This window comes from Cupressus sempervirens, chromosome 2 (assembly GCF_028749045.1).
Source record: "Cupressus sempervirens isolate cs-2001-9-10 chromosome 2, ASM2874904v1, whole genome shotgun sequence".
Lineage (NCBI taxonomy): Eukaryota > Viridiplantae > Streptophyta > Pinopsida > Cupressales > Cupressaceae > Cupressus > Cupressus sempervirens.
The window spans coordinates 122,207,126-122,279,214 of NC_143119.1; the positions used below are offsets into that span (position 1 = coordinate 122,207,126).

The window sequence follows — 72,089 nt, forward strand, 5'->3', positions numbered from 1 at the left end:
TATCATCGTTCATTCTCCTGATTATCATTTATAGGTATGTAGTGAATGATCTGTGGCATCTATCTTTGCTCCCTTAGTCTAATTTTATAATCACATTTTTGTAATGACCATTCACAAATGTTAGTTTTTTCTGGTCAAAATTTATGATTGCATTTGTGTCATGACTATGCACAAATGTTAGCTTTGCCTTTCATGCTCTCTGGTCATTAGCATACCCCAAAAAACCAAACTATGCCATACGAGGGAGCTGCACCTCTCAAATGCAATGAAGTGGTGATCTCTGCAACTGTCGATGGCATTGGTCTTTATCAATCGGGCTAACAGAGTTAAAAATTAACTATTTTTCATAAAGGCAAATCTGTTTACCAAATGGATCCATAAACTACCCTTGCATTTTCTTGTTCATGCTTTTAGTATTTCACTGAATTTCATTTTTGGCTAAAACAAGCTTCCATCCATCTCCGTGTCCTATATTGAGAGTTAGTACCATATCTCCTAGCAAAACTTCGTGCTTTGACCCACATCAAGGAGCTTGAAACAAATGAGCTAGGAATCCCATAAGGCACTAAGTTTGGACGTCTTCGAAGAGATTGTTGTAATAGTGTTGGGTAATGAATGACAGCCTGTCTTGTTGGTCGAGATGATCTTCCTCTAGCTGAACTAAAAATGAAAACTTATAGACCTAGGTAAAATTCATTTACTTGGGTATCCATTTTGCATTTCATATAGCTAATACTATCCATGTCAATTGATAATGCCTAAAGTTCCAAAAAGTACAGCGTAACATTAATTTCCATCTAGCTAGTTAAGTGTGATTGTGATGAAATTCTTCAATCAAGGGACTACTGTTCCTTTGCCTTTTCACTCCTAGGTGGGTTATAAAATGCTGGAGAAGTTTCTACAAGCTTTCTTTGATGTAAGGAAGACGCAATGACATATTCCTAAGGTATATAAACTATAACTTGCTTCTTGCAAAAGATAAAGGGGATACGGGAAATACTGAAATAAGAGTGTATGGGGTAATTCTTGCAAGCAATTGAATGTTAAGAGTAGTGAATGGAGCTTGTTAGATTTTTCACATATACTTAAAATCTTCAAAACTTCAAATATGTTTAGTCAGTTGAGAGAAGCTTTTGCAATTGCAATCTACATAGTAATGCAAGGTATTTTCCTTTAACTATAAGTACAATAGCAAACAGTAACTCCTTCGCAAGGAGTAAAAAGCCATCCTTATTGCCTCTATAGAGAGTGCACTGCTTGGGATCTCAGATTAAGGCTTATACAGATGTTTCAATCCTTACATAGACTTCAACTCTTGTAAATTTGCATGGTCTAGCTACAACACCATCCTAGAACCAATCACATCAATGGTGGATGCCCTACAACTAAGCTTCTAGCCTTTTGCAAATATTGTCTCTTATCAAGTTTGTAATATGGCACACTATCTTCCAGTACTCCCCTACTTTTGTAAGCCCACTTCCCCACCCACCTCCTGCATCCCACTCGACACACTTGGTGCTTGGTAATCCTAGCTTTATAGGTTTAATACTATGTCATTTGCATGGAAAAGCTAGAACTTGAAATTAAAGCCTCCCATGTGCATGCCAGGGCATTCTGCTTCTAATCTACCAGCCCTTTTCAGTTGCACATTCATTTTCCAAATGTGAGAAGACCTTTGTTAAGTAGCAAAACATTGGCAGGAGATGGTTATAAGTTGAGGAAATATTTTTATTAAACACTGCATCAAAGATGCATTTCATGAAATCGAGATCAATAACAAATGCTATGAGGGTAGTCAAACAAACCCATTATAAGCTCTTCAAAATAATCAATGAAAGCTATCTTCTATTGGATCCTTGCTAGAGAAACTGGAAGTGGAGCAACAAGAAGGATTTAGGTGATTGTGTAACAACAGACATGACTAAGTAAAACAAACCTCCTTGTATCCCACAATCGAGCAAGCACTGGAGGGTGATTAATCCAACAGCATGCAGATAAAAAATGTTGCTCAATGAAATGGAAATCAAGTGCTTCCTGCAATATTGAGTCTTGAGATTGCTAATGGTTCGCCAATTTTTTTCTGTAATATATTAGCTTCATTAGGTTGGCATAACAGTCTTTCAGTTGAAGTGATAGAGAGGAGTTGGATGATCGTGTTTATTATAGGTGTAATTATGCTAAGATGATCTTGACATGCTTACAAACTAAATTTTTGGTCACTATGTCAGTACATTTATGGTCATGTCTTTTTTGTTGGTCATTGTTCTTAAGCTAAGCCAAAAGAAAGGACAGAAATTGTAGATGGAAAAAGTCATCATTCTCTACTAGCAACAACCAAGGCTGAAAATACTTGAATGTGCTTGCATATTCAAGCCATTGTGGTAGTGTGCTAGTATGTCTGTGTTCTCTACTGTCTTGCCAGTCAAGTTTAATTAATATTTTGGAAGTGAAATAGACTTTTAACCACCCAACTTGGGATGGGAACGTTTACAGCAAGTATATCAAAACTGTTAACTGTAGCAGTTTTGAAATAGAAAAGAAAACTTTTATGAACATCTTAAATATTTTGTGAAGTGACAGGTAATTCCCCAGCAATCAGTGTATATTGATGACTTTACAACAATAATTATGCCCCAATAGTTAGCCATATTATAATGATATTTATCATCTTTGCACTCTCATATGTCCTTGAGCTAAGCAGTAAGAATGCCTGACATGACTTTAACAGCTTCGCCCTGTAAAAGTATACGATTTTTATCCTGTACCACTTGAAGCACCAACTTCCCACCCCTCTTTGATGCCTGATTCATAGAAGGATTGGGTAAATTCAGATAACCACCCAAATTACAAGATATTTGATGCATCCAATGAAAAGGCGACATAAATACACTCTCATGTATAGCCAAAAATGCATATGAATAAAAATAAATCAAACAGAAATAAAAGAGTGATTGGTATATAATTATATGTATATTACTATATAGTTATAATTTTTAACCCGTTGAAAGCATCCTCCACATGTTCAACTCCTATTTAAACCTGTCATGAAATGTACAATTTACCTGGTAAGCAACTAAGTGAGTTTTCCCAAGCTTTGTGGCCCAATAAGGTCCCAATGCACAGTGGGCACTTCCACAAACAGGGTCCTGGAAAGTGGCAAACAATGTAATACACAGATAAGATTCCAAGAGAAAAGAAAAGGAATCAATTGAGTAAATTCTCGAGCCGAAAGCTGACGAGTGAGATATTTATCACATAAATACAAGAGTTTGTTATGAGAATAAACTAACCCTATTCTAAGGATTAAAGTAAAATCAAGATCTCTTGAAGCTAACAGAATATTTATTTTAAATTTTAATCAACTGTTGGGGATTGTTTTCCTTTTTCACATCATTTCATCATCTAATCAATGAATAAGCATTTTTTATTCAAAATCTATGCTAAGGATCAAATGGTAACAATTGTATCCATCATAATTTTCTTTTTCAGTTGTTCATCAAATAAGGGATTATAAAAACACTTGCAATAAGAATTGAAGTTCAACATAAATTTTCCTTTCAGAAGATTTTTAATTAGTGCCATACAATTAACTAAGTTTCAAATCAACAGACATTTGTTTAAGAACAACAGCCCATTCACCTTAAAAGACAGTTTCCCTACCTCATTAATGCCACATTTTGGACAGAAAAAACGTGAGTAAAAGTCAAATCCAGATTGCTGAGGAGCAAGTCCTGTTACAATGACCCCTCTGCCACTGCATTTATGAATTTCATCAAATTGAGGCTGTAGGCTTTCAACTTGTTCTCCTGAAGCAAGTTCAATCTTCAAAAACAGATAACATCGACCACCACAATAATTAATATTCTTGCTATGAAAACATTGAATAATCATGCTACAAGCATACACATTGCCTGAGACAACTGCATTTGTATTAATCATTAAAAATTATCTAAAATATGCATGAAACAGAGCTGTATTCATGTTGCTTGTACCTTAAGTATCTTGTTCTCGTTTCTAAATATATTGAATAAATGATGCTAAAGTCTCTAAGCCCCAGGAAAGTCAGATGCACAAACCTAAAGGTGAAGGTACAAGATTCATGGTGGTGTGATATTCTCGAAAATGAACATGGTATGAAGGAAAAGAGAAAGATTACAAATTCAGACCAAGTGATCAAGAAGCTGAAAGGGAAAGTTCATTTTGTAAAATAACGGAGTGGATTTGTTCAAGAAGCTCCAAAAATTGTGCAAAAGAGGAACATTTATTAAATAGTACACAAAGTTCTATGGACTCCACATTGCAGTTGATCATAAAAGTGTGACACTAAGGCCTCCAAGTATGTTATTAAAAATTAAAAAGGTTTATTTAATTTATGAATTTCGTAGAAGAGGCTTACCATGTAGTCCTCAAAGCAAAGAATTTATACTGCAAACAATAGCACACATGAGTAGATGGTGATGCTGAATGTCCCGAGAACATTGACGAGTCTAATGAGTTATAAAGGTTGAGTTACTTTCCTCTCCATAAGTTTGTGATTGTGTATTTAAACCATATATTGGAATTTAGGAAGACAACGGCAAAACATTTTGCACGATTGTAGTAGGATCTCATGCAATTGAAAAAATTGTATATAAACCTAAAGAAATGTAGTTTTATGCAAAGAGAGTTTTTGAACTTGGGGCTTATATCTGAAGACAAGTGAAGGGGAGGATGAACCTAGAGAAAATGGGAGAAATAGTTGATTGACTAGTACCATAAAGTGCAACAAAATCCAAAGTTTTTCATTTATTGATAAGCTTATATAAGAAATTCATAAGTAACATTAGTAGTATATGTGCACCATTAATTCATTGAATATGAAAAGGAGGCTTTGACTGAATTGTTATTACAGCCAAGAGTCTTATACTCATGAAGAAGAAGGTGACTAAGGAGATTGTATGAAGACTCTTGGAGTTTAGCAACATATTTCAAATTGATTATGACGCTAGTGGAACCACAATAGGTTCAGCTCTGAGTATATAAACAGCCAAACCAACCTGAACTAAATACATATGAGATGTGTAGAGTACTTGCAAATTTGCAATGTTCTTCCTTTGTATTGAAGCGTAGTATTTTAGCAAGATAAATCAAGTTGCAAATATCTTAAGTAGGAGGTATACTTTGTTGTCCACAATAATTATTAAATCATAGGGTAAGGAATGACTGAAGGATTTGGATGTGGCGAATCCAAATTTTATATATGCATGAAGGCATGCAATAGAGGCATGGGCTGGAGAAATGGCTCATTTACAGATTACTTAAAATAGGCCACTTTGGCACCTATAAGTTGGAAAGAATCACTAGCCTAATTTGTGTTAGTGTGTGTTAGGTTGTAGAGTGATGCAAAACATAACAAATTGCTATGGGAGTAGTACAAAACACTATGTTGAACAAACCATAGTTGAAAAACTCAGACGTGACAAACCAAAAAATTGGACGTAGACTCAAACAAGACTTGGGAAAGGACATGGCAAAAGAAAAAAAAGCATAGTTTTACATAAAAACGAAAAACCTGGATGTATTTTGCCAATTTGATATTGATTGTTCAACTTGTCCACAACCTAAACCTTGTTATGACCAAGAGAAAGCAGCAAATGAATGAAAAAGGTTTTAAAAAAAACATTTTGTTAGAAGATTGGGCATGGAGTCCTAATGTCTGACTCATGTGACTCTATGCCTTAGACTCACGAGTCCAAAGGTAGTGACTCACCTAGATTTGGCTTGCAAGTCCATGGAGAGTCAACTCGGCTTGCCATTGGACTCACAAGTTTGTGGCGAGTCTGGCGATTTTTCATACTATGTACAAACCTCCTCGTATGCTAAACAAACCTTACCAAAACTTGTCCATGGACTTTCTTCTTGGATTGATACAAAAACAAAGAGGTAACGACTAAACTTTTTTGGTTGTTGGCAGACTTTCAAAGATGGCATATCTCATTCCTTGCAAATAGAAAAGTGGTGTGTAAAAGGTAGAAAATTTGTTCTTCAACAAGGTGATGAAAATTTCCATGACTTACCACAATGCATTACCTCAAATAAAGAGAGAAAGCTCAATTGTCTTTAGTAAATGTCATGAAAGAAATTGGGCACAAAATTTAACTATAGTTGTATTTGCACGATGATGAGATATTGTACTATTTTTTAATTCAAATCTAATAGAAAACATCTCTCCAACATAAACAAATTCATTTGATAAATTTTTAAAATAAATTTTGCATAAATTAAAGTTTCTTCAAGGAATTAAGCTTTGTTATCGAGTGTGTGCATCCTACCCAAGTATTCAGATGTTGATGTGTTATGGTGTGAGATGGGGATGTTGGAGCATTTGGATGGGTGCATTCAAATGTGCATCCATGCGCATCCAGATGCACGTACAGGGAGAACAAATACACCTAGCCGCATCTAGATACAACTGGACGCCCAACACATTGAAAAAATCAATTAAAAACTTTAAAATAGTGACGTTTCACTAAATACATGTGCTTTGAAGTTAAATTTTTCCACAAAACCCTAAAACGACCCTAGATGAGGTCGTTCATTGTTAAACATATCATTTGTCAACTATCAATTGGCATTTAATATTTATCTTTGGCATTTGGCATTGATCAATGATGAAGTATCATACTATCCAATGCTTTTAATCTGTATATTTCTTACATTATTTTTGTATATATATACATACACACACACATATACAAACGTACCCAAACGCATCCAAAACCTCCAAAAAATCATGTATCCACATATCAGGTTCTCATACCTACATCCGCATCTCTAAGTTTTAGATTATGACTTGAACGTTTGTTCTTCTATTCCATTGCATGTTCAAAATTAGTTCTTAGATTATTTAAGTAAACAATGTTAATTCTATAACTTTAAATCATATTGGTCTAATTACAAATCGTACTGATTTGTTCTTGCATAAGATCCCTTCTTAAGTCATTATATATTTGGCTTCTCTACTTGATAGGTATTTGCATCTCTCTTGGACAACATGGTTTATGACTAACTAATCTCCTTGGTTAGTTTAGGTATTAAATTAAAATTCTCCTTGGAAAGTCGCCGATTTTGAGAGAACATTCAAGGCTGACTTTGGAAGGGACATGTCCTTTGTCAGGACATGCCTCTTGGTTACTATATTTAATAGGGTGTGGTTGTAGTTAAAGGACACACAAAGAACATACAGTCTGCTTCTTTACGCAAGTCTTCCCTATACGAATACTTGCAAACTAAGTCACAAGGTTCGAGTTTGAGTTCGAATTCGACGACAATGGAGTTCGGATGAAATTCGATAAGGCAAGAAAATCGAAAAAAATTCGACATTAAGTTTGTCTTATATAATTTTCCAAAACAAATGTATACATCATTTATTATTGAATGTTTATGAGTTTCATTCGAAGAAATTAACCATCTTTACTAATAAAATAATAAAAATGTTAATAATCATTAAATATATATATATATATATATATATATATATATATATATATATTAGTAATCATAAATTTATATACAAAACATTAATGTTTTTCTAATAAAAATAAATAAAATGTATATGATAAATATAAATGTCTTCCTAATAAATATATAAAATTAGCATATATTTAATAAAGTTATAAAATGTTAAAAAATACAATAATATTTTTACTATTACAAAAGACTTAAATTTTTTTTATAAACTTAAACCTAAAACATAAAATGAAAATCGATATAAACTTACCTTGGAGATGGCCGCCGGGAGATTGAAACCTAAACATAAAACGAAAATAATTAAAACAAAGCGTGGATGGCCGTCGAGAGCTGGGCAAGATTGAGCGCAGGAACGATAAGGTTGAACGAAATGGTTTTAGTGTTCACCCTTTGGATGACGTGAACGCTAATCACATGCTTCAGAATCTTAAATATGATCTAATGCATGCATCTTCATTGTCGTAATAGTTTTATTGCCCTAACCATCTTTTAGTTTCATGCGTTTTTCAACAAACGAAGGGCAATATCCTGCAAAGCGCGGCAATAACATATCTTTTCTGCAAAACGGCAACAAACTTGCGGCCATACGATTTTTTCACGAATTTGAGCGAATTTTATTCATATTTTATGGGTTCGCCAAATTTCGAATTTGATGCCGAAAATTCGGCGAACCCTGTGACTTAGCTTGCAAAAATAAAACATTTCAGAATAATAAATATATTATTGACATCTCTTTATAAAAGTCAGAACTAAGGAAGATCATCTTCAACAAGCACAATAGAAGGTATTATCTGAGTTTGATCAACACAGAATTTGTAGAAACTTTATATGGTATTAGAGCTCTGGTAGTCGAACCTAGGCTTTGCAAATTAAACAATCAGACTTAATATATCTAGCATCATTCTTCTATCTTCAATGGCATGCACAATCAGACCTGAGGATAGACTTGATGGGAAAGAACACTTCAATGCTTGGAAATTCAAAATCATGATGATTCTTGAAAAAAATGATCTAAACCAATTTGTTGATTCAGCATCCAAACAACTTGTTGTTGAACCTAATAAAACTATCTGGAGTAAAGGAAATAGAAAAGCCATGCAGATCATATTAGATGGAGTGAAAAACGAAATAGTACCCATGCTAATGAAACATCAAACATCATTTAATATGATGAATGCATTATTAAATGCATATGAGGTCAACAATGCAATTAGAGTCCTCGCACTAAAAAGGAAACTAAATCATATACAGATAAAGAAAGGAGAATCGATGAATTCTTACTTCCTAAGGGTTCCCAATCTAAGAGATGAACTTGCAAGTATAGGAACCATAATTGATGACAAGGAACTAACATTGATGACTATAGATGGGCTACCAGATTCGTGGGAAATGTCCGCATAAGGAGTAAGTGCTAGAGACAATCTTCCTGACTTCAATAGACTTAAGGGAGATTGTCTTCACGAAGAATCTAGAAAACTTAAGAAAGGGGGAAAGTTGAAAACTGAAGATGAACTTCATGTTCTCAATACAAATTCCTATAAAGGTAAGAAGAAGTGTTTCAAGAAGAAAAAGGGTAATCAAAAGAATAACAAATCTAAAAAAGATCTATCCAAAATAAAATGTGAAAAATTTGGACACTATAGATCGCATTGCCCTGAGAATTCTAAGCAACAAGTAAACTATACCAACATTACCAGGAAAGAAGAGAACTATGATCCTGAGAATCGTGTATTGTATTCGACACTATTGAATGAAGTCTCAAGTAAGGCATGGGTGATTGATAGTGGATCATCTCGACATATTATAGGATACAAAGAAGCACTAAACTCTATATTAGAAGAAGATGGCGAAGTCACCATCGGTGATAATTCAGCACATTCCGTCAAAGGAATTGGAAATTACACCTTGAAACTAAAGTTGAGTAGTGTTCTATATCTCAAAGGAGTACTCTATGTACCAGGAATAAAAATGAACCTAATCTTTGTTACAACACTTGAAGATAATGGACATAATGTTGCATTCATGGACGGTAAAGTATTAAACTGGTCTAAGAACTCTTCATTTAAGAAATCAAAGTTGATTGGTCAAAGAAAGGGATACTTGTAGGAATTAAATACAAAACCTAGTCGACCTATTCAAGCATTAATTCATGAAGCTGCTGATATAAACAAAATATGGCATAAAAGGTTAGGTCATCTAAATTTCAAAACCTTATCAACTATGGAAAAGATGGTAATTGGTTTACCTAAGTTGAATAAAGATCACTCAAGTATATGCAATGGATGCACTCTGGGTAAGAACACCAAAAGTCCATTGTGTAATAGCACTATAAAAAGTTAAAAACTAACAATGTTTTGGAATTAATCCACTCAAATTTATGTGGACCTATGTCTGTTCCTCCTCTTGGAGGATTCTGGTACTATATACTTTTTATAGATGACTTCTCTAGGAAAACATGGATGTACTTCTTAAAGTGTAAAGAATCAGAAGAAATCCTTAAGAGATTTAAAGAATTCAAAACCTTAACTAAAAAACTTATCAAGACACAAAATTAAAACTCTTAGGACTGATAATGGAGGGGAATATACCTTAGATTTGTTTAAAACGTTTTGTAAAGAAACATAAATTAAGAGGGAGTACACTGTTCCTTATAATCCACAACAAAATGGGGTAGCAGAAAAGAAGAATAGAACAATTATAGAATCTACAAGAGCTATGATATTTGATCTAAATCTAGAATATTATCTTTGGGCAGAAGCCTATTGTACTGTTGTCTATATTCAAAATATAAGTCCTCACTCTTACCTTAGAGATAAAACTCCTGAAGAAGTCTTTACTAAGGTTAAACCTAATATATGTCATCTTAGGATTTTTGGGTGCCCAATATATATACATATTCTAAAATAAAAGAGAACTAAGTTAGAACCCTCTGGGAGGAAAGGTATTTTTGTTGGGTATAGTGAAACATCTAAAGCATATAGGATTTTCATACCTAGTGAGAAAAATATTGAACTTAGTAGAGATGTAATATTTTAAGAAGATTTAGTATTCAAAAGAGCCCTAAGTTCTAGAGATCCGTCTCCCTTACCTAGTTTTGAAGAAAATACTGAATCTCAGTTTCAGAGGGAGAACATTGAAGAAATTGAAGATGAATTTCATAATCTCAATCTTGAGGAAACTCAAAATTCAAAGAAAAGACCACTTTGGGCCATTAAGACAGTAGAAGAAGCACAAAACTTCACTACACCATCTGGAACCTTTAGGGAAAGCAAAAGACCCAAAAGATTTTCTAGTTATGCAGCAAACATGAGTGATTTGTTTAAATCAGAACCAACCAATGTTTTAGTTGTTATTAAACATACAGCTTGGAAGGATGCCATGATGGAAGAATAACAATCCATTATGAAGAATGAGGTTTGGGAAATTGTTCCAAGACCTGAAGGAAAATCCATTGTTTCTTCTAAGTGGATACTTAAAATCAAGCATATTGTTGACAGTAGCATTGAAAAATATAAAGGCTGATTTGTAGCCAGGGGATTCTCTCAGAAAGAGTGGATTGATTATGAAGAAACATTTGCTCCTGTTGCCAGATACACCTTTGTCAGATTAGTCCTAGCTATTGCAACATTGAAGGGATGGAAAGTACATCAAATAGATGTAAAAATAACATTTATGAATGGAAAGATTACAAAAGAGGTATATTTGGAGCAACTTCAAGGATTTGAAACTCATAACCCTAAAGTTTTTGTTTGCAGGCTCAAGAAAGTTCTCAGTGGGCTTAAACAGGCTCCAAGGGCTTGGTATGAAAGAATTGATAAGTATCTCACTGACTTAGAATTCTCCAAGAATGAAGTTGATCCAATCTATACTATAAAAGGGATAAAGATGATATGGTAATTTTGATACTGTATGTTGATGACTTACTAATAACAGGTGATGATCATCTCATAGATCAATGCAAGAAAGATCTAATTAGAGAATTTGAGATGAAAGATTTAAGACTCCTTCATTACTTCCTAGGGCTGGAAGTATGGCAGAATTTTGACAACATTATGCATACTTAATCAAGGAAAGTATACATTAGACATCTTGAAGAGATTTGGAATGTGGAACTGCAGGCCTATGTCTTCTCCAATGGAGACCAATCTACATAAACTTAAGGAAGCGGCAGCAAAATCACCTTCCATAGATTCTACTCTTTACAGACAGATGATTGGGTCCCTTATGTACTTGGTAAATACAAGACCTAATATTTGCTATGCTGTTAATGCCTTAAGTCAGTTTCTGTGTGAGGCAAAGGAGATTCACCTAGTTGTAGTCAAACACATCATGAGATACTTACAAGGCATTCTTAACCTTGGGCTCAGGTATGAGAAAGTTGAATTGGACCTTCATGGGTACACAGACTCAAATTGGGCTGGAAGCGTTACTGACAAGAAAAGCACTTCAGGATGTTGTTTCAGTTTAGGCTCAATGATGATATCATGGATATGAAGAAAGCAATCATCAGTAGCACAAAGTTCCATAGAAGCCAAATACATTGCAATAGCAATGGCCTCTTGGGAAGCAGTTTGGCTTAGAAAGTTACTTGTGGGACTATTTGGTCAAGCCATGAATCCTACGATTATTCATTGCGATAATCAAAGTTCCATCAAACTTTTTGTGAATTTATGACAGGTCCAAGCATATTGAAATTCCTTACCATTATGTAAGAGATATGGTAGATAGGAATACTATAAAATTAGAATACATTTGCATTGCAGATATTCTTACCAAACCTCTCTCTCTCGTGAAGATAGATCACTTCAAGAAAAGACTTCGTATGGTTGAATTGTAATACATTTGTATTCTTTAAATTATTATTAAGATAATTTTATTGTCAAGCTATTGACTGTTGTCAAGCTATTGACTGTTATGGGCTCCGCCATTTGTATTCATTATTTAAGACATGACGATCTCTGAGATAATGAACACTGTTATAAAAGACATTATGAGAAATGACAATTTCTTAAATACTGTGCTGAACAGTAGAGAACTACTATCAGATCTAGATGAGTTTAAAATCACATTGTGATATAGACAATACTATGCCTATAAGTCACAACTTGGATAAAGGAAGAATTTAATCTTTCTCTAGAGTTTATCTTGTGAATTGGTAGATCTTAACTCAGGATCATGTTGTGATGTAGGCCTACCAGTACCTATGAGTCACAACTTCGATTAAGGAAAAATTTAATCAATTCTCCGGATTTTATCCTGTATGTTGCATTCCATAAATACTGTTATCACTAGTATAAGTGATAAGTCATATCACATATGATATTGTATCATGTGTTCAATGATACCACATGCTAAGAAGATTCAGATAGATATAAAGTATCAATCTTTGCTTGTTCATCTTAATTGATGTTGCTAGATATAATATCTCTTGTTATGATCATCAAGTTAAGAGGGAGTGTCAATTTTGTAACTTTAAATCATATTGGTCTGATTATAGATTGTACTGATCTGTTCTTGCATAAGATCCCTTCTTAAGTCATTATATATTTGTCTTCTCTACTTGATAGGTATCAGCATTTCTCTTGGACAACATGGTTTATGACTAACTAGTCTCCTTGGTTAGTTTAGGTCTTAAACTAAAATTCTCCTTGGAAAGTTGCCGGTTTTGAGAGAACATTCAAGGCCAACTTTGGAAGGGACATGTCCTTTGTAAGGACATGCCCCTTGGTTACTATATTTAATAGGGTGTGGTTGTAGTTAAAGGGCACACAAAGAACATACAATCTGCTCCTTTAAACAAGTCTGCCTTATACGAATACTTGCAGAAGTAAAACATTTCAGAATAGTAAATGTATTATTGACATCTCTTTATACAAGTCAAAACTGAGGAAGATCATCTTCAGCAAGCACAATAGAAGGTATTATCTAAGTTTGATCAACACAGTAATTGCAGAAACTTTACAAACAAATCTCTTGGTTTCTTTTGGTTTGTCCTCCATAGACCTAGCTTGCACAAATCATTGAGACCTAATGCCATGATTATCTGTATTGATTTATGTGTCAAGAACAAATTGTACTTTTGGTGTGTTGAGCACTTAGGATTGAGGTATACAATAAAGCAATAGCAGCCTCCATTGTTTGTCAAGGTTTAAAAGGAACTTGCAGACTAAGTCAAGTAAGGGTTTAAACAACTTAAATAGTAAAAAGGATGTGGATCGTACAGTTTACATAATCAAGACTAACCTACACCATGCACCAAATGCCTTAAGAGGGCTCATGGGATTGGAAGTATAGGACATTTCACAACTAGTTAATCTTGGAAACAACCCTAACTGTAGATAAGAATACTACTCCACAACCTATATGGGCATCATGTCAAAGTATTGACACTCCTTAGTTTCCATCTAGGACCCTCTTCCTATTATTGCATCAGAATTTGCATTTGATGAGTGATGTGAATTCTCCATTTATGCACTAATGGTGTTGTGAAACCTTCATATATGTATTTGGTACTCATTGTATGCACGTGATTGGCATGTCTGTTGCAATATATCCTTGTTGTGCTTATTGTGTTTGTAACTCAGTAATTGTTTCCTAGTTTAAAGCAGTTGGCCTAAGGTTCGACATGTTTAGTCAATTTGGATAGTGTGTTGGACTCTTGCAAAATCGTGATACTTGTACCTCTTCTTTATTAATTTCTTCCACACATTGTTATATGGGATATTGCAACATTGGTATAAAGTACGTCTTTGAACATTATTGAACTCTCTAATTATGGTCTATCCATATATTTGATGAGAGCCTTTTTATTGTAACAATTCTATAGGTTTGATTTGATAGATTTTTCTCATCATCTTATGTGGGTGATAGCATGTTCTACATAGTCCTAAATCTATGATGTTCAGCTCTAGTTTTCTTTAAAAATAGTAACATGGGATATTGCAACATTTGTATTAAATAAGTCTCTGTACATTATTGAACTCTCTAATTATGGTACATCCACATTTGGGATGAGATCCTTTTATTGTCATGATTCTATTGCTTTAATTTTATTGATTTTGCACATCTTCTTGTGTGGATGGAAGCATGTTTTAATTAGTCCTAAACCTATGATGCTCAGCTCTAGTTTGCTTTTATACTTGAAAAGAATTTTATGATTATGGTGGGCTATCCAAGGATGTCAGTTTAAGTGCTTTTCAATTAAAAAATGAAAACTATGCTCACCTATATATTTTAGATTGAGTGTACGTTCTTTCATTGTTTGTTGATAAGAAGCCTACTTTCTTGTATATTAATGCTTAAAGGGTTAAAATGACTTCAAGTGTTTGTGGTTTCTAAACATGTCAATTCATTGGTGAAACCCAAATTAGGACAACACTTTTATCAAGGTAGTTATGCCATGTTTAGTGTCTAGGAAGGTTAAGTCTTGTTCAAGCCTAGTCCTTCCTTGTCTTGGACTTTTTGCCCTCAAATTCATGGTTTTCATGTTTTACATGGGGCAACTCAAAACAAGTGTTGTGGTAAGGAGCCTTCAAGAAACTCAATGAACTATTTCAAAGCTTCCAAGACCCTTAGAACCACATTTTGATTAGTTCACTATCTTAGATCACCTATTTTACCAATTAGGATCTCTCAAGCGACCCTAACTAAGAAAAGGGACAACCCTTGGAAATGAGTACTTCCAATAGTTTTTGCAAAAAAAAATTGAAAGAGGTTACTCCTAGGCATCTTCCTTGCTTTCCTTGTTCTTAACTTTGCATCATATTTTGAGTACTATGTGAGATATTCACCTTCTTTACACTCTACCTAAGGTGTGAGTAAACTAACATCTCAATTGTTGTACTTCCCTATAGGTGGTTGGTTCTATTGTTTGAGAGTTGTAGGATGTGTCAACGCACCATATGCTTTTTCTTTTCACATTTAAGTTATGGTAGTGTGATTCTACATCCAATCAAAGTTGGTGAACTTGTATCACGACCTATTTATTCCTTCATGTGTGTGTATTGGTTGTCATGTTGTATCAAGGCAAGCCTTAGAGTGCATTAATGAAATCGGTGTTGCAACTACAATAGGAGATTTTGACTCACCTATTATGTTAATGTCTTGCGCGACAACACAGGGCATTAGAATACGTTAGACAAGAAAATTAGCAGCTTTCTAATAGACTCAAAAAACATAATTAGGGATCTCAAAAGCCTTAAAGTGTACATTACAATCACATTCCACACATCAACAAGAAAAGTGCACAATTCAACAAATCTACGAAAGGTACAGATCACACTACAAACATATGTAGCTAGTGCAAGCACCAATCATGTGTTTCAAAGCAATGTTTGGATCTTCATCCTTGTATTTTTCATAGAAGCAGCCACTACAAGTCCATTTGTCCATTTTTAGACATTCCAACATGGAGAAATGGCAATCGTATGAGACTACATATCCTAATCATTGATAAATACTTCCACATTCAAGTAGACATTACGAGTCCATTAATAATCTTATAACACCCCCCACAAGAAAAGGCCATTCTATGAGAATATACTGTGGGTGGATGGACCTTGACAATTGAAGAGGACTAAGTTCCACAATCAAGCACTGCTTTTAGCATTACCTGCAAGCTTGAAAATAACTTAGTTGTTTTACATTATAGTGCATATACTAGTGTCAAAATAGCACAATTTATCTTCTTGACAATTTAATGTGTATCAATAACTCTATCAAGAGCAAATCCATACTTGCAATAGTTCAAAGTACTAAACTTCAAGTTGCAATGTTATGCCTTATGCATACACAAGAAATTTCATAGTTTTCTAAGGGCTAAGCATATGGAATTTATCAATCTATCTCACCTTTGTTCAAATGTGTAACATCCACTTATTCTTAGGTCTAAACTAACAACTAACATATCAAAAAAAATACAATTATTACTTCACTTTCATCAGAACACAATTATATCAGTTACATTCATGTGAATGAGATTAACAGTTAAAGTCAATTACATGAAATTTCATAATTAAAAACTGAAAACACCATCAATAAATTTACTATGGAAATTAAAATCTACATACCATGGAATTTGAACTGAAGATCAATGTAGGGATGCTTCTACAATCACCCAAATTAGTCCACAAATATCACTTAGGATCAATTGACGATTACCATCAAATACCACTCTATTAAAATCAAATGACGATTACCATCAAATACCACCATATCATTTAGGGCATCACATACCACTGTATCAATTAGGGCATCAATTACCACTATATCATTTAGGGCTTCAAATAGCACTGTATCATTTAGGGCATCAATTACTATTGGATCATTTAGGAAATGAGATACCACTGTATCATTTAGGGCTTTAAATACTACTGTATCATTTAGGGCGTCAATTACCATTGGATCATTCAGGGCATCAGATACCAATGTATCATTTGGCGCATCAATACCATTGTATCATTCCTTCCCTTCTGATTGCTTAATTGTGGCAATGACATAAGATTAGAAGATATGCTCATAATCATTATTCTTATAAATGAAAGACTGAAATAACAATCTATCAGATAAATCTATCTCTCACAAATGAATATATTCCACGTTCAATTAGAAGATCAACCGATCTAACTAGTTGCCAATTATATTGACAATAAGAGTTGCTTTCATTTAAAGAAATAACTGTAACGATGATACAACTCAATTAATATTACCTTCTACTTGAATATACATCATAAAAGTAAAAATACCTATTACCGATAATTGTTTGAATTGCTCAACTTATCTTTATTTGATGCGCATCCGACATCTTGTAGAGAGGGAAAACATTGTCAGGGGCTTAACCACACAACCTTGGACCATAACTTATCCCCACACAATCTCTAACAAGAAAGACCCTCCCTACCCGGAATAGAACATGGAACACCTTGTCAACCAATGAGCATCCTGGCATCTAATCACACCACTCGACTTGACAGTAGGAGAATACAGTAAACATGATCATGCATGAGCTATTAAATGATTCCTTTTAAAAATGATAAACAATATTATGTCACATCTGATTTTGTTTCATGTTATTGCAAATTCCTTTCTCTCACCTCTTCACCCTTTTCCTTGGCTATACAGCCGGGTGAGTCCTAGGTGTTTGAATCTTAGAGCAACCTACTTTTCTATTGATCCTTAACTGATAAAAGAATATTATATGTTTCCAGCTTATCACAAACTGTGACTTGAAAGAATATGTTCTTTAAAACTAGTAGAAATATCATTGATTCTGATTTCCAAATTGTATATATAAATCATGATTTTATTGCATCTTAAATAACTCTTTGTCAAGAGGTTCTATCCAATGATTATAACTATAGTTTAGCTGTTATGGAAATCGGAAACCAGTAGCAAATGATAAGTATACAGCTATGCTTGGAACATGATTGATTACATAACTTGTGACAATCTGGAAAAAATATGCGCCTAGCTGGCCGCTATGATTCAGCCCCTCCACAAATGTTCTTTAGGTGCAAAGTCCAGTGTACAGATGTATCATGTCTTCTACAAAGAAGACCATTACAAGGCAGAAAGGGTTGGCAATGCCACGGAGGCAGTGATTTCGAATTGACATTTGCAAAATATCAAGTGTAAATGGAAGTCGGGAATGAGAAAGGGAATCGGGAATGAGAGGAAAGTCAGGGGCTTGAAACAAGATAGAAGTCGGGGCTTGGTAAATAATATATATCTCCTCCGCCTCTCTCTGGACTTCTTAAATAAAAAGGTAATGATCACAGAAGTCGTATGCAAGAACAAGGTAGTCAGGTGTTGTACGAAAAATAAGAATAAAATGCTGCCTTCCATCTCCTTCAACTTCAAAATATATAATGAGTAATGTGACTCCTTGGATTCCAAGAAGCTGTAACATAAAGGAAATGTATTGGCTCTTGGACACCAAATAAATGTGCCAAGTGTTCAATTGGTTTTAAACAAGAAAAAGAATAAAAAGGATGGAAGAAGATTTGAAGGTTATAATTTGAAAAATATTATGGTTTATATCTATCTACATGCATGTAGATATATTGGTGAGGTGGCATCATTATATTATAAAGAAAATAATATTGTGGTGTCACTTTATATTTATATCTGTATACATACATAGATATATATTGTTGTTGGTGAACATTTATTAAAATAATATGGTGAAAGATCATTCAAAACCTTTGAGGTACAAATTATATTTTAATTAAGTTAATTAATGTTTTAAATTGTTTATTTTATAGCTCATGTGGTTCCATCGATTGTATCCTGATGTTCAAGTCACTAGGTCCTCAACCAAGGTGATTCACAATTCATACCCATTTGCCCAGTGATGGTGATGCTCCTGTGCCTAATTCTTTTCTGACAATGCTTCCATCCCTTCAATGTGCTTCTTACAAGGAAATTCTTTGAAGTTAAATCATATTACCAAAACAAGTTATTAATCATAATTAATCATAACAGTTAACCGCCTTTTCAATTTCATGAATTCGTGATAATTAATCAACTCAGCATGTTATCTTCATATGAAATTATAACGACTAACCATCTTACCATTTCGCAAGATTATAACAAACTAAACTGTCAACTGACTTCATGTAAACCTCAATGGCTATATGAACATTTTAAATTAGGTCAAAAATTGGGATGTAACAAAATGAGCTTCAAAATCTCATTGTGGGTGTCCTACATAAATTAGCAATGGTATCAAATAAATTTTCACACAAGTCTATATCCTACGATATGCTTTCAAATAGATTTCATCATGTTCCTCAACACCGAATAGTCATTAGACATAAATGTTCTTTATAAACAACTCACTCTCGTCTATAAGGCATCCCCACACATCACTTAAGGAGACATCCAGAAAAGGAGAACATACCACATACCTCCTTTTGGATTAACACTCACTCATACAAGATTGTATTTCATGATAATAGGATTCATGAGACACCAGAGTAGTATTAAAATCTTGTCTAGTGCTTAGAAGTTTGTACTACTCATGGTCTGCCAAGATATGGTGCTAAACACTACAAAGAAGAGTTTTCCTGCAATGCAACTTATTGAATTCATGGTAAATTAGCGCAACATGACAACGAACTATTGCAAACTAAGTCACAAGGTTCGAATTCAAGTTCGACGAGGGTAAAAATTTGGGAAAAAAAATCGACATTAAATTTGACTAATACAAATTTATTTATTTTTATATACAATTAATATATCCATAAAATTGTCAAAATAGTTTGACATTTCTAAAGAATTAAACTAAATAACTCAATATTATTTTAAAATAAAATAATATTATATTAAAGATTATAAAAATTCCGATGAAGTTAAGAAAGGGTAAAAATTTGCTGAAACTTGAATTTCATGGATGAGATTCAGCATATCCTGTGACTTAGATTGAAACACACAGATGTTTTTGCAGAGTCCAAAGTCATCTCAACAAAATTATTCTCTAGCATTGGAGTACAAGAATACCACATGTCCCTAACACTACAATCTGCCTCACACATATGGAGTCCATATACATCTCTTGAGGAAGTAGTGGGTATATCATACCATACTCATCCCTTTCTCAGAATTAGAATAGAAAGATACCAAATACATTCCTTGGAACTCAGTGGAATACATATAAGATTTCACACTAGGAAAACCAAAAGAAATGTAACACTCTTGAACAACTCCATATTCAATTTTCAGAAGTGGGTGATGTGCAAGCTGAAAGTTGTACACCCCACACAAGGAAGTCTAGCTGCCAGTACACAAAATGGAAGCACCAATCATTGAGCACGTGTGAATGCACCAGAGAACAAACAGGAAGACGTAGATATTTTTCTAGCAGATAATGTATATGTAAGAGTACAACCAATTAGCTCTCTTTCAAATGGAAAACGGATCAATATACCTTTGGGATATTGTGGATCATACATTGATATTAGCAAGGATAAGTGAAGTAGCATATAAGATCTAAGTAGCACCTCGTGTAAAGTAAACTAGCATTTTCATGTTAGCTTCTTAAATATATTCTATCAGCATAGAACATTCTGCTATTACTATTTAAGCTAAAACGACAACCTGTAACCTGGTTATACTACTGTTATAAAAGGCACCAAAAAAATTAAGAAAATTAGTTGATCAGGTAGTACCCTTGGGCCTATTATATTATCAGATAAACCTTTAGAAGAAGAAAGTCTGGAGAATAAGACTGTTTATGAGAAAAGGCAAACTCATCAAAGGCAAAAGTCTTTTAAAATGGAATGGGGGTTGTTATTAGCCCTAGCAGGCCTTTACTCCCCAACGAATTAGTCAATTATATATTCTAGCTACAGAGGACAAGTCATATGAATGTCATCATAAAAAACAATTAGTTTTGTAGGGCAAAATTATGATGGACTAAAAATGATGTAAATACTTAGAGACTGAATTTCTCAATTTCCTTGCTTAAGCTATTGAAAGTTGAAACATCTAGAACAAGACAAAAGAATGGGCAGTTTTAACATCATTTGTCATGCACATAAGAGAACGCGTAACTACTTCTTTGGGAAGAAAATGGATTAGAAAGGAAGGATGCTTACAAACAAATCATTGCTTGTTGTCTTCTTAACACATTTCACTTCAAGTCCCTTGAGGCTATTGGACAGCAATGGAATGTCTGAAGAATCACAATCAAACACTGAAATCTGTGGAAAATTCAGTTCTATAGCAAATCTCTCTGTCTTGCTTCCAAATGATTTGCCTTCTCTATTAAACTCTTCAATTTTCAGAGCAGTTAGCTCCCCGGACCTTGTGTGAAAGAGCACCAAATTGCGATTCACGAGACTGGAGGAGAAGAGGAAATGGGCAGATGCTAAAGTTGCATGGCCACAAAGGTCAACCTGCCACAAAACCATAACGATGAAAAGAGAAAATAATTGAAACACATGAGAAAATGTACAAATTAAGTCGGACCATATTTTCTTTCTAACATCTAAAAATGATTCTATCCAGGTAGCTACCATTTTCAGCCATTCTATGTCTTACTTAAGCCATGTCCAAATATTGTCTGTAAACAATAGTACCCACGCGAAAATATTACAAACTTCCACCCCTCATATCAGTTATGTCAGTCTGCAGTTTAAAAAGAGGAAGGACTAATGAGCAAAATGAGTTGTAGAGGAAATTTTTGATATAGTAGGGTTACTGTATCCTTGAATATTTTATAATATAATGAAGTGCTGTAATGATATAGAAGCAATCCAAATTGATTTTTCCATGCTGATTTCTGCCTGTGTCATCTTGAAGGAATTTCTAGAACTTAACATGTTTTTGATCATGAAATTGTTTGCTTTTCCATGAAGGTTTATCACAGTAATGTGTCTCTATTTTTCAGGATTTGCTAGAGATCCTCCTACTAGTATGTGTACCCACGATAATAGCCACATGTGTGAAATACCCATACATGCATCTTAAATAATCCACAACCAATACACAGTCAGTTTGGAATGAATGACAACCCTTGTTATCTATCATGTTGTGTCATCAGTCATCATCACTAATTTGACACTCCCATAAACTCCAGCCCCATCACCAAGCCATAAAAAGATAACAGTAGTGGTTCTCTATGTTTTTGAAAATCAGAGTCAGCTTATGTGGGCAGGGACAGCAATAAAAACTTGAATATTGGAATATTAAATTACAAATAAATTTTTTAAAATAAATTAAACAAATTTTAGAAATCTGCAAGTTTAAAAGCAAAGAAAAGGGTGCTGAATTTACAATGGTAATTCATTGACCAATGGCCCATCTAATGATATGATATTCATTTCATCAATCACCCCTCTAACCTGGGGGCGCATTCCCCACCCTCCCTAGATCCCTAAGTTTCAAATATCAGAATGTCCCTAAGATGTAGAGACAGGGTGAGACCTCCAACCACCACTGCCATGACGTCTTCGCGACTTCTGGGAGTTTCTAGTCTCCCAACATCTGAAAAGGATATTTTTTTATATTTCTTTTTTTCAATTTCTTTCTTCGGGATAGAGTTGAACCCTAGTTTGAGGTGAGTCCCATCCATTCCCTCCAAGCCTACTAAACCCCCTCGAATACTCACTTTTACTAACAATTTATTTTTTATTTTTTTCAAGAACAAAGAGAAAAGAGTGATTGAAGGAGTGAAAAGAGATAGGTTGAGTGAGTTCAGGTGAAAGAAGCTTGACAAGGAGCAAGAAGAAGAAAAAGAAGAATCTACACGAACATGAAGAGATTTTTTGAGCAGATAGTAGGTTTTTTGCAACATGAATACAAGGATAGGTGGTGGCACAAGGAAATTAAGCAACATGTGTGGTGTAGAATGGTTTGGCAACGTTCTTAGACTAAATGTGCACTTCCTCTTTATTCAATAAAATAGTGTGTTCTCGCATAAGTGTTTTGATCAATCTACAAATATCAAATATACAATTGAGATCAACAAGCTTTGGAGTGTTCCTAATGCAATGCAATTGCAATGCCTGCTATTTTGTCTTGTAATATACAGATTCTGCATAGCCAACCACATGCTTCTAATCATACATTGCATCAAAGAACAAGATCCATGTCAAGACCATTGCCCACTCATAATTTCGTAGCCCAATCATGGGATGGTAAAGGAAAACGAAAGTTGCAAAGTAATCCCATAGCTGAATTATTCAATGTGTAGTTGAAGGATGCCAATGGAAAATTCTTCTTTACCAATGGCATCCCATTTCATTAGTCCGATCTCCTTATTATAAAAAGATGATATCGATCGTGACAAGAGGGTCATCATATGTGCCACTAGGTAGCAAAAATTGAGGACAATGATCTTGTATAAGAACTATTCTAAGATAAATGTTTTGATGGAGAAGATGAAGGCATGTTGGGTGGAGCCTGGATACAACACAGTTATGGATGGATGGACAAACATTAGCAATCATCCACTCATCAACATCATAGTTACATGTATAGAGGGCCCATACTTTCTTAGGGTAGTTAATTGTACACAGCATTGCAACGATGTTGCCTTTTAGTTTGAGGTACTTAGAGAGGCCATTAAGGACATGGGAAAGATTGACTGGATTATAGGAGTGGTCAACAATGTGATAGATGTGCAATTGTTTATCTGCACCCACCATACTTCACATGCACTCTTCAGGAGCTTCATGAAGGAGTTCTTGAAACTAGTGAAGATCAGCTATGCATTCTATTCCATTCACTTGTAGAGAATGATTGAGTTGCAAGAGGCTTGTAACTCATAATTATGAATACAAATAGGAATTGATAAGTCGAGACCAAGACAAAGCATGGGAGAAGGGTGAAAGATATAGTGAAGAGTGATGTATTTTGAAGTGATGCAAAATACATAATCTCTATCATTGTTCCAAGTTTCCAAGTCATCAGATATAGGGATGGGGATGTGACTACCCCTTGGAAAGAGGTATGAGTGCATTGGTTTTATGCTAGACCAAATGAGGGCTTTTGTGCGAGAGTACCCACTTTGGCATTCTACAATGAGTACATTCAGCCAATCATTTAGCACAAATGGGACAAGCTCAACAATCCTAAGTGGTACATGGCTAGGCCTAGTAGAACTACATCGATTTAGGATGATGAGGTGAAGGCTTAGGGTGATGAGGTGAAGGCATGGTTCTTCAAGTGCATTGATAAGATGTATGAACCTAATACTATTGGTGTGATTTGCATTGAGAAGACAAAACTTGCCACTCTTAGGGGATATTCTAATGTGACTACATTGGATATACGAACTATGGCATAAAAGTACCCAGTTTTTGTGGTGAAACTATCATGGACAAAAATCAAAGACAACCATTCTGGGCAATCATTGTTATCTCAAGTTTCTAGTTTTTTAGTTGCTAAGAGAAATTGGTCTACTTATAGAATCATCCAATCTCTTAAGAGGAACACACTTACCTATAGGAGAGCAAAGAAGCTTGTGGTTGTACATACTGTTTTGTGTCTCATTGAGCACAAGACACGTGTTAAAAAAGAGAGTCTAGTAGCACAATGGGATGTAGAGCAAGAGGAGCCACCACAAATTGATGAAGATGCTACAACTTTAAATTTAGGGCTGGTTGGTGCTAGTTTGGAGGAGCTTGATGATGATGAGTTCAGTAATTTCAATGATGAGGAGTTTGCCTTTGGGGATGATTAAAGGCTTCCCTTCACTACATGTGGCATTTTGTACTTGTTCTGATATCATGCAACTTGTAGTAATCATATTTATCACATTTTTTATATAATAGAAATATCCAATTCAACAATTTCATTTGTCAAGTTGAGATTTATTTATTGTTCAAGTATTTCAGATTAAAAAGGAAATCTTAAATCTTACTGTTTAATATTTCCAATTTTGTTAGTTTACTAATTTGTCAAAGTTTCATTTGATATTTGTATGGCTGAACTTATGAATCATGATACTAGTTCGAGATGGGATGCTCCTTATTCACAAAAAAAGAAGTCAAGGCTTTTTAATATCTGGATCAGTTCAACATGCTGGACCCTGCTGAACTAAACCAGCTTGAAAAGATGATGAAAGATTAACACATTTCCAGTGATGCTCAGAAATCTGCTACTTCTATAAGTGGCCATGAAGATTCCACAGGCCTAGTGACAATACACCTAAAGAATATATCCTTGCAGGCTGGAATAATGAATTATTTGATACAGACTTTCTACAATCTCTCGAAACTAATGATGGTTGGGGCTCAGTGAAGAATGAATACCACTTTTCTTGTTATTTTTGAGACTTTTAAATATTTGATATACTCTGAGCCTTATGTTGCTGCTCTAAAATCTTTGTACTTTATATACTTCCTATTTTTGATATATGGGCTACTTGTCTGATATGTAATCAATTGTATAGCGGTGTTGTGTTTAGGTACTGAAGTAACTACAGAAATTTTGACACTTTTATGTTGATCATATTCAGCTGAACTGATTGTATCCAGTCCTTAAATTATTCGAATATCAAAGTTTCATTTGAAATGTAATTCTTATACATCTTTTAACTAGCTTTTTAAGTACTATATGTAATTGAATATTTTTTGGAAACAAGATTTCATTTTTTTTAAAACAATATGGTTTTCATGGCTTTAGATAAAGTATAGATGGGGTAAAGGGTTGACACTTAATATCAGTCTCAAGTCTTAGGGTAAGAAAACAATACAAAAAACAATATCCAATGCATTTGATAGAGCCCTTGATAATTTCACAATTTTGATGTGGCATAAAAAAATGAAAGGCAAATAGATGAGTGGATAAATCTAGAGGATATACACACAGAATGGTATGAAGATTTCTTTCATTTGTATGGAGATAATTTATCTTGGCTCATATTTTTTGAATCTTCTATAATTAATAAAGAAAATTATTTTCAGTCTAATTTTGATAATTTTCCTCTCTTTTATTATGAATATGGTCAAGAACTATAAGATCTCACAACTTCTATTGGAAAATTTTGTTTTATTGATGGTAAATCTTCTAATAATTTTTTTTAATCTAGGAACAAAATGTTCAGACAAAGATGACTGCACATGGTCATTGGAAAACAATCAAAAAGAGTGTTCAACATAAACCTTTTTTAAAACTTCAATTCACCTTGACAATTACTTAAATAACTCATTGAAATGTGTGTGAATGGAAATTTAATGAGGCTTGCATGTACCCATATGATATCTTTGAGAATGTAGACCAAATAACAGTGAAAGGGTTCATTCAAATCATCAAACAAAGTCTTGTCAAGCCTTATACTCGTAGTTTCCAAGTTTGAAATAATTGATATGTTCTGATTGTCAAAAAATTGGAAATTAAAATTTTGATTAAAAAGAAAAAAAAAAACTTTGAGCTTTCTGCTGCATAAGGCGAATTTATCAAATACAAAAAATCCAGATTTATAACTATTCAACTTGCCTCATAACTTCATTTCCAAGTTAAGGACAATGAAGAGGAAGAAGGAGATGCGACGGGGAGTTCAATATGGCTCTAAGATTTGTGGAAGAGATTTCCGAAGGGCATTGTGTGTTGTGTTCCTAAACAAAAAGGAATCACTCTTGATGTTGCTCTGTAATTAATTAATAATGTCTCTCAGAAATGGTCTAAACCACATAAATTGGTGTTTCCATTTGCATATGTTTTCTATTGCGCTGTTCTGTTTTCTGAGTTTTCTTCTCACATACTGGACAGCGTGTTATCCTGTTGTCACTTTTTTTATGTGCACATTTACTGTCTGAATAAATGCTTGATAACAATATGGATCACAGATTTTGAATCAGCATTCAGATCTGTTTTGAGGAAGATCTTACAGTCTGGATCAGGGAGTCATGAAAATATGGACTATCATGTCTAACTCACATATTCAATTTTCTTGAGTTTAAAAAGACAAATAAGAAACCAAATGGGATTAATTCTAAGAATGAATAAGAAAATCTCACGAAGAGGCCAGTTAGAATTGGTCACATAGGAATAAGATTAGTCAATATCTGGAAGTTATTATTTTGTCATACTCAGAAGCTAAAGACAGATAGCTATTTGTATCAATGCCAAAAGATCATTTTGGTCCTTCATATAAATGTATCAATCCAAGCCAGTAGTCAGTTGAACACTTATGGTCAGACTTGAACAGCCTTTCCCACCATAAGAATATTATATCAAATGAAACTTCTTTCGTCAAGATGGATGCCAGCTGCTCTCTGGTAACCCATCGAGGCCCTAGGGTCTATTTACGCAGTTGCAGCAGGATGACTACCTGGGACAATCAAGTTTTTTTGCTATGAATGTACATGGCACTTACAAAGAATATCCCGAAAAGCATCCATCAAACAAAGTTATACGACCAGTAGATGTTGCCATGGGAATTAGGCCTAAAATTACACTGTGTGAATAATAATCTTACTTAACTGGGGTCCTTTACAATGTACTGTGCAAACACTTATAAAGCATTGCATTGCTGTTCAATGGTTCACCAAAAATCACATCCTTGCAAGTAATAAAAAAGCAATAATATTAATGGCTTAATAGCTAAATCTAGAATTCAAAACCACAAAGGTGACTTTATTACAAAATGTAAGCCTTATTTTCCAGCATGCCCTCTTAAGGTTTGCAATACAAAAAAGAAACAACATGCTGATCAATTATAACTTCATATTCTTCAGAAGTTTCTCTTTGAAGATAATTTTTGGAACAGGTAGAACTCTATCAAGTTGCCTTGCGACTCCCATAAAAGTGCAGCTTCCAAGCTAAATTCTCAACCTATAGATACCAACTCCCTAAACTCACAAATCAGAAATCTTCTGACTCATTGGACAACCATCAATTCTGAGATTTATCATCAATGCTCAAAGTTGTCTCACGATCCTTGTAATGGTATAACTCCCAAGATCCACAAACGCCCAAAGTATCTATGCAGCCATCCATGCTGAGTTTTGTCTATGATAAATCTCTTTGTTACCTTCAACAAGAGGGTCTTTTAAATTAAGGAGTCATATCCCTATTAACATTTGTTGGAATTTCAATAATAGCATTTCATAAATCCTCACCAAATGCTATATTAATTTGGCTTTGAGATCCCTTTGAGAATGTCATTGGTGTGATTCTACAATTCTAGGTTGTGCGATTGATGAAGGGTGCTCCCCTTGCTACCACAAACACATAATAGAAACAAAGAAATAACAGCAATCAGCGAGAACAAAATATGAGCTTCTTATTATCGCCGCAAATGCGGAATTATAGAATTTTGAAATACAATATGCAAACCCACATGGGTGCCTTACAATAATTTGCAACATGGAGCTATGAACTATCACCCAAAGTTGTCCTAGCCAATGTACGAGCATTCCTTAAATAGACATTTTTACACCACCCGGGAAGTTTCTAGACATCAAACCCTAACCCTTGAGACTGACTAAATCTAAAATTATATATAGAGTCTGCTTGATACACCTTTGACACATATTTTGGAAATTTTGGTCGGCCCAACTTCGGAAGGCCATAACTTTCTAACTGTTGCTTCGATTGGCTATTATAACCACTTTTTGAAATCCTTAGCTTCTGATCTACGAGGCCCTACTAGCGCAAGCTCTAGTGGACCCCATTTCGAAGCCCATCCGGGGCCTCTATGGTCTTCAATGGTGAGCCTGAAGTTTCTATACCAAAAATCCGCAATAAATCCATGAATACTCATGATATGGCACTGATCTTCAACTGGTAGGTTGATATATCCAAGATGCACATCCACCTCTAAAATTAGGACATTTTGAGCTCGTATGACTGACTTACTAAGTAGCAAGCCTCCAAAAACAACAACTCTGCACTGAGACAACCCTTATTCAAGAAACAAAAAGGAAATATTTTTGGGTGATGCAAGATTGCTCTTACACCTAGGATGCTCCTGCATCAGTGACCTCTTTTCTTGCAATATCGACGTTCAGAGTCTTATTTTTCTTTATCTAATCTTCTATTGTTATATCATTAATATAATGTGCTCACGTGTCCAGAATCACCTTTTGAATCTCTTGCGATTGCTCTTTTTTCTTCGGAAAAGAAAATAAAATTCTACCTCCCCAAATTCCCAAATCACAAATCTTCCAAATTATTGGACAACCAAAGAGCTCCATCAAGTTGTTGTATAACTCTTGTAAGCGTATAATTCCCAAGATCCATGAACTCCTAAACTATCTACGTGGAGTTTCATCCATACTAATTATAATCCTATCTTCAAGAAGAGGGCTCCTTAAAAAAAAGTAGTCTATAAAAACTACTAACATGCTTTGGATTTTCACTAAAAGCATTCAGTTGATCCTCAACAAAGGCTAATCAACTTCATTTTATTTGTCTTTGGGCTTTCTTTTGACAGCATCACTGACCTCAATTCTATAATTTCAAGTTGTGTGACCTCTTCTCTTGCAGTGATAACATACAATCTCCCCTTTCTCTTCATTTTATCTTCTATAATTATTTTATGAATATATTGCACTTTCCTATTGAGAATCACCTTTTCTATTTTCTACAACTGTTCTCTTTTCTTTAGCTAAGAGAGCTGAAATCATATTTTTCATAAGGAATAAAATGACATTGTTGAATTTAGAAGCCCAGTTGCTTAACAAAATGGTTTTAATAACCTGATTCCTAATCATTTACTGAAGCTTACGCATCTGTTGTCCAATGAAAGATGTCAAATTGCTTATGTGGCTTGTCGTAGAACTTCCATTATCCATCAATCTATATAGCTGAAATTATGGGGAAAACATTGCATTCATTTTTTTTGCTTGAAACAACTTATTCAAATTATCCTATATTTTCTTGGATAATTTCTCTAGATCTAAATGACGTATTTCAAAATCAGAAGAAAATATATTGTGTCAATCCAATAACCTATTTGCATCTGTTGCTGGTTTCCCATTTCACTCCCTATTCCACATTCATCGTTGCATTTAATTTTTTATTTTGCAAACGCAAAAGTTGAGGCCTGAATATTTGTCTAATAAAATCTCCATTTTAGGAAAATGCCTCATAAATTAAAACTAATCTACGCCAAAAAGCAACCCAGCAAAGTAAGAAATTGAACCCTCACACCATTTCAATATAAACTACTTATTCTCCCTAATGTCGGCAAACTTCAGAGCTCACCATTCATTAACTAACTCGACAATTTCTATAGCAGCTTTACAAGTCTCAATATGAAGTATGAAAAAAGATATTTAAACGAATCATACCATCTACATTACCACATTCAGAACCCCAAAGTCGAGAGTTGATTCGGTCCAAATTTGTACAGTGCATATTCATTCGAAATTTGTCTTTTGACTGAGAAATATGCATTGAATTTTGTCGAAAGGACCCTGTAGGAATTTCCTACGAATTTAACTGACTTTGCAAATGCCAGCGTGAGTCAAGACAGAATTTGGATCAAATTTGGTCAAATTTGGTCAGACGTTGGTTATGTTGACTTTTCAATATAGTTTCCTTAACTTTTTTTTGACAAATACAGCCCTAAAAGTGACAGCATATATACACACCTTGGTAATACATGGCACAACTCTTATGCTTTATCATTTTATATTTTATCATAGCAAGAAGGTCTTCTCACATGGCACAGCATCTTCTCACATGGCAGTTACAGGTCTTCTCGCATTCTTTTCACACGGCGGTTACAGTCTTCTGGTCTTCTAGCAGGGAGTGTCTAGTCTTCTAGCAGTGAATTAAAGGTCTTCTGGCTGCTAGTACTGATGCTAGTGGCACTTTTTGTGCTTCACATTTGCAAGAGCAGAATGATGATGATTTGTTTGATGATTTCCTATGATATTAGATCACTGATGGCTGCTTATTAATGTTAACATTGTTGTTTTGAACTGGAAAATTGATCTGGTGGTGATTTTGGCATTTTGTTATGTCATTTGGAAAAAAACATTAATATATGTGATTGTATATTTTATATGTTGCTTTAATATTAGCATAGTAGTGTATGAACTTATTTATTGCCACATATATATACATTTATATTTATTTATTTTATTTTTGAAAAATATTGTTTGGACAAACCCAAAACAAATCCAAGCCAAATCCAAAAGAAATTTTGGACGAATTTCGAACCGGACTCTCTGACCCACATCCATACCAGAATCTGAACCACCAACTTAGCATAACATGAATACATTTACATTTATTTATTTTATTTTTAAAAATATTGTATGGACAAAACCCAAAACAAATCCAAGCCAAAACCAAAAGAAGAAACTTTGGATGAATTTCGAACCCAACTCTCGAACCCACATCCGTACCAGAATCTGAACCGCCAACTTAGCCTAACATGAATACTGTTGCTGCCTTCTTTCTTAATATATTTGCACCAATGAATGTTTTCTGATTGATGATATTCCAGCACTAGCCTTGTTTACTATTAGAAACGAAACATATTTGAAACTTGAAAGTTTCAGTATGTGTTCTAATAGATAAATATATAGAGCTCCTGGCTACAAAATAATCAGATATTGTGTCGCTGCACAGTGGCCAGTGAAAGAAGTGGATGTATGCAAACAAATTTCAGCCTTATAGTTGGCAATGAAGACAGTGAATTAAATCAAATGAAAGGCACCTGATATATCCTTACATCAAAAACAAAAATCAGCAAATATAAGACAAGAAGATCAGAAACCACCACGCAGCATACTAAATGGCATTTCCGCTTGACTATAAACATATTTCAGCTTTGGCGGTTCGCAGTGGCGGCAGCACATCAAATCAGATTAAAAGCTCCTGATGTGTGCTTATGTCAATGACACAAAGTAGCATATACAAGACCAAAAGACTATTGAACTACAACACGGCATACTAAACAACTCTTCCTATTGACTACAAGCACAACTTACAACAGCTGGAAGCTCTTCAGAAAATTACACAGAAAATAATATTAAGTAGCAGCACCATGGCCGAAGATCAAAATGGATGTATGCAAACAAATTCTAGCCCTAGCCACTGGTAATGATGGCAGTGAATCAAATCGGATGAAAGGCACGTGATACTTCTTTACAAAAGCCAGAAAATAGAGAATACACTTTGCAGCAGTTGGAAGCTATAGATAAATTCAGCTGGAAGCTATAGATAAACTATTAAATGAGAACGAGAACATTTATGCTGGATTCTCCCTATGACTACTGAAGAAAAATATCGACAGGGCATTGCTGGATTTTGCCAGCAACTGTTATGAAAAATGATATCTGAAACCTTATGTTCCTGATGGATCTGATTTGTTCTGTTTGCTCTAGTAAATAACTTTTCTCCATATAACCGCGTCTCTTATCTGGAGTTCCAAAACAGGGCTTTCTCTCACAAATTCTTCCAAAGCACGGGATCATAAATTGCTTTAATACTGTGTTGCATTTTGCAGGCATATTGTTCAATATAAACCATATTCATGTTCATTTATATCTTTTAAGATGTAAACACCACTAAATCACTAACAATAAGTTTATTTCAAAACGTAAATCTGTTATCTGGTAAAAACAAAAAACTAAACATACATCCTTCACTCACTGTACATAACCTTTCCATATAACATAGAGTATCACACCCATTGTCCTAAAAAAACGAGCATCAGTTGTCCCAAAAAGCATACATCGAGCAAAGGTACACAACCAGTAGAAGCGGATATGGGCATTCAGCATTGAGGAATTCGGCGTGCAGTATCATTAACATTTCGAAGAACATACGCTAGCAAACTCAAAAAATACAATTACGTCAGAAGTAAACCTTCTGTAATACTCAATCTTACCTGGCAGAAATCTCAAATACATAGGACCATAATACTCCCCTTTTCTCAATATAGTAGCACCTATAATGTTTTGCCAGCAATCCCAGTTAAGCACTGCCCATGGGACCATTCTGCACCTAAATTCCAGACATGAACTATCCATTCCAAAACCTTAACATAACCCGAATCCTAAAAGTGTGCCATCTCAATTTGAACTCAATCCAAACTAAAAAAATTTAGAGAGAACCAACTACAAAATCGCTAACCTCTGTTACGGGGGTGAACCATCTCAGTTCAAATTCTTCAGTCTCATTATCTAGAGCATTTCCATTTTGATAGGCATTTTCTCTTCTTCTTAGGAAAGCAGTCTCTGATATATTGAACTCTGCTGCAACGGCCTGCATCCACTCTGTATCCCTCTCCTCCTCCAACAAACATACTGCGGCAGGATTCCCTTTGAATGGTTTGTCTGTAAATGCATCAATCTGGAGGGCAAACAAGTATTCAAAAAAAAAGAAGAAGAAGATGTCAGAGGTTTAACTTAAAGCAGAGCTTTAGTAATTACATACCACCGCGTAGCTTATCGAGCCAGACCCATTTTCTGCCATTTCTATGAGATAGTGCTCGACTGGAAATCAATTCGGATCTGGCTCCCTAATTGAAAGCAGTTCTGTTAAATAGAATGTACAAACGAAAAGGGATCGGCCAAGTGACATGATTGGTACAAGTGATACTTCGTTTTATGTCGGATGCCGTGGAAGGGCGGCTGCTCATATTTCTATTGCGCACGTGGTCCTTAGATTTCATTTACAAAGAAATGAATAAAAAGATTTTAATAATGTTGAAGGGATTAAATTTCGAGGTAGGTATAAAGTTCTTTACATTTGAGCGAGATTCTTCTGGTTGGAAGAGTGAGGTTCTTTACGGGAGAGCTTGTCGCCTCTATGCCTAAAAAAAAAAAACAACTTCTCGTGTTTCATTTTTTTTTTTTTCAATTTTAGCGCAATTTTCATTTTATATTTGAACTTGATAGTCCTTTTGGATAGTGCAACTCAAGCAAATCAAGATATAGTTTGACAATTTCAGCATAATAGTAAGTCTAGTCAATATAAGATTGTTATCTAATATATTTAAGTTGCAAATTTTATTGTTAAAAATTTATTGTGACATTAAAAATCTTATTAGTTGTTCAAGTTTTGAGTTCAACTTGGCAATGTTGTATTAAGATCTGTGATTTGTAGGACAACTTCCGGGTTAAATGGTTGTGATTTTCCTTTTGACCCTAAGTGGAAACAATATGATCTAAGAACCTTTATCATCCTATGGAAAGGGACTCTAAGAGGTGTCGAATTATTGGTATTATTGGTCAATGGAAGTAGGACTTGCGAAGGATTAGATTATTTTTTGATTGTCCTGTGTTGGGCTCAACAATGGAATCAAGCTTCTTTTTGGGATAAAGGTCTTGCATGAGAAAGATTTCATCGCATTGAGCCAATATGAAGATGGGTGGGATTTCAAATCTAAACAACAAAATGTAATTTTTTATTTTAATTAATAGAAACCTCTCTTTCAAAACCAAAAAGAAAAGTTGGCTTTGAGATTCTTTTCTCTTACCTCGAGTTTTTTTTGGATTGTAAAAGACTATTATAATTTCATTTATATATTCTCATCTTTTTTATTGCCTTATTCTATTAATTTTCTTTCTTTGATTCTGAAATCCTTTCATAGATTGTACACTTCCAAGTTATCTTTATTAGATATGAATATTCGTGTTGGGTATGGAGTCCATCATGCATTGATCTTTTGTCTCTAGTGCCCTATTATGTACAACATTGGAAACCTTATTTTGCATTACTCATTAGGCACTCCATCTTGTGATCACATGCTTGCATCATATGTTTTTAATTTCTTTGTTGTGTCTGGACAGTAATGATTTAATGTCCTAATTACTCTCTCTTTTTGCTCTCAATTTTTCTTCATGTGACCTTTCTCCTCCCTTCAATGATGGTTATTCAAATTTTGAACATTTCTAATAGTTTAAAACTCCCACTGCTAATTTATCATTTATTGTATTCATGGAAATCTATTTATTTTTCCTAAAAGGATCTAATGCAAGACTAAGTTTTGATTTTGAGGTTGCTTATCTAAAACAATAAAGCTTTTTTATAATGTCAAATGCAGAGTGTTATTTTCTGAATGATGTTTGTTATAGTGTGTGTGATAGGCAATAGCTACTCTATAAACAAAACTGTTGTATATGTTGGACATGGAATTGTTGAACATGTACAAATGTTGAGGGGGTTGAATTACCATAAACCAAAATCCATCTATATATTAACTCTACAGAATATTAATTCAAATTAGTAGAAGTCAACAATGAGCACATAACATACACCGTACAAGAACACCAAGAATTTTATACAAAAAATCTAATGAAGGAAAAATCATGGTGAGAGTCAACTCATATACAAAACAAGTTTCCAAGAGGCTCATTGTCATAATTATAGCCAAGACATACTATCTTAGAGAAAGATATAATAGACCTATAAATTAAAGATCACTTTTTCAAAAGAAGATACAATTAAGTTACAAAGCAATATAGATCATATGAATAATTGTGGAAGAAGCATCTAACTAATATTGATAATGTAGTCTGAATTGAAGGCCCAATTCTTCTATTATACTGACTTTGCACACTTAGTTTGAATTGAAGCCCCAATCTTTAAATTTGTTGGTATAAATAAAGTAACTCGTTGAACTGGCAAACACAATATTTTAACAAGATAAGCAATGTATTCTTCAACAAGATGAAGATCATGGTTTGAAGCTCCAACAACCCTAAAACCAATGTTATTGGTGTAATGCACAATCCTCAATGTCTTTCCAAAATTGCAATCCCAAATCAATCAATGTAATAAAATGCAGTTGTCAAAATGTGATATTGAGTTCAAACTATTAAATTTTTTTTTGTGAAATATATCATGACTTGAAAAATTGATAGTAGGGTCCTCTCACCTAAATAATATAAAACCCTACAACACGCAACCATAAGATGCAACATGGTGAAATGGGGAGAAAGATACTAGCACATTGACATAGGAAGATGCACTAGTTCAACACTTAGACGATTTCTTCAATCACTCAAATATGATTTTGAGCACAAACATCAGCCACACAACACTCAACCCATGAAAACAACTACCAAGGTGAACAAAACATGTTGCCAAACCAAATTAAGAGTAATAATACATACCATAACTCTAGGCTACTATACTCACATTAACATGGCACAACTGCTCATAAATATATTTCATTATGCATCATTTGAACTAATACAATCACTCTCCAATATTCACTAATAACCATAGCATGTACCTATCGATTTGTTTTATTGACAACAAATATGTAGAAGTTGCCAATCCAACTTCATGAAGCCAAGATCACCTGCATGCAAAGTTAACCTGTTACCGGGAAGAATGGAATAATAAAGCAAGGGATTGGGTTCTGAAAATATGAAAGATTATATTATTAGACAAACAAATTAAAAAAGTATACAATGATTAATCCTTATAAACTATATTTGGTAATCTAAAATAAGAAACCCTAAAAAGAAATCATTTAATAATTAATATAATTATTAATGTCACTAATGCATAAAGTGTTATCTTAAGACAGAAGTAAAGATAACTTAATGATCAAGTCAAGATGACTTAATAATTAAGTTATTGCTTTATTCTTACACCCCAATCCCTTAAGACGAGTGATGGTAAATCTAAAAATAATGCATGAAAAGAAAGGAAACTAGAATGTAGAAAGAAAATGTGGGCCCCTGCAACATGGCTTGATGAGGTTCCCAATCACAATTAAAATTTTGTAAAGTAGATAAATGGAGAAAACCACATGGGAAAAAATCTACTCTGAGAAGAGATAGAAAGAATGTTGAAAAATCTAGTGAAGGACTGGAAAAACCTCCAAACTAAAGAGTGTCCCAGAAAATAGGAACAAAAGAATGATCATGAAGAACACCACTAAAGCATGAAGAAGTTACAAAGCTCTATCAAAAAGTAAGTTTTGATCTGAAGAACCTCCATTAAAATAAAATGTGACTAGTGTTTCCCCCACTTTTGTTCTTACCATGATAAAACAAGTGAACTTTAGATATCAAGTCAAAAGTGGTATTCTTCTATTTTTCTTATGGTGAGTCTAAGTCTAGTTTTCCTTAAGCTAGGAAATATTTATCAGGTTCCCTCATTTGACTTTTCTTCTAATGAATTGGGTGGGTTATCCTAAATTGATGTCTCATAATGGGTAAGTTTAGTATCTAACCTGATAAAGATCATGTTCCATTTACTCATGACATAATGCAGATATTCAAGGATGACTTTCAAATTCTCATTCTTTATTTTGAAACTTCTACTAGAATTTTCAGTTTTCCTTCTCCTCGGTGGGTTTCAGCCCATGAGGGTGGATTTTCAATCAAATGGAAAAGAGACAACAAAAATGTTAAGGAATGCTCAATCTTCTTAAATAATGGTGAAAGAACCTGGTCAAAGGTGGTTTGATTTTCTTTGAAATCCAATTGATAGCTTTTATTTAATTTGTGCATCTCTATTGCAAAGTTGACAAGTCAAATGGCTTAGAGATCAAATTCAGATCATTAGATGAAGACTAGATCAACAGATGGCATTTTGAGATGAAATTATAATGGTCCTTAGAGATGTATCTTCCCAGTTGTTAGATCTAAAAGATCAATGCTCACCACACGTTTGCAAGTGACTAAGGATAACCCATAGTTAATGCAACAAAGATGCGAAAAGTAACCAGAGAATTCAAATATTGAATAGTCACATAGTTGCTGGTGGTTAGAGGTAATCTAGAGTTAAGACGATGATGGAGTGAAATAATAGAATTAAAATTTTTTGTGTGATCACAGTTTGAGAAAATGCTAAGGAATAAACCATAGCAATAGTGCGAAAGAGAATAAAAGTTGAGGTGAAAAGTTTTTGCAAGATTGGTAGCTAAGAAGCATTCAAGACATTTTAAGTCGCGACCTGGTGAATATGATTACTGAATGCTTAAATTTCTTCATTCGCTTGGTCATGTAGTTTAAGTGAATGAGAACTATTATGTCACTAATTGAGTAGAAGCGTATAAATCACATGATCGTAGGGTTGCAAGAAGGTTAAGTTAATCACAAGTCAAAGTTGTGAAGTAGCAAAAATTGAAGATCGCAAGGTCGCAGGCAGTTAAGGGTAATCTAAAGTTAAGGTTGTGACAGTGCGAGAGACAACTGTGGTTAAGATGAACAGTTTTCGCAAGGTCACCAGTTAAGAAGCATTCAAGACATTTTAAGTTGCAACCTGGCGAAAGTGTTAATAGTTAAGACTTAAAGCAAATAATTGCATTGTCACGGATAATTAGGCAATTAAATATTTTAGGGTTGTGAAACTACAAAGGTACATGACGATTACACATGGTCATGAGGAGTTAAACTTAATTTTGAGTTTAAGTAGTGAAGCTGCGATTGGTAAACTAGGACAGTGATTGCATCGTCTCATGGTTAAAATACAAGCAGAAGTTATGAGTTGCAACCCAACGAAAGTGATAATAGTCAAAATTTAAAATAAATAGTCTCATGGTCATTGGTGGTTAAATGAAACCTAGAGTTAGCACAACGAAGCAACGAAAACCATTGATTGCATGGTCATAGGAGTTAAAGATAAATCATGAGTTAAAGTAGCAAAGTTGCGAAAAGACTAAAGATCGCATCATCACTAGCAATTTAAGTCAACCTTAGGTTAAGGTTGCGAACAAGCGAAAATCTATTGATCACATAGTTGCATTGGAAGAAGACATCTAATGAATGATAGTTGTGAAGCCACAAAAGCCAATCATCGCATCATTGTGTCCAGTAAAGATATCAAATGAATGATGATTGCAAAGAAGTGAAAAGGGAAAATCTAAAAAGGGTTTTAATGTTTTAATCATGATCATTGATAGAGGATCGATGTTAGAGATTTAAATCTGTAGTGACCGTTGGGATATGAAATACAATTTTTGGTGCCAAGATGACTACTACACATCAGAGAGGAATATGAATCATTTTTTAGGGTTTTTAAATATTTATGCTTCCTTTCTCTAATGTATTGAATTACAATCAGTAACCATTGGATTTCTAAGTGATTCAAGTGCTCTATTAATGTAATTGATGAATCTGTAACTAGCTAAGAACTCTAAGAAGGAACCTATAAATGTAACTTTGATAGTTAATGAAAAGGTCAACAATTTTTGGTGTGAAATACTCATTGTTGGAGAGACAAGTATTGTAGTGTTTGATACCATTGATTTACCATTCCATGCATATGTTAGTCTGTGTATTTCTTTCAAGTTAGATTAGAAATAAAAAAACAAACAGAGTTTTGTATTGAGCTTTTCAATTTAATGAACTTATAAGTAATTAGAGAATTACTAAAGTCAAAAGAAATACTTCTATTATAGTCTTGCATCTTAGCATCATATCATATCATTCTACATATAACTCATGCTACAAGTTTTCATAATTGCATGATTAATTACGTGGATTCATAAGATGTGTGAATTTTTGAAATTAATCTTATTTCAAGACCAACCCATTGCTCGAGTTCGTCCTACCTAGGTCTAACTTGGTTTACCTCTTCTATTCTCTGGTCAAGAACACCATAGTAGGATTAGAAATAAATAAATTCTTTGAAAATCATATATAAGGGAGCTATACCTATAATTGAGAGGGAAATTAGTTATCAAATAACATTTTCCCAAATGTTTTGTTCAATTGTTCTTTACACACTTGGGCACTTTGGGAGTTATTATAAGAAAGAACAATATGTTTACCAATAGATTTTTGGTGACTTTTTTGGGGAGATTGAACAATCGCTAGACCAAAAAAGAAATATATCATGAGGAAAAATGGTGCTCTCTCATGAGAACATGTTTCCTATACTCCAACCTAACCTTGGATTTTAAGATGACTAAGAAGACATAATTTCTTCCTTGAATACATTCATCTAGAGATATAGAAGAAATACTGAACATTACAGGAATCTTAGTCACATGCTTGAACAAGAAGAAGCTAGATCTGAAGCATGAGAAAGAGAAATCCAAAGGAGAGAACTTTAAAGAGTAGAATGCAAAGCTGAGTAGTATTGTTAATTCGAAGCTCTAGATCAAGGAAGATTTCTCAAGAGTACCAAAGAGCAAGGTGGAGAAGATTCTATATTTGAAAGGCTTGCAGAACTTGGCTTCCCCATATTAGAAGTAACTTAATGAAGAAGTGATAGGAAGAGCATAAGCATATCACCTTCGCCTCCTAAGACACAAGCTCCATTATCTTCTACTTGTCAAGGATTGATCCTAATCAAAGTAGTTGCTCCTCCTATTATTAATTTTTCACAATACCTTGCACAAGCAGTCATGGAAGCTACTTGGTCCACTGCAACTGGTCCTTTACAAAGTGCAGCATATCATCCACTTCCTATAGGTTCCAAGAAGAATCTTCCCAGATTTTTAGGGGATGGGAAAACCTCTATGGATGATCATATAAAATATTTCAATGCAATAACTCATATTCTGGGAGTAGGATATGAAGATGTGGCTACTAGATTGTTCATTGGAACATTGGTCGAAGCTATGGCCAATTTGTTTTATCATTTAGCCGATGCTTCAATCACAATTTGGGACACCATGAGAGCAACTTTCAAAACAAGGTTTAAAACAACTGAAGATGAGCATGCATTGTTAGCACATATAACATCCATCAAGAAACAACCTTCTATAAGTATGAGAGATTTTGTTGCTAATTTTAACAAAATCACTAACACGATCCTTCTGGTAGATAGGCCTACTACAGGAAACTTGAAAAATTTCTTCATAAGTATGAACTTTAATTTAAGAAGATCCCATCCTGCTAATTTGGAAGCAACGTAGAGAACAACTGTGGAATTAGAAGATGCTATGATCTTGGTGAGAAGATGGAAACACAAGATACAAACTAAAGCTAGTATTAGCGGTCCTACCTCTTCAGAGGTTGAAATGAATCAAAAGTTGTCAAATGAGCTTATTGCCATGAAGAGACAAATTTCCAAATTCAAAAACCCTTATCAGCAGAATTTCCAAGACTAGATTAGAAGGAATAATGATGGAAGAAATAACAAAGGTAGAACCTTACAATTGACTGGTCCATAACAAAGGTTGGCTATAGAAGAACCTCCTATAAAGGGAAACATGTGTGTATTTCATTTGACAACGAACCATGATGGAGAAAGTTGTCTAGATGTAGTCCACATGATATAGTTACTGATAACTAACAAATGTTGGGGGCTAAAATGGATTTGTGCTTGAATGGTGACTCTATAAATTTATTTTTAGAGTATGAGTTTGACTCAAAAAGACATGGAGAATGCTATGATACTATAGACAGTACTGCATATACCATGCTCACCATAAGTCAAAAAGGAAAAGCCATAGTTTCTAATTCTCCTTCAGGAACTCATGATCCATCTACTTCAAGTACTAAAGATGTCAGTCAAGGCATGACGATTCTCCAATCGGGTAAGGAACAAGGTCCCTTTGATTTTATTAAAATTTTCCAAGGTTCCAAAATTCAAATTTCTCCTATAGATTATTTGAAATCTAATCCCATTGAATTAAAGAGATTCATAGACTACTGTAAAAGTGATGATATAAATCTAAATCATAATGTGGCCTCATCCTTAAAAGATGAATCCTTGACATCCAATCTTTTTGAACAAGGAGAACCTATGGTTCTAGCCACCTTTCTTGGTTAAAAGCCTAAGCCTTTTTATGTATGCCTTTATATAAATGGTTGCAAGTTGAATAAGTGTATTATAGACTATGGAGCTTCTGACAATGTTATGCCCTACCCTGTAGCTAAAGCCTTAGGTCCCACTCTCACCAAAGTTCATGGTAGATGTTACTCTATGGATGCCAAGCAAGTTCCGTTGCTTGGACAAATCAAAGATGTTCAGGTAGCCTTGACTACTCATCCAAAGAAGAAATTATTGTTGACTATCTTGGCATATGATATTCTTGCTAGCTACAAGTTATTGTTGAGTAGAAGTTTTTGTAGAGATTTAGGTGGAGAAATAAGGTTAGATTGGTCTCAAGCCATAATTCTGATGGGTAGTAAGAAAGTTAAGCTAGAACCTAAAGAGAAGGCCAAAGTCACCGTTATGAAATCAGATGATCCCAAAGCTCAGATCCTATATCAAGAAATAGAATTTGGAAACTACATGTTACTTACTAATGATACTGTTGATGAACAAAAAAAATGAAGAAGAATAAAATGAAACCTTTGTAGAAAAAGAAATACCACAAATTTGGATGCTAGAATTCAATGGAAGTTGTTCTTCATCTGGTTCAAGCACAAGAATTGTATTGATACCTCCAAAAGGTGAACCTAAACCAATGGAATTCAAATTAGAATTCGGGAACATAAAGAATAAAGCTTTACTTCTTGGAATAATTTCTACAAAAGAAAAAGGAGTGAAAATCTTGAAAGCTCGAGGAGATGCTGAATTGATTGTTTACCAAATAAAAGGTCAATATTTTGTTAAAAATCATATATTGAAAAACTATTGTAACAAAGTATAGGACGAGATAGAAGGATTAGATGCTTTCTCAATAGAATCTATGCCAATAGAGTTAAACTCAGAGGCAGACTCATTAGCACTATCTGCATCTTTACTACTTCCCCATCCAGAATTTAAAGATAAAAGGTATTATGTAGAAGTCATATATAGATCATATGTACCTAATAATGCAGAAGACTAGAAGGTATTCAAAGATGAAAAGAGCCTATGATTATTTCTAGAGAATGATGGGAGTTTTAATGAAAATGATTCAAGTGATTATCAAGAGGGTCATCCTAGAAAATCGAAGAAAGAGGAATATGGCGTCATCTAGTTACAAGGTAATACTACTCCTCCCTATTTTGTATAATTGGAAATTTTTTTCAATCGCCATGATACTTATATCAAGAAGAAAAGAGAAAAGAAAGGACCTACCACTAGTGAATATGAAGGAGTCAACATCAGATGTGAACAAAGTCCTAAGATGATTAATGTCGGGAAATGTTGCACACCTGAAGAAAGGAAAGAAGTTGAGAAAAAATTTCTTGAATACCAAGATGTATTCACATGGAGTTATGAAGATTTGAAAAGTTTCATGAATGGAGAATTCAAGCATGAAATTATGTTAAAACCAGATGCTGCTCCTTTTTGGCAGAAACAGAGAAGCTATAATCCAAAGGTTATTGATGCCATATTCAAAGAAGTGGATAAAATGATTAAGGCAAGAACCATATACCTGATCCATCATTCCACCTAGATAGCTAACATAATGCCAGTTAGGAAGAAAAATGGAGAGATAAGGATATGCGTAGATTTTTGAATTTTGAATCAAGCATCACTAAAAGATAATTACCAACTTCCTAATATGGATCATCTATTACAGATAGTGGTAGGTGCAGAAATGATGTCTATGTTCGATGGCTTCTTGGGCTACAATTAGGTTGAGGTGGAAAAGAAAGATCAACATAAAACTGCTTTCACCACCCCATGGGGAACTTTCACGTATCACATAATACCTTTCATGTATCACATAATGCCTTTCTGCCTCATCAATGTCAGTGCCACTCTCCAACGAGGTACGGAACTTCCTTTTAAATATATGAAAGGTACGATTATTTTCATATATTTAGATGAATTGATAGTGTTTTCAAAGAAGAGGAAGGATTGTATAGGAGATTTGAGGAAAGTATTGCAAAGATGTCAAGAACATGGGATTTCCTTGAATCCTAAGAAGGTAGTCTTTTGTGTGACTAAAGGAAAGCTACTTGGCCACATAGTGTCTCAGGAAGGGATAAGAATCAACCTAGAATGAGTCAAAGCTATAAAAAGATTGAGTCTACCTATAAATAAGAATGAGGTCAAATATTTCTTTGGTCAAGTGAACTTTCTTCTAGACTTTTATGAGATCACCAAATGCATCATGGATATGATGAAAGGAAATTCAACTTTCAAATGGAGTGATTCCATAAAATAGGCTTTTAAGGAGATTAAAGAAGTTATAGCTAAAGCTCATGTTTTGTGTATCAAAATGCGAGAAGTGCAAGATGTTCATAGTTAGATCCCAATTGATAGCATTACCTCTCAAACCAATAGTAATTGATGGTCCGTTTCAATAGTGGTGTCTTGATTTCATAGGTCATATAAATCCTGTGTCCAATGTTGGTCATTCTTACATAATCACCACTACAGATTACTTCACGAAGTGGGTGGAAGCCAAGAAAATGAAAAGAACTACTTCTAAGGTAGTGTGCAATTTTACCAAAGAGAACATCATGGTAATATTTGGGGTGCCCACAAAAATAGTGACAGATAATGCAACTTATTTTTCCTCCATTGAAATTATTGAATTTTGTTTCAAATATGGCATAACAATTAGTCACTCATCTAACTATTTTCTGTAAGGAAATGGTCAAGTTGAATCCAACAAAAAAAAAACTAATCAACATTGTGAAGAACCTTGTGTCAGATTACCACAAAAGTTGGCACAAGAAAATTCATGAGGCACTTTGGGTTGATAGGGTGACTTTGAAAAGGGTGATTAGAATTTCTCTTTTTGAGCTTGTTTATGGAGTTGAGGCAAGTCTTCCTTTGCCTTTAAACTGGCTACTAGTAAGTTGAGAACTGTGATAGAAGATGACATATATAAAGATGGTTTAGAAAAGTGGATTTTTTATCTGAGAAAACTCGAAGAAGAAAGAGAGGATATTGTAGACCAATTTACACATAATTAGATGAAGGTTAAGGATTTGTTTGATAAGAAAACTAGACCCCAAAAGTTCATGATAGGAGATGTGGTGTTGCTATGGGATAAGAGAAGAGCACCTAAAGGTATGCATGGAAAATTTGAGACACTTTGAAAATAGGTAATCCCTGTATTGTATTATAGTTACATTTAGTTCTAGTTTTTGTTTCCTAAGTTAGTTTCCTTTGATTTCTTCTCTTTTCCTTTTTTTCTTTTGGTGTGTTGCCACCTTTTTATTATTATTTTGCGAAACCAAAGATCTAAGATTCATTGCTTGGACATGGAATTGTCCAAGTCCCCAGAAAAAGTCAGTTGTTGCCTCCACTTTTGTTCTTCTCATGATAAAACAAGTGAACTTCAGATATCAAATCAAAGGTGGTATTCTTCTGTTTTTCTTATGGTGAGTCTAAGTGTAGTTTTCCTTAAGCTAGGAGATCTTTATTAGGTTTCCCTCATTATGAATTTTCTTCAAATGAATCAAGTGGGTTATCCTAAATTTATGTCTCATAATGGGTAAGTTTAGTACCTAACCTAATAAAGATTATGTTCCACTCACTCATGATATAATGCAAATATTCAAGGATGATTTTCAAATTCCCATTCTTTATTTTGAAACTTCTACTAGAATTTTAAGTTTGCCTTCTCCTTGGTGGGTTTCAACCCATGAAGGTGGATTTTCAATTAAATGCAGAAGAGACAGAAAAATGTTTAGGAATTCTCAATCTACTTAAATAATGGTGAAAGAACCTAGTCAAAGGTGGTTTGAATTTCTTGGAAATCCAATTGATAGCTTTTATTTAATTCATGTCTATATTGCAAAGTTGACAAGTCAAATGGATTAGAGATTAAATTTAGATCGTTAGATGAAGACCAAATCAATAGATGGCATTTTGAGATGAAATTATAATGGTCCTTAGAGATGTATCTTCCCAATCGTCAAATCTAAAAGATCAATGCTCACTACACATTCATAAGGGATTAAGGATAACCCATAGTTAACATAGTGAAGCTGCGAAAAGTAACCAGAGCATTCAAATATTGAACAGTCACATAGTCCCTAGTGGTTAGAGGTAATCTAGAGTTAAGGCAGTGATGGAGAAAAATAATAGAATTCAACCTTTTTGTGTGATCACAATTTGAGAAAATGCTAAGGAATAAACCATAGCTACAGTGCAAAAGATAATAAAAGTTGAGTTGAACAGTTTTCACAAGGTCACTAGCTAAGAAGCATTCAAGATATTTTAAATCGTGACCTAGAAAATATGATTATTGAATGCTCAAATTTCTTCATTCACTTGGTCACATTGTTTAAGTGAATAAGAAGTATTATGTTAGTGACTGAGCAAAAGCATATAAATCACATGATCATAGGGTCATAGGTAAGTTAAGTTAATCATAAGTGAAAGTCATAAAGTAGCAAAAACTAAAGATTACAAGGTTGTAAGCAGTTAAGGGTAATCTGAAGTTAAGGTTGTGATAGTACAAGAGACAACAATGGTTAAGATGAAAAATTTTCACAAGGTCTCTGGTTAAGAAGCATTCAACACATTTTAAACTGCGACCTGGTGAAAATGTTAACAATTAAGCCTTAAAGAAAATAATCACATTATTGCAGGTAATCGGGCAGTTAAATATATTTAGGTTACAAAACTATGAAGGTACATGATAATTATAATGTTAGGCTATCACATGGTTGCGAGGAGCTAAATTTTAAGTTTAAGTGGCAAAGCTACGAACAGTAAACCCAGATAGTGATTGCATCGTTGCATGGTTAAATTACAAGCAGAAGTTTTGAGTTGTAACCCAATGAAAGTGATAATAGTCAAACTTTAAAACAAATAGTTACATGGTCATTGGTGGTTAAATGAAACCAGAGTTAGCACAGTAAAGCAATAAAAGCCATTGATTGCATGGTCACAGGGGTTAAAGATAAATCATGAGTTAAAGTAGCAAAGCTGTGAAAAGATTAAAGGTTGCATTATCACTGGCAGTTCAAGTCAACCTTGGGTTAAGGTCACGAATAAGAAAAAATTGATTGATCACATAGTTGCATCGAAAGAAGACATCAAATGAATGATAGTTGTGAAGCTGCAAAATCAAGTCATTGCATCATTGCATCTAATAAAGATATCGAATGAATGATGATTGCCAAGAAGTGAAAAGGGAAAAAGTAAAAAGGGTTTCAATATTTTAATCATGATCTTTGATAGACAATCAATGGTAGAGATTTAAATCTGCAGTGACCATTGGGATATAAAATACAATTTTTGGTGCCAAGATGACTGCTACACATCAGAGAGGAATATGAATCATTTTTTAGGGTTTCTAACCATTTTTGCTTCCTTTCTTTGATGTATTAAATTCTAATCGACAATTGTTAGATTTCTAAGTGATTCAATTGCTCTTTTAATGTAACTGATGAATTTGTGACTAGCCCAGAACTCTAAGAAGGAGCCTATAAATGTAACTTTGATAGTTAATGAAAAGGTCAACAATTTTTGGTGTGAAATACTCATTGTTGTAGAGACAAGAATTGTAGTGTTTGATACCATTGATTTACTATTCCATGCATATGTTAGTCTATGTATTTCTTTCAAGTTTGATTAGAAATCAAAAAACAAATGAAGTTTTGTGTCTCTTTTCAATTTAACGAACTTATAAGTAATCAGAGAATTACTGAAGTTAAAAGAAATACCTCTTTTATCGTCTTGCATCTTAACATCATATCATATCATTCTACATATAATTCATACTACAAGTTTTCATAATTGCATGATTAATTATGTGGATTCATAAGATGTGTGAATTTTTGGAATTCATCTTATTTCAAGACCAACCCATTGTTCGAGTTAGTCCTACCTAGGTCTAACTTGGTTTACCTCTTTTTTTCTCTGGTCAAGAACACACCATAGTAGGATTAGAAATATACAAATTCTTTGAAAATCATATATAAGAGAGTTGTACCTATAATTCAGAGGGAAATCAGTTATCAAGTAATATTTTCCCAACTAGTGTATTCAATTGTTCTTTACACACATGGGCACTTTAGGAGTTATTATAAGAAAGAAAAATCTATTTACCAACTAGTTAGAGAAGATTTTAATATGCATGAGTGCCCTCATATGGCACTACTCAAATTAGGAGGAAAGCATAGGTGAACAACTAAAATAAAATATACAAATGGCATAAAATTCCAAAGCCTAAAGAGTTGATCAATAAAACATGGAACACAATTAGGTAGAGAAGATTATAATCAACATGAGTGTCCTCAAATGAAACTACTTGAATCAAGAGGAAAAAAAAGGAAAACAATTGAGCTCAAAGATATAGATGGTATAAAACACCAAAGTCTGAAGAGTTGATTAATGAAATGGAAGGTTGTCTCCAAAATAGGAATAAAAAAAGTGTCCATATTGTAAATGATCCATCTCACTTAAATGCATAACTACACATCCATTGCGTCCACCTAGTACATAAGATAAAATACTATGTACATAACTCAATCCATCAAGCCAATGAAGGGAGGTAAAAAATGATTAAATTTGCAAGCTGGAACCAAGATCAAGATGCTTAAAAAATACATAATAGTTTTGTGAAGGCTAATATATCATGGAAGGAACACTCACTTGACAAAGGTAGATGGAAAACAAAGGAAAACATCAACCCCCTAGGGCACTTTAACAAAAATGCATGTAGAATAAGGCACAAGGTTGGTAGAACCCAAGAAGATTATAATTTGTATGAGTGCCCTCAAATGACACCACTTGAACTAGGAGGCTAAAAGTAGGTGTACTTCCAGTCCCTCAATTTTTAAACTTCCAAATCAACCCCATCAAGTAAATCTTCTGTTGGTTTGTTTTTCTAATTATGATGTTGTAGGATTTGATCTGTAAGAAGATAGTATTCAAAGAATGTATTGAGCTTGAACTTTGATCCTCAAAGTTCATAAAGTCAAAGTTCAAATATTCAAAGCTAAAAAACATTTTAGATATCATGGTACTTGGTTCAGAATCAAATTTTAAAATTCATATTCTGATCATCCTCCAAGCCTAACTTCATGAGCACAAGTTTTTGATTCAAATAATGAGATCATCAATATGAAGGTTCGGGTTCAAAGTTCAAAATTTTACATTTCAAAGATTCATGCAGAATTAATGGTTCAAGGAAAGCCTACAGTTTGGTTTTAGATTTTCCTAGTTTTAGCATAATTTTGTGATTCAAATTTTGTAATCCAAAACATAGGTTAAAAATGCAAATTTCAAAACACAGTTTCAATTCAATTTCATGAGGAGAAATCTAGAGATCAAATTGGAGAATTCAGAGGGACATCATTACAAATTTAAAGTTCAAGGTAAATGAACCATCCTTCCAAGTTTAGTTCAAAGTTTAATTCATGTTTCAAAAGACACAGGATTATAGAAGAAGACACATGATTATAAAAGTATAAAAGTCTTTAAGAAGATGCCACCAAATTGTGTTTTTCTACTCAAACTACCCATTATCAAGTTCAATCAGATAATGAATGATCTTCTTCTCATGTATCAATCATTGCTACAAGAGGCCCTCTTTAACAGAAAAAGAAAATCTCCTCTTAATGTCACAATCGACTATTACCAAGATTCTTTTAGATTAGGCACGCAAATCTGTTCAATGAGAGGTCTACCCATCAAAGGTATAAAAATCAAAGAACCACCTTAGTTGCTCAAGGCTGTGGAGAAGGGTGCAATATACATCTGAACCACATGGCATCCTAATGATCAAAAGACCAAGTGAGGGATTCAATGAGGAGATTAAGGCTGAGCCTTTACTCTTCATGATACCAAGTCACAAATCAAAGTCTGAATCAAATATATGTTTAGTAGATCCAATTCTATGTCTAGCACCCTCTTTGTTTATTGTGGCATGAGCTTGCGAGTGCTAAGGAAATGTTTCACAGTACCTTTAACCACATGATGCAATGATCCAATACTTGAGCTTGAGCTTCATAGTAGCCCAATGTAAAAGAAGATCTTGTGGCTAGTGAAGGAAATTCCCTTGCAAATACTGTTCTCCATTATTTTTTTGGTCAATATTAAAGTTGCATTTCAGAATCAATACTACAGGAATAATCACAACAGTGATCATTGCATTCGCAGATGAAGATATGAGTGGAATGAATCAACCCTCAAAGTCCACTACATATGATGAACATATCATATGACCATCAACATATGATTTTACCTTCGAAGATCAAAATAGAGGATACATATAGGTAGCTCAATCACTATAATACAAAACACAAGTATTATATGTGCAAGGTGTGTGTGAGATCATCAAGAAATAAAGAAGCAATGGGAATTATCTTGACCCAAGATTCACAAACTATTTGACGAAATGCTCAATCCACATGAACATTATCTTAGCACATCTTTGACAAAGATATCCAAGCGGTGAAAAGAAAATAGGACTTTGTTGATTTAAGAGCATGTGGTTTCTTAAGTATATATCATGATCGATGTCATTGTTATCTTCAAACCCAATGGAGAGATATGAATAAATCATGGAGCCTCATGATGATATGTAACTGACTTACACACATAATGCCTCTTTTCAACCTCATCAATATATTACACAACTCCATGGCAACAAACATCTGGTTAATCCATTGATTCTTGAGAGGGACATTTGGTGTCATGGGAAGACCATAAATATGCACTTTTTATAAATACAAAATAATAAAGATTAATCCATGGTGTGATGACACTAACAAAGTATAATTAATGTGAAGATTTGAATTTGAAAAGATTACAAAGGCATTGTATTTAAAAAGTGGAAAGCCATCGGCCAAAAGGGGGATTAGATGAAAGTGACTAATCAAATCCTTCAAAGAGAGTTATTTTGGGAACTCAAAAGTCATCGCCAAGCAGAGAGAAAGTGTTAAATATGTAATACAATGACATTGAAAGGGGTACTTCTTTTCTACAAGAGTAGGTATTGCTGGAGTAGAGGGGAGACAATAGATTATTTTTATGCATTTCATTTCATGTATTTAGGGGATTCGTATTATGATTTTTGTAATTGATATGGCAAAGGGATTGTGAGAAAATAAAGTCTGAGTATTCTTATTTGTGGTGTTCAATACAAAAAGAGGTTTTATTCTAAATTAGGGTATTTGGTTATTTCTTTTCTAATTATAATCAATTGGAGCATGGTTGTGTTCAGTTTTGAACATTTTCTTACATCTTGAGTCAAATGGAAAATGGGTTGTAGATAAAAGTATTTTCAACTGTTCCTATTGCAAAGATTATGATGTTTAATCTTCTTTTTTCAGTTTCATTGCACTTGCATTTACAGTATTCATTTTTGCATTAAAAATGTTGGGAAGTCATATGAAGTGTGGGTTCTTGGAGTTAGCTAAGTTTAGCATTGAATTCACTACCCGAGTTAGTTTAGTCTGGGGCTAGCTTGGTTTTCCCTCTTCCATTCTCAGGTTAAGAATGTACCCAATTGGTTTAGGAACAAAAAAATTCATTGAATATCATTTGATAAGGGAGTTGTACCTTTCAATTTAGAGGAAATCTATCAACCTAATGATAGATTATCCAACTATTGGTATCTGGTCGTTCTTTTGGGTTTGGGCATTTAAGAGTTACATTGGAAAGAACAATATGTTTACCAACACAAAACAAAGGCAAATAATTGAAGTCAAAGATATAGATGGAATGTGATGCTTTATCTCAGTGTATTTGCATAAATTTCAACAAAAGATGTTAACAAAGATCATAAAAGATATAATATTATTACAATAAAAAGAAAAAGCCAAGACAACTCATCTCATGTAATGAAAATGATTCTTGGACCTAAAACAACCAAGATATTCACCATACTGCTAAAATGCAAAAAATTGAATAAAATGTACCTAGAGTAGAATTTGGGAAAAAAACCCCATATCACTAGAGGGATCACAAAATAAGCTTTCCTATGATATGATTTTTTCAAAAAAAGGAGTCTAGATGTTCATGACATGTCTCCTAGAGTGTAAACTAGATCACCTAACTTTAACAGTGAAAAAATCCATCAAAACAACATCAAAATCTAAATAACTTGCATTGCTATGATAAGCTTGGAACTAGCTTTCCAACAATATCTTGTTTATGAAATACAAAGTTTGTATACCCAAGATATGACCACAAATTCATAGGTAATTCCAAAAAGGGCTAGAAGGGCTAGAACACATGTTGATGTAGTGACGATGTTAGCAGATAATGCACCTAAATTTTATAGCCATATGATTGTCACTAGAAAATTGTACTGGTAAACTATCTTCTCATCAACAACAAATGGGTCTGAGTCAAAAACATTTGGTGACCCAAAAATATCCTCTTGCCAAAAAAAAAGTTTAGTCGACAAAAAGAACCATTGTGCACAAAGAATCATAGTAGGATGTCAGATGTCGAGAATCCACTAGAAATTGCCAAAAATATCTTAGGAAAGCACCTAAAGTTTCCAAAAAAATACCAAACAAAATAAAACCACTAAGAAACTTTGAAAATTGCCAAAGAAGTCACAAAAATTGCCAACTAACAACACATTTCCCAAAATAAAATTCTAAACATTTCACTTCCTTTGAAAAAAGCACATGCAACACTGACGTGAGAAAGTCATTGGGTAAAAGGCGCATGTGGTGGTGTGCATGTGTGGGTGCACATAACAGAGTCTGAGAGAGAAAATTCATTGCATGGATGAGCCCTCCAAAAAAATGTCAGCAATGTTGACAAAAGAGAGGATCAAGTGATAATCATGAAAGATCCTCTTTTGGTAGAGGCAATGCAATCTCCAAAGTTGTATAGAGGGACAAACAAAAGGATGACACGGTATTGAAAGCCACACATGGGCCAAAAAATGGAGGCGCAGGGGCTAGAAAGGCATTTGTGGGTGCTGAGAAGGACGATGCAAGGATTGAGAAGTGACAAACAACGATCAAGAGGGGCTCGCACAATACTATGTTGACAAGGGGACTCATAGTGTGTAGAAGGTACCTGCGGGACCCCAAAAAATTCCTCCTTTAATTTTTTTAATAAAAAATATGCACATGCAATGGAAAAAAATATTTTGCACATTTATTAAAAATGCATGCAATTTTTAATTAAAAAATTGATTTGATGTTTTTGTATTCATTTTTTTGATAAATAAATAAATAAGTTTCACCTCAATATTAGTGCCCAAGGTTATACGACATTAGGCCAAAATGGTTTTGTGACAAAATGCAATTGTGTCCAAATTGGACAAGTCTTATATGAAAATAGGGGTTTTGGGGCAATATGAGCCCAATTGTGAGGTCCATTTGGGTTCAAAATGCACCAAAAAAAGGTAACCCCTATTTCACAAAAATTCAATCCAATCTATGATCCATTCGAGAAAATCTCAATTACTCCAAGAAATTCTTCAAAAACTAGAACAAGTTGTAGCCGATCAATGCGTTGATACCATATAGAAGTTATCAAACCAACTTCATGAAGCCAAGATCACCCACATGCAAATATAACTTGTCACTGGGAAGAATAGAATAACAAAGAAAAGATTTAGGTTCTAAAAATATGAAATTTTTTATTATCAAACGAATGAATGAATAAAGTATACAATGATCAATCCTTTTAAAGGAGATCTAATAACCTAAAATAAAAAACCCTAAAAAGAAATCATTTAATAAATTGTATAGTTATTAAATGTCACTAATCCATAAAGTGTTATCTTAAGAGAGAAGTAAAGGTAACTTAACAATAAAGTCAAGATGACTTAATAATGAAGTTATTGCTTTATTCTAATAGAATGATGTTAGGCATCAAGTTAACATCAATGAAAATACATATTGCCAACAAGAATACATGCAAATCCTTAATTGTGATGATGGAACCAACAAAAATTGTAAACTTTCACATTTTGATAGTATTTTTGTCAATAAAATCATATTTTAAATTAATAGAGCCAAAACTATTCATCCATAACTACATTAAAAAAAAACACATAACACAATAAATTTGTTACCCAGAAGCCCTCCAATGAGAAGGTAAAACTGGAGTGGGGATGACACCCACAAATCTTCACTACTGCAGTTGTAGAGTGTATCCAATGAAGGTTACAATTGTTTGATCATAAACTATGATCTACTATGTGAAAGGTATGCCCTATTAAAGGCTTACATACTCTATTTTGATTAGGTAAAAACAAGTTTTAAAGGACCCAAAACCTTTACAAAAGTAGAGTTCTAGAGAAAAGCACAAGAGAAGAACAACCGAGAAAAGAAACAAAAAATAACATGAAACAAACCTCAAAAAACAAACAAGAGGTCACACAAGACAAAGTTGGAAAAGACACCAAAAGTCCAGCAAAGGAACAACAACTGACCAACTAAGGAGTATTTATTAGGTTCACATCTTGGTCCACTAGATTATGCATGGTTTTAGCAACAACCTTCACCTTGTCTTTCTTACTAGTTTCCTCAATCTTCTTTGAATGGGCCTAGGTACATTTTCTTGGTCCTTGAGAATCATCCCCTAGAGGGGAATCCTGGCCCTTATCTACCTCATTCTTCTTCAGGAAAATAGTAACATTATCCACCAATTATTTAAGTTGTTTATCCATGTTTCCCATCCTGGTTTCAAGTTTGGACACCTTCCCCTGAATGCTACTGATATCCTTATCCATGACCCTTTGCTTAGCTTCCATCACAAGGATTTATGTATTAGGTTTTTCACTTCTTCAGCATTCCCTGTGACCTCCAAAAGCCTATTAATGTGTTGTCCTAACGTTCTTTCCCCTTTGGCCATTTTTCTCAATTGATCCATTTTGTTGTTTTCTAGCAACATTTTATGCTTGAGGATACCAATCTCCTTCTGAATAGAGCTAGGGTTGCCAAAAAGTCCCTTAGAAGACCCTAGCCCTCCTTCGGCATCATCACCCAAATCAGAGTTAGACCCTTGTTCACCATCATCTCCATAATCAGAATCCTCACTCTTCTTAGTACCATATTTATTCTTCTGTCACCGCAAGGAATTTCTTTTCCTCTCCAAATGTTGAGCCAAGGGCTCATCATCAGAATGAGGAGAGACCCACTCATCTTGACAACCTTTACCCTTTCCTTTGCTACCACCCCTTTTTTTGATATGCTCTTCGATAATTTCCTCGACAAAATCACTTTCCTGGTCCTAATCAGAATCTTCCTTCTCAACATTCTTTTTCTTCTTTTTACTACTACCACATGAGCCTTTTTTCATGCTAACTAGACCCCCTTCAGCCTCATCTTGTGTCATAGAGTCATAACCCTTATATTCAATACTCCTTCAGTATCCTGATCAACCCCTTTCAAGGTTCCGAGTTTCGAATTTTTTTTAAATTTCAGCACATTCATAATTAAGACCATGAGACCTTCATGGAAAACATGTTTGCTAGTCGGGTCTCATTGGATGGCCTGGGTTGAAATGGTAAGAGATTGCAAAGATAAGAAGGAAAATTAACCCTAATATCATGTCAGAAATGGTTTCCTAGCACAAAGTGGTAGCCATAAAATTTTGTATATCTCCCATCCAAAGTCAAGTATTCCATAATCACAAAGAATACAAAAAATCAAGGATGAGAAACAAAGGCTGGGTTAAAATATGAGTTACCTATCTTAACTAGAGGATTTCTCTCCTGATCTGTCTCAACAAAGTCATCAATCGCCTTATCCGAGATCTTCCTCTCCCTATAAAAATTGATCTCTTCCAAATCCAATCTAGTAGCCTCCGTAATGGTCTCTTTTGTGAAATCCATCCTCTGGTTCCCGACCAACACCGAGCGGTTCTTCCATAATTTCACAAACTGGTTTGTAATTGTAGGGTTATTTCCTTTGAGTCTCTCCATATAACTAGTGAATTGCCATGCTTGAGAATGTCCCACACCTCTAGTTTGTTCTTCCACTTCACATAGTTGGGTGGTTCCACCTATTTCCTCTTTCCCCCTAGAATCTCTGTGTTTGATACACTGGTTTGCTCAATCAGAAAACCCCTGATCACTCTACGAAAACCACTACCAAAGTGAGGAGAAGAAGAAACAACCCAAAATCCATGCGAACTACCCACATTCCTAAAAATTATAGCCCGCCTCACTCTAAAGTAGTTAAAATCATAATTCATTGACAACATCATTATTAAAGGATTTTTTCTGAGATTTCCATTTGTCATGCTTAACATGATCGCGGCCCTTAGGAGGTAAAGTATTAAATGACTCCCATATGATTCTTTGATCATTACAACAAGCCATATTCAAAGCCCAATCAGCTAAACCATTGGATTCCCTATAGTTATGGGATATTATGCAATTTTGGAATGAACTAATAATATTAATGGCCTTAGAAATAATATTGCTGATAGTCTAGGAAGGTGGGTTGATTTTATTTAGGCAATTAAAGACATTGAGGGAATCACCTTCAATCCAAATATTCTTCAAATTCAAACTTTTGGCATAAATAAGACCATGAAGAGTAGTAGGGGCTTTAGCAATGTGATTGGTTTGACACCCTAATGGTATGGCCATACCACCAACAAAGTCACCATAAAAATTTCTAATCACCACTCCACATCCAACAGTGCCTGGGTTCCCTTTTGAGGCCCCATCAAAGTCAATCTTAAACCAATTTTCAGCAGGACAATCCCATCTTGCATTATCCCTTGGGTTGGGATCCTTTGGGTTCAAATTCGAACTCCTAATATTCCAATTATTAATCACCCCAACATCCCACTCATTACAAGGGTGTTGTCTAGTACCAAAATTTTTGATATTTTCCTACAAAAGGGCCTTGATTTTATGGAAAACCTGAATTGGATTGGATTCCATCCCTCTAAAGATCCTGTCATTACATTCCTTCCAAATGCCCCAGCACAGATAAGGAAGAATAAAATCCCACAATTTAATAATCAAAGAATTCTTGGAGGGAGCTTTCCAACAAGAAAAGAACAGTTGGATGGTAGCATGAGGGACCCAATCCATGTTCATTAAACTCCAAATTTTATCCCAAACCTTCTTAGTAAAGGAACAATGAAGCATAATATGATCCACCAATTCCCTATCATTCTTGCAAAGAACATACCAATTAACAATGAAGAACCCTCTCTTCTTAAGATTGTCAAGAGTTAATATTTTATTTTGTAAAAGAATCCAAAAGAAGATATTAACTTTAGGAGTCATACCTTTCACCCATGTCATAGCCTAGCAAGGTACATCATGATTCTCAAAAGAATTAGCAAAGACTGAAGCAATAGAGTATATACCACTAGGATCGGCTTTCCAAATTAGAACATCCTCTTCATGGTTCAGACAGCAAGAATTCAAGCATTTAGCAAGCTCCGCCAAATTCAGATCCACCCTAAGAAGATTCACCCACAAATCATCCTTCTAGTAATCACTGACCAGAGTACCAAATTGATTCTTGCACTGATCCATATGCCCATTCCACCTTGGGTCTTCACAAAGGGGGTGATCCAAAATCCATATATCTTCCCACAAAAGGACTTTCAATCCATTTCCTACCTTCCATTTTACTCCTCTCCTTAAAATATATTTAAATTTCTTAGCATTCTTCCAGAGCTGGGAACCCCCTTGATCAACATCAAAGAAAAGGAAATGTTGAAAGTCAAAGTGATCCCTATTATATTTATCATCCTAGATATTCCTCCATTCCCCCTCTTCCTTGTGCCTTCTCCAAAGAAGTTTAGCCAGTAAGAGTTCATTCATAGTAGAAATCCTTTGTAGCCCAAGCCCACCCTTCCCCCTGGGAATACATACATTCTCCCATGCAATAAGAGGAAGTCTCTTTTTAGTCTCCATACCAGTCCACACGAAGGTCTTCTGTATTTTCTCAATAGAAAGTTCATACTTTCTCAGGATTTTAAAGATACTCAAAGCATAGAGCGGGACACTTTGAAGGATAGATTTCAAAACAATAACCTTCCTAGCCTAACTTAGGAGAGATCCCTTACAACCAGCAAGTTTCAAGTGTATTTTATCAATCCGAGAATTCCAAAAGCTTTCAAGAGGGGATAATCCCAAAGGTAACCCCAAATAAGTTCCTAGCAAGGAGCCACTCTTACAACCAATAATCCTTTTAATCTTTACTTGTCTAGCCTCACTAACATTGATAAAATAAATCACACTTTTACTCCAATTAATGGTTTGACCAGTGGCATCCCCATAATTAGTCAAATTCTTCTTAATGTTCCTATTATTTCTTACCGAGGCCTCCCCCATGATTATAGAGTCATCCACAAATTGTTGGTGTGAACAAATGAGAGCCAAGGAAGACGGGCTGAGGGCCACAAAATCTCCTTTCACCACCATATTATTCATAAATCTTCCCATGCATTCAGCCAAGATAATAAAAAGAATAGGAGAAATTGGGTCTCCATGTCTAAGGCCCCTTGAGGCCTTATAGAAGGAGGAGGGGAACCATTAACAAGCATTGAAAAAGAAGCCGAAAAGATTAACATAAAGATAAGATCCCTTAATCTCTTATTAAAGAAAAATGCTTCCAACCCCCTAAGAAGGAAGTTCCAGTCGACTCTATCATAATCTTTAGAGAGATCAAGCTTGAGAAGAAACCCTTCCTTCTTAGACACTGCTAGAGAATGAATGTTTTCATGAATAGAGATGATGGAGTCCAAGATTTGTCTACCTAGGACAAAACCATTTTGCTGTCTAGAAATGATAGCTGGAAGAATAGAGAGAATTCTAAGAGTAAGAACCTTAGAAATAATTAGTATAGAAAGAATTGCACAAACTAGTAGCCCTAAACTAATCCATGCTATTAGCACTCGACTTCTTAGGGATAAGGGCAAAAAAGGTCCCATTTAACTCTATTAGCAGGTTTCTAGAACCAAAAAATTCCTTGACACCATTACTAACATCAGTCCTAATGATATGCCAATATTAATGAAAGAACAAAAGAGGAAACCCATCAGGACCAAGGGTCTTATCACCCTTGAAAGAAAAAAATAGCCTTAGAAATCTCATCCAAAGAAGGAATGGAAGTAAGGGATGAGTTATGTGCCTCAGAGATGCAAGAAGGAATACTCTTTAGGAACATTTACTACTTGTCTAAATTCAAATCTGGGTCACATTGCAGCAAGCTACCAAAGAACTCCACAACCTCCCTTTTAATGATCTCTTCATTATCAGTCAAACCTTCATCCATTTTAAGTTTGGAAATTCTATTAACCATCCTATGCTTCAAGGTAGTCATATGAAAGAACTTGGTATTCCTGTCTCCTTCTTTAAGAAAGACCTTTTGGGATTGTTGTCTCCAAAACATTTCCTCCTTAGAAATAAGATCGTGAAGTTCAACCAGTTTATTTCTCTCCTCTTCCCTAGAAACCATCGCATATCCATTAGCCTGAATCCTATCTTGAATGTCTTTAAGATCCTCCACAATCTTCTTTTTGTTCTCAAAAATGTTACTAAAGGTACTTTTATTCCAGATTTTAATATTCTTCTTGACATTTTTCAATTTAGTAGCCACTCTATACATAGCTATACCCTCAACATTGATGTTCCACCACTCCTTAATAAGGTTCTCCAAATTAGGATGAAGAGTCCACATTTTTTCAAATATGAAGGGAAAATTCTTATAAAATTTAATTTTGTCAGCAACAAAGAAGATAGGGTAGTGATCAGAACCCACCTGAACCTGAGCATTGAGTGAGCATTTATAATTCAAAATCCACTCATTACTAAGAAGAGCACGATCCAACCTGACTTGAATTAAATCCTTACCAGCTCTTCTGTTTATCCATGTGTACTCAATCCCATGTAAATCAAGATCATGGAGTAGATGAAGGTCAATAAAGTTCATAAGATCTAACCTGTTATCTAGATTGGTCTGATTGCCTCCCCATTTTTCAAATTCCTTCAAGGGGGTATTAAAGTCCCCTATCACCAACCACTTATCCTTAGTAAAAATCTTTCTCTACTTAGAAATTTCTTCCCATAGAGCCTTCATCCCCCATTTGGTGTTGGGGGCATAAACATTAGTAAGGACCCAACTAAAATTTTCTTTTGAATTAACAAAATGCACATTCATCATATTTCTGCTCTGATAAATGAGTTCCCCTTGAATCCATTTATTAATCCAAAAAATTGCCAAACCACCTGAAGCTCTATCAGAATCACTTCCAAAAATATTTCCTCCCTTAGAAATAGAGAGGCATTCCACCTTGTCCTTGAGCATCTTAGTTTCTTGAATAACAAAAAATAAGGCCTATTATCCCTAATCATATTTTTTTAAATGTCATGTTTGTGAGGGTTATTTAACCCTTGAATATTCCATGAAATGATCTTCATACTTTAACAAAATGTTTAGATTCAAGGATAGTTCTCTGACTGCAATCAATAATGCTCATGTTACCCTCAGGTATTCTTTTGTGCAAATTTGAGGGTCTTCCAGCAGAAGATGGAGAAGACCCAACATCACCATTCTTGAGAGCAGCTCCACCATTCTTAGATGAAGAACCAAACTTACCCTTAGCCAGTTTTGAATCAACTTTGGATCCCTTCTTGTTGTTTTTCACTAGGGTAGAGTCCTTATCTTTTTAATTATTTTTCTTCCTACCCCTAGATTGTTTCCCTACCGCTATCCAATTAACCTCAGAACTATCCTCTTCCCAAACTACTTCCTCAATATGAGAAATAGTAAGGATGTCCTCGACAACTCCACTGAAAAAGATACCATCCTTCAACCTAGGATCCCAGGCTAGTAGATCTATCTCCTTTTAAGATCCATCTTCAAAAAAACCCTAATCTTCCTTTGAAAGAATCCCCAAGGGTTCCTGATTCCTCTACAGGAAAACAATCTTAGGATTCTCTAGAGGTGCCTGGGTAGAGGTAGTCACATTATTCACCTTTGCCACCATAGGATCGTTGCTCACCACAACATAGCAAATAGAAAGATCCTTTGGGGGAGTAGACAAGTCTGCATACACCCCAACACTCTTTGATGGATCTATCTTCATTGAGTTAAGATCTTGGTGGGGGGCAACAATTGCTCCCTCCATAGGAATACTACTTTCATCAAGACACTTAGATTGATCCTTTAAAGGAACAGACACCTCAACTGCCACCTCCACTCCTTTTGATAGATCTTTCTTTACCCAATGTTTCTTACTCTTCTTAGCACTCTTCTTAGCTTTTCCTTTCAGAGAGGGACACTTCTTAGCCCAATGACTCGCTTTCTTGCAATGGAAGCAAGCAAAAGGGATAGATTCATACTCAATATTTTGATCCCAAACACCAAGTTTAGATTTTAGAGGAATAGATTTAGGAAGATCCACACCACAGGATACCCCAACACAAAATCCGGCATAGTTCAGTCTCCTAGAAAAAGTCACCAGATCTAAAGAGAGGAGTTCCACAAAAGTATTGGCAATGCCCTTGAATACATCTTCCACCTAGAACTCAAGAGGGAGACCATGTAGTTTCACCTAGACAAGGGCTTGAATAGCTGTCATGTCCCCTTTTCAAATAATTAAAAAAATAATAATCTTTGCTAAGGCAGGCAGGCCCAAGAAAGTGAAGTTTTGGAAAAAGGGCGTTAATCTTTGGAAACCGTTGGACTAATAAATAAAAATTATTATTAAAATATGTTTCATTAACCTCTCTTGGACGTGAGTTATGGTTATGCCCTCTTTTAAGGGGTTTGGAGGCATTTTGGGCTGATTCTAGAACTTTATTTTTGGCTCATTCTTTATTATTCTTCAGAGGCTGCCAAACCTGTGGAGAAGGAGACCCAAGAACGAGAATTTGCAGGTTTCCAGGGAGACCCAAGAACGGGAGTTTGCAGGTTTCTAGGAAGGCTAAGGATGGGATTTTGAAGCCATTCCATGTGCATGCTCATACAGAGTTTGCCTTTGTGCTGAACAGTGCAGATTTGTGGGTTTTCAGGTGTGTTTTTGGTATGAGTTTGGTGTTTCCAGTTGAGTATTTCATATCAGTTTGGGTTGCTGCTGTATTTTAGACTTTAAGGTGTTAAAATAGAGTTGAATATATGTATTGGGACGTGATTAAACTTCTGAGATAGATTATTAGTGTTTTTGTGGTGTTTCCGGGCATTTTTGTGTTAATTTTGGGAGCCCGATGAGCATAGTTTTTGTCCTACATTTGTGAACTGTTGTGTAAAGGCTATACGAATCTGGAAATTTCATTTTGTAGGCTTTTATGCTGCTGAAATTTCTGTAAAAATGTCCATTTTCAGATTTATTAATAATTTGTGAAGTTGTGAAGCTTTTGGCACTATTTTCAGCATACCCGATTTGGGGTTTCTGAAGAAATTTGGTAGATCTTTGTGATATTAGTTGTTTGATCTTAAAGATCTGATTAGAGGTTGGAAATATCATATAAAATCATAAAAGGAGACATTTCAATAGCTGAATCATTCAGAGAGTAAACATTGGGGGCCCATTTCTGTAACAATAGGGTATGCTTCCCCATAACCTACAAGCTGTTACAAAGGATATCTCACTTATCCTCATCACAAGAAAAAAAAAAGGAGAGACAACCTTTAGCCATTGTAGATATTTCCACTTGACCCTTCAAACATGATTTTCTCTGCACAAAAGCTCACACATCTTCAATATTGGGTGTTGCTCTAATGAAGTGCCCCACCAAGGTAGAGTCCATATAAGAGATATTTCTATTAATGATCTAATTAGGAATTTTGATAGAGAACTCACCTTTTTCCTTCGTAGAGATGTCTTTGACTGGTGGGAAAATAGACTTTCCAGTAGTTCAAATCCCAAACAAACTTGACCATTTTTTATTCTGCTTGGGTCCCCTCCCCGAATCTGCCAAGAACCTACCATCATCAACATCCCTAGATTCAACATCCCCAAAATTGATAGGGAAATCCATAGACTACTCACTAGGTATAAAGGAATTCAAATTTTGATTCTCGCCTGAACTCTCCCCACTATTGCTCACCATTCGCTCTGCTAAACAAGAAAACTATAGCTTACACAAACTGTTAAATCTTACCCTGTTAAAGGATTTCAACACCCTGCTAAAAGTGTGCCTTGTTAGAGCACTTCAACTTACAATAAATTAAGCACCCTATTAAAGGATTTACAAAAGCTTGCTAGGACTACTCGGTTAAGAGATTTTCACTGATTCACCTGTTAGAATGTTTTAGCCTTGATCCTTGAGTTAGCGCCTCTCTACTAGATATCAAATTTTCTCTTTCCTGGTGTATACTTGATCCTCTTGATCAGATGTATCTCTTCTATGCTTTAATTGCTCCACTTTGTTCTCTCTAACGAATTCTACAATTCATAACCCTCTCACAACCTCCTTAGTCACCATGAATGCTCTCTCTATAGTTATCATCTGCCCTTCTCTTCTTAACTGCACATGCAAACTCTTTAGGGTTTCTCCTCCTTAAGAAGACTTAGGTGAGCTAGGGTTAGGTAGGAATCAAAAATTATGATTCACCCATTTTTTCATTTAGAACATCCCTTAATTTGATTGGTTGCATGCACTACATAGGGATTCTCAATATACCTTCATATATATATATATATATATATATATATATATATATATATATATATATATATATATATATATATATATATATATATATATATATATATATATATATATATATATATATTCTAGAATCATAAAACAATCCTTAAATCAGCCCAAAAATGGTTTACATAGGAGTTTGTGTCATTACAAACAACTATGTCCAAAACTGTTTACTTGGCACTTGAAAGCTCTGATGCTTAGCATTCACTATTTCCTTAATGTTGTAACACATATCTTGAATAACTCAACATCCACTATTTTACTCGACATAAGAATCACTTAGCATATATGTCTTGCTCGACACTTGAGTGACTCGACACATACCATCTGTTTGACACATACTACTTGACATAAGAATCACTTAGCATATATGTCTTGCTTGACACTTGAGTGAATCAACACATACCATCTGTTCGACACATACTGGTGCTCGACACTAACTACATACATTTCTTGGCATACACTATTACTCAACACATACAATTTTCTGTAAAGTAATGACTTAAATGTTTTGTCACTGCATTGTCAAAACAAAAATGAGATTGACACTTTTTTCAAATAGAAAATTTATAAATTCCTATTTTTCCTTAGGTATAACCTAATGACCAATCTCACAGTTTAAGATGATGTAATATAACCATAAACTAGATAATTAATAACTTTAGTGTGTCCTTATTTGTAGCTCTCAAATATCTCTTTTCACCATGATCTTGTGTGGGGTGATACTCTTTGAAATTGTATGGTTCTTCTAACTAAATTATTTTTTCATAAACTCTTCTATCAATATTCTTCTTTCTTCATTGGTGTTTGGAAAATATTGCAATCTAATGTCCCATTTACTCGTCTATTTTTTAAATTTTGAAGTAGGAAATATTCTGCATATTTTGAACTCTCTTCTAATAAAATTTAAGTTATAATTCCTACATCTAATAAGAAAAATACCTAACTTTACCAAAAGGATCTTATGTGAAATAGAAGTTTTAATTATGAGGTCACTTTGAAAATAGTGCATTTTATATATCCGAAGAAAAGAAGTATTTTCCATACTAAACAACTCTATATCTTGGTTTTAATGGACTATAGTTATTCTCCATTGAAGTTTACAAGTGTAAGACATGATATTATATAATATTGTAAATAGTCTTAAAGAAACCAAGATCTACTTGAAAAACCAAAACTCTGCTCAATAAGAAATCTGAAAAATGAGAAATATCATAAGCATCTTAAATAAAATATACAAACATGAGCCTTGACTATAAAAACAAGAAGAGATGGGAGGGTAGGAGTTAAATTCTAACTACCCATCTAAGTATAAAATAAGTACAGGACTTTATGGACAAGTGTTGAGAGACTTGGTGATTCTAAATTAGGTGAGACAAAAGTCTAGTAACCATTAAATGAGATTAATTGTAATGTGAATATGACTCTACTATGTGTGCTACAAGTCAATTAGTTTGACAACTTATCTTTCATACTAATTTTACCCCCTTAAGTGATATTTAAGGAGCAATGTAGTCACTTACAAGATGAGTCCTAATAACATGTTTTAACAATTAACTTATAGTACAATACTTAAAAAGTCCAATGTTTAATATAAGTAATAGAATATCACAAATATGTTCCACTAGAATAATATCTCATATATGAGAGATAAAAAGAGTAGGCTTATGTGGCATCCTTGCAAACTTGTGAAGTCCATAAGGCTCAATTAAGGTTCATCCATTGCTCCATTTAAACAAGGAAGCATTAGCATAACCATGTTATAATTTCCCCCTTAATACTAATGACAAATTGATACTAACAAACCAACTAAAATTGGAACCAAATATGTATACGAGAATGAACCCTATATTATTTCAATAGGTGTATTAGAAACTAAAATAGTGTGCACCATGGTACACAAATAGGGAAGGAATTACAAAAATCCATTGCCTTGATGACAAATGCAAGACACTACACGAACTCCCATTAAACTTCATAATTTAGTGTAGGTATAACATTTTGTTTATAGGAATACACATTACATTGTGTAATAATTTAAAGGTATGTATTTACAAAATTCTTTAATTGTTTTATACAATTCATATAAGTTTCATCTCATGAGCTAGACAAACAAGACATATATCAAGTATGTCTTTCAAACCTAAACAAAATGACAAAAATACAAAATGAAACCTTCATTATTGAAAACATGAATCCCCTAAAAAAATACAGTGATTTTGTACTTTATTTTATTTCATTAAATATTAAAATTAATGTACAATTCCTCAAATAGGCATAATTGATATTCGAGAGTACTTTCATTAAACAAATTATACCACCGCTCTAAGATCAAAAAATTGTCTAGATAAAAAAACCAAAAATTCTTTTCTATGGGTCCACATGAGCCTCTCAAAGGTTTAGAAACTAGGATTGAATAGGATGTCCTTTAAGAAATAAAAAATCATACATCATTCTACAAAAAAAATATACCATTGGATAGAGGATGAAAAAATAGGTAGAATAATACAAGAATGAAACTCAAAGATATTTGTACACCTAAAAAACATCTCTTCAACTTGAAGAAAAATTCAAAACACGCTAATGGTGAAGGGGGGAAAAGTAGAGAAAATATGTTGATACCAATAGGTGCAAGCAACTAAAATATTCCAATTATAAATTCTCCGACACCAATATGAACCCAGTGCATGGGAGATTCCTTCTAGTCTAAATATTTTATCAATTATTTTCAAGATAACAAAGATGAATGCATAAAAAGATGAAATATTCTACTAGGAGGACAAAATATGCCCTAAGAATTGGTAGAAGTTCTAGTATTGGTATGGAATATTGGTCAATAAACAATGAACTTTCCCTCCCCTCGTCTTAAGGTTCAGGCCTCATTATATCTGATGTCATCCTTACATAGGCACAATATGAACAATAAAATTGATTTTTTTACGGATGTTATAGGAGGCCAAACTATAGGCATGTGCGTTGAGGCATAAGATGAGGTAGATCTATGTTAGCATGGTACAAATTTTGTACATTTGTACATATCCATACTACTATTTCATGATTGAGCAAAAATAAACCTCAAAAAAATTATTATAATCAAAATGGAAACTTTTAAATATTAAGGATAATTTCTTGACTATCTTAAATGTAACCATGACCTTTTTTTTCCTCCAGTACACACTATTTGAAACATTATCCCATGACCCTTACAAAATCAAAAGAGGAAGGGATGGGATTTGTGTTAGAAATCTTATTGAAAAGATCATTATTGAAAAAGGGAGACTATTGCAAAGAGGGAGATTCTTGATATAAAGAATATTTTCAATCATTGTTTTGTCACTGATGTCAAACCTGTTATTTGCTAGAATGACAATTTCTTATGAGATCCAAGTATTATCACTTAGTTGATTAATGAAGAGGATTTAATCAATAAGATGTAACAAAAGTACCTAAGGGAAAGGTTGAGTTATGGTTTTGTAATGAAGTGCAAGGATCAGTTAAGACAATGGTGAAATGATGTATTAATAATATAGTTGAAGATATAGAGGTTGGCTACACTTAGAAATTCTGGAAGCATGAGTTGTAACAAAGCTATCTGTAAACCTTGACTAAGTTCATTAGTGGGTGCCGAGCAAGCTAGTTCATGCTGAGTAGATTTTAAGTAAGTGCTGAGCAAATGAAAAATCTAGTGTGTGTCGAGTGAAACAAAAGGTGCTGAGCAAGTTATAGGTGTCGAGCATTAGAAAAATTAGTTGATGTTGAGTGAATACATAGTACGTGCCAAGCATTAGTAAAACATAGTATGTGTTGAGTAACACAGTATGTGTTGAGCATCAGAGATTCAATAGTGGCGAGTTGCTGCATTATTTGAAAAGTCAAAGATTCGCCAGATCTAAGCTGACAAGTTTGTTACCTTGAAGTTTTTGAACCACATGAATGATAAGGATGATGAGCTAGTGGCATAGAATTTTAGGTAAACCATTTTTGGGTGAATTTAGGAGGATTCTTCATGATGTTTCTAGAAGTAACAAGATAAGGGGTAGATTCATTGAATCCTACCTAATCCATTCGAATTGAAATTAAAAGTGGGAAGATTCGAGAAGGAAAAATATTCTAGACTTTTATTTAAGCAGTTACGGGTCAAGAAGCAAGAGTTGTTGAGTTACCAAGTGGTTAAGTGGTTGGTTGAAGATAGTATGTGATGTTAAGGAGAAGACATCGAGAGGGAGGAATAGAGTACGAAGACTCTATTTTGATTGGTGACCACTGAGGTGATTGCATTGGCACAATGAGCATGGAGACTCAAGGGGACAAAGCTTGAAAGGAGGACAAGCTGTTAGAGCTACAAAGATTAAAAGCCAAGAAAATCTGTGAGCTGAATTGTGATCTGAAATCTGCAAGTTAAGTTGTGAGTTGTATCAAGTCAAAAACCCTTATTGTTACTCTCTAGCAATTGTATTAGTTAAGGTAAAATCCTATGGACTTAGGTTGGTTTAATAGCCATTTGTAAATCCTTTAACAGGGTGGCATTCCAAGTGAATGTTTTAAAGTCCTCTAACTAGGCCCACTTCTAACAGGGTGGTTGAAATTGTTTAACCAAGTCACATTTAACAATGTGTTTTGTAGCCTTTAACAAGGCAGGCCTTTCGCAGGGCGTCACTTCAGCCGAGTAAGAATTGAGTAGCATGTTACTGGTGGTTTTTTCCAAATTGAGTTTCCACGTAAATCACTGTATTATGTGTTGATCTTTCATGTTTCATTCTTGCATGTTGATTTTTCAGTAACTTGCTAAAATAACTAAGTAGCTTGGATGCATGGTTAGTTTGGATGGGCTCACTATTATTAGTGAAAAATTTTTATTAGGACATTTGGACCTTGAATAACTGATTCACCCAATTATTCTAAAGCATTTCTAACAATTTGCAAGCTTACTTTGCTACCATATTGTTTGAGTAGAGAACATATATTTGCAACAAAAATCTCTCCTCAAATAAGCAACACATAAAATGATAAAAACCATCATGTCATGAGCTGAAATTGATGCATGAATGCATATAAATTGGCTCAAAAATTGTTAATTCTCTACATAACACTATTTATCAATTCATAATCAATAATATTAATTGCATTAATAATTAATTAATATATGTTTGATTAGTATATAATTAACAATATAAAATTAATGTTAAAATTAAAATTAATCAATATATAACTAACTAGCTAATGCAATTAATAACATTTAGCAATGTAATATAGTTAACAATATTTGTCAACTTATAATTAAACAATATAATTCATATTAGTAATACTTGTAAACAATACATTTCTAATTGACTTCAAGCCAATCATGTTAATTAATTAATAGAATCATTAATTAAGAAATCTAGTATTAAGTTTTAATTTACTAAAATCGTCATGAGTGAGGTCATGACCCATTATGGACGGATTCATCTCTCCATTTCCCACATGTGGGAGGATATAAAGCATAAGTCAAAAAACAAATGTAAGGGGGAATAATAAGTAAGAAGGATGAAATAATAATTTAGTTTAAGTATAATATTCTCTTTATAGGAACACATTACATTGTGTAGTACTTTTAAGGTATGCATTTAAAAAATTCTTTAATGGTTATACAATTCATATAAGTTTTTTCTCATGAGGTGGACAAAAAAGACATATATCAAGTATGTCTTTCAAACCTAAACAACATGACAAAAATATAAAATGAAACCTTCATTATTGAAAACATTAACCCCCTAAAAAACACAATGATGTTGTACTTTATTTTATTTTATTAAATATTAAAATTGATGTACAATTCCTCAAATAGGCATAATTGATATTTGTGAATACTTTCATTAAAAAAATACCACCACTATAAGATTGAAAAATTGTCTAGATAAAAAATCAAAAAAACTTTTGTCTCGGTCCACATGAGCCTCTTAAAGATTTAGAAACCAAGATTGAATAGAATGTCCTTTGAGAAACAAAATATTGGAAAAAGAAAATCATAAATCATTCTAGAAAACAAATATACCACTGGATAGAGGATGAAAAAATAGGTAGAAAGATACAAGAATGAAACTCAAAGATGTTTGTACATCCAAAAAAAATTCTCTTCAACTTGAAGAAAAATTCAAAACACACTAATGGTGAAGGGGGGAAAATTGGGGAGAAGATGTTATCTAAATAGGTAAAAATATTCCACTTAGAAATATAATATTCCTTCTAGTCTAAATATTTTATCAATTATTTTCAAGATAACAAAGACAAATGCATTAAAAGATGAAATATTCTACTAGGTGGATATAATATACCCTAAGAATTGGTAGCAGTGCTAGTATTAGTATGGAATATTCATTATATCTACATAAGACTAATGTCGTCCTTACATATGCAAATTATGGACAATTTTTTTGATTTTTTATGGATGCCATAGGAGGCCAAACTATAGACATGTATGTTGAGCCATAAGATGAGGTAGATCTACATTAGCACGGTACAAATGTTTTACATTTGTACATGTCCATACTACCCTTTCATGATTGAGAAAAAATAAACCTCAAAAAAATATTATATTTAAAATAGAAACTCTTAAATATGAAAGATTATTTCTTGACTCTCTTAAATGTAACCATGACCTTTTTTTTTTTCTCTAGTACACACTATTAGAAACATTATCCCATGACCCTCACACAATCAAAAGAGGAAGGGATAGGATTTGCAAGCTTACGTTGCTACCATATTGTTTGAGTAGTGAAGGTATATTTTCAACATAGATCTCTCCTCAAATAAGTAGCACTTAAAATGATAAAAGTCATCATCTCATGAGCTGAAATTGATGCATTAATGCATATAAATTGACTCACATATTGTTAAGTCTCTACTTAAAGAGTTGACATAATTAATAACACTATTTATCAATTCATAATCAATAATATTACTCACATTAATAATTAATTAATAAATATTTGATTAGTATATAATTAATACTTAATCAATGTAAAATTAATGTTAAAATTAACATTAATCAATATATAATTAACTAGCCAATGCAATTAATAATGTTAAGCAATATAATATAGTTAACAATATTTGTCAACTAGGCAAGAGCCTACAACACACCGGTAACTTGTGAGCCTCTCATGTGGGAGGTCTTGGGTTCAAATTCACTTAACACAAAAATAATAATTAATTTTAATAAATAACAATAATTAATCTAGGCTTCAACCATTTATCAATAATAAAAAAAACATATAAATAAACAATATAATTCATATTAGTAATACTTGTAAACAATACATTTCTAGAATTGACTTCAAGCCAATCATGTTAATTAATTAATAGGATCATTAATTAAGAAATAGTATTAAATTTTAAATTACTAAAATCATCATGAGTGGAGTCGTGAACCATAATGGAGGGATTCAACTCTCAATTTTCCAGATGTAGGAGGATATAAAGCATAAGTCAAAAACAAATGTAAGGGGGAATAATAATTAAGAAGGATAAAATATGACTTAGTTTTAAGTATAATATTCTCTTTATAGGAACACACATTACATTGCATAATACTTTAAATGTATGTATTTACAAAATTCTTTAATGGTTATACAATTCATACAAGTTTCATCTCATGAGGTGGAGAAAAAAGACATATATCAAGTATGTCTTTCAAACCTAAACAAAATTACAAAAATACAAAATGAAACCTTCATTATTGAAAACATGAACCCCCTAAAAAATTACAAATATGTTGTTGATTTTATTTTATTAAATATTAAAATTGATGTACAATTCCTCAAATAGGTATAAATGATATTCGAGAGTACTTTCATTAAAAAAATACCACCGCTCTAAGATCAAAAAATTGTCTAGATAAAAAAATCAAAAATGCTTTTGTATGGGTCCACATGAGCCTCTTAAAGGTTTAGAAACTAGGATTGAATGTGATGTACTTTGAGAAACAAAAAAATTGGAAAAAGAAAATCATACATCATTCTACAAAACAATTATACCACTTGATAAAGGATGAAAAAATAGGTAGAATGATACAAGTATGAAACTCAAAGATGTTTGTACATCCAAAAAAAATCTCTTCAACCTAAAGAAAAATTCAAAACACACTAATGGTGAAGGGGGGTAAACTAGGGAGAAGATGTTGATGTCAATAGAAGGCAGGAGCTAAAATATTTCACTTATAAATATAATATTCCTTCTAGTCTAAACATTTTATCAATTATTTCCAAGATAACAAAGAAAAATGCATAAAAAGATAAAATATTCTATTGGGAGGATAATATATACCCTAAGAATTGGTAGCAGTGCCAGTATTGGTATGGAATATTCATTATATCTACATAAGAATGATAACGTCCTTACATAGGCAAAGTACAGACAAAACAATTTGATTTTTTTATGGATGTCATAGGAGGCCAAACTATAGGCATGTGTGTTGAGGCATAAGATGAGGTAGATCTATGTTAGCATGGTGCAATGTTGTACATTTGTACACTTCCATACTACCCTTTCATGATTGAGCAAAATAAATTTTAAAAAATTATTATAATCAAAATGGAAACTTTTAAATATGAAAGATTATTTCTTGACTCTCTTAAATGTAACTATGACCTTTTTTTTTGCTCAAGTATAAACTATTTGAAACATTATCCCATGCCCCTCACAAAATCAAAAGAGGAAGGGATAGGATTTGCAAGCTTAGTTTGCTACCATATTATTTGAGTAGTGAAGGTACATTTCCAACACAAATCTCTCCTCAAATAAGTAGTGTGTAAAATGATAAAAGTCATGATGTCATGAGCTGAAATTGATGCATGAATGCATATAAATTGGC

The 72,089-nt window shown here is 33.9% G+C and overlaps 1 protein-coding gene and 1 long non-coding RNA gene across 4 annotated transcripts; both read right to left on the reverse strand.

Annotated features, from left to right (window-relative positions):
* Window positions 1-2,427: 2,427 nt before the first annotated feature.
* On the reverse strand, window positions 2,428-33,433 carry LOC149571317 (uncharacterized). 3 transcript variants are annotated; one of them, XM_089812869.1, is made up of 6 exons: window positions 33,355-33,433; window positions 33,052-33,270; window positions 21,105-21,404; window positions 3,661-3,822; window positions 3,063-3,146; window positions 2,428-2,801 (listed from the first exon to the last, which is right to left on the reverse strand). In XM_089812869.1, the coding sequence occupies exons 1-6, from the start codon at window positions 33,391-33,393 to the stop codon at window positions 2,694-2,696; spliced, it is 912 nt and encodes a 303-aa protein (XP_089668995.1). In that variant the 5' UTR covers window positions 33,394-33,433; the 3' UTR covers window positions 2,428-2,693. The 3 variants fall into 3 exon arrangements, with proteins under 3 accessions (XP_089668995.1, XP_089668998.1, XP_089668997.1); XM_089812872.1 differs by lacking the exon at window positions 21,105-21,404; XM_089812871.1 differs by lacking the exon at window positions 3,661-3,822.
* Window positions 32,489-32,889, reverse strand: LOC149571318 (uncharacterized). The gene is made up of 2 exons (XR_016359802.1): window positions 32,807-32,889; window positions 32,489-32,613 (listed from the first exon to the last, which is right to left on the reverse strand). It is a non-coding gene; the product is annotated as an uncharacterized LOC149571318 (long non-coding RNA).
* Window positions 33,434-72,089: the final 38,656 nt, after the last annotated feature.

Excerpts from the sequence above, each read along its gene's own strand:
- LOC149571317 (XM_089812869.1), bottom strand. The coding sequence starts at position 33,393 with ATGGCAGAAAATGGGTCTGGCTCGATAAGCTACGCGGTG. Across the intron at positions 21,405-33,051 it reads GGTTCACCCCCGTAACAGAG|GTTGACCTTTGTGGCCATGC; the intron begins GTTAGCGATTTT and ends GTTTTGTGGCAG. Across the intron at positions 2,802-3,062 it reads CTCACTTAGTTGCTTACCAG|GCATCAAAGAGGGGTGGGAA; the intron begins GTAAATTGTACA and ends TCTATGAATCAG.